This window comes from Lathyrus oleraceus, chromosome 1 (genome assembly GCF_024323335.1).
Source record: "Lathyrus oleraceus cultivar Zhongwan6 chromosome 1, CAAS_Psat_ZW6_1.0, whole genome shotgun sequence".
Taxonomy (NCBI): Eukaryota; Viridiplantae; Streptophyta; class Magnoliopsida; order Fabales; family Fabaceae; genus Lathyrus; species Lathyrus oleraceus.
In genome coordinates, this window is record NC_066579.1 from 41,843,938 (window position 1) to 41,916,026 (window position 72,089).

The following is a 72,089-nucleotide window of genomic DNA, read 5'->3' on the forward strand; positions in this document are numbered from 1 at the left end:
TACATACGTAAGGGTAAAAAGCATACAACCAACGTCAACAGAATATCTGAATAAACAACGTACAAAGAAAAAGAATTCCATCCAACAAGCCTGGAGGTGATTCTCAACAAAAAGATCCAAGAGATGGCTTACACGCAAATGAATCCCATCCAACAAGCCTGGAGGTGATTCTCAACAAAATACAATCAAGGATACAAACTAAGACAGACGGTCTTCCGGAATGAGGGTCTTCAGGTAATGGCACTGGTCTATCAATAGTGAGCAATCTGAGCATTCTGGTAGAGGGGTAATCTTCTCCTTCAACTGTCTTCTCAGCTCCAAGACTTCTCCTCCAAGGTGGTCCTCTGATCTCTGTCTCAACTCCATCTCTTTCTTCAACTGAGCATCTTTGTCTCTGAGTTGCTTCTCCAAGTCTCTGATCTTCTTCTGATAACTGGCTTCTGCCCTCTGCAGCCTCAAGCGCTCCCGGTGTTCTGCATCTAACATACTCTCCATCTCCTCGTAGGATCTCTTCTTGCTTCTCAGTCTGCTAGCATCTTCTCCTTGCACTTCCCTGAGTTGATGGGCCAAGTGCAGCTTATCAGCTTTGGCTTTGTACAGCTCCATATGGGTGTCTTGCTCCTTCTCTCTCAAACGGCGATTCTCCATCAGGGCTTGCTTGTAGTGCTCCGCAGGCACACTCTCAGCAAGGATCAAAGGTGGTTGCTCTTGCAACGGTTCCATCCTATCGTAGGGTAGCAACAAAGTTTCCACTCTCTTCTTTACCCAATCAGTGTAATCAGGCATGGCTATGGCAAACTTCTTCCCTAAGACGGATCCATCTCTGACACCAATGGACTTCCAAGCTCTTCCAATCTGCTCCAACCTAACAGGGTCATCCTTCTTCTCAAAGTACACACTCTCGGCTATCTCAGCTTCACGTGGTCTTCTACTCATAACAAACCCTAGCTGGCGAAGAGAAAGAACTGGGTTGTAATTGATGCAACCTTTGGTCCCTATGAGTGGCACGCCCCGGAATTCACCACAACTTATGATGACATCCTTCACATCCATCCGGTACGACTGCCACCTGATGTCGTAGGAAGTAAGCGACATGACCCTCTGAGTCCACTTAAGAGTGCTCTGGGTATCCACAAATGGTCCACTGGCTGGCAGAAGAGACATGAACCATTTGAACAGAAGAGGTAGGCAACACCTGATGGCTCCTCCCTTACCATGCCTGCTGTGAATGGCATAGTAAGTATCTGCTAGAAGGGTAGGGATTGGATTCCCTCTGATGAAAATGCTGATAGCAGTGAAGTCAATGAAATTTGGCATACTGGGAAATAGGATGATACCATAGATCATGGCAGCTAACTGTACGTGAAAAACTTCCCAATTCCCCTTTTCTGCTTCAACTCTGGCTACTCTCAACAGGAACTTCAATGGCAGACCTACAACTTCCCCACAGGGTTTCCAATTCTTACCGACCTCCTCAACACTCAACCGGAGAGCTCTGGCAATCAATCTGAAGTCGACCTCCTTTGGAACGTCCAAGAAGGGAGTCTGATGCTGAATAGGGATACCTAACAGGATAGAATACTCCTCGAGAGTAGGTGCTAACTGGTAATCTTGGAAAGTGAAGCATCTGAGCTCTGGATCGTAGAACTGAAGAAGCGTCTGCAGAGGCACTGGATCTACTACTGTCTTCAGTACTGTCAAGATATCTCCGTACCGCCCAACAAAACTCTTCAGTCGATCGTCTGTCACGAGACTACCTAACTCAACTAGTGGAGTCAACGGCTCACGGTGGAAACTGTAGGAACAGGTCTTCCGCTTCGGCTCGGGAACCGTTGCCATCTCTATCAGTAGACAAGCTCGGGAATGTACCTGAGAAATGATATGCATGCAGAGATTAATTTTTTCTTCTTTTTTTTTTCTTTTTCTTTTTTTTTCTCAATGCGTTTCTTTTGAAAAATAAATATGCTATGATGCACATGATGCAGACATGGCTGGCTGGTTGTGCAGATTCTGATACTAGGTCGAAGCTTCAGTCAAAACTCGGAACTTAAATCCAACTTAAGGTCAACCGAAAACTGTTGTCTGAACTAGAGTCACCAACAGAACCGAGTCACCAACGGTACCTGTAATAATGAATAACCCTTCCCCACTCACGGGTGTAATCTAGGCCAGGGTAAAGCTTGAGAGAAACGCAGCATAAATAACCTTTCGCAGAATACTGTCATATACACACCCGAAGTATGTAACGACAGCATCCCACCAGGGTCTGAACTGCTCGTGATATCAATGTTCCGCTAAGTGGCGCCATACCACCCGCTTCCCATGAATCACTCTATTCCTAGGTATCCTAGATTGCACTCATGGTCTGGGTATTGGACCTTTTACCTCAACTGACTCCCCCCCCCCCACACAGAGAGAAACAAACAACCAGCCAGGTGAACAGATGAATAAATGCAAACATTAATGCAAACATAAATGCGAACAATAGACAATGAATGCAAACAGTAAATAATGAATGCAATAAATAAACACAACACAAAGCAACCAAAACCCTAACCTAAGGAGCGCTAGGAGAGACTCGCTCAGGGAAGATGGACCAGCATAGGTCAACTTCTGTGTATCCCCAGCAGAGTCGCCAGCTGTCGCATCGCGCGAAAAACCGGCGGGAAAAGAAAGAAACAACAGAGCCGCCACCGTGCGTTATTTATCCCAAAAGAGGGAAAGGAAACGCTCAGAGTAAACCTAGGAAAGAACATGGTCTCGCGACCAAAGAGAATGGGTTCGGGAGTCGGTTATGCGGAGGGAAGGTATTAGCACCCCTACGCATCCGTAGTACTCTACGGGATCCACGCACAATAGGAAGGAAAAATGGTTGCTAAACACTGCTCACACACACACTGGCTGAAAGAGACACAAGAAAACTGACTGAAACTGACTCGGCAGGATATCGTATCCTGGGCCTACTTAGTCTATCAGGCATAGACATCAGAGTCGAAGTAGTTCGGACTGGGGAAACGACACATGCTCGCTAGGATGTCGCATCCTATGCATACGTATCTCCTTGGACGAAGGAGAATCAGAGCATTCGTAGCTCGGCTGACACGCACACAAACAAACACAGGCAAAGGCAAACGTGGAGCCTGAATGCCAATCACTGGACTTACATCAGCATCCGAACCAAAACACACACACACTGGAACCCGAATGCCACTCGATGGTCTTACATCAGCTTCCAAGCACACAACAACACAACAAGTTAATAGGGAGTCGGGGACTCGAGCCTATAACTGTCAAGCACACACTCAAACAAACAGACAACAAATTGCTAAGGAGTCAGGCACTCGAGCCTAGCAACTGTCAAACAACACACACAAAAAGAAAAAAAAGGGCGCCCGGAGAGATCAGCTCAATCTCCTGCCTACATACTTCATCTGGTATGAAGATCAGGGCGATGTAGTTCCCCTACGCAGGGAAAAGGACTAGCCTAACCAGATAACAGAGGGAGACACAACACTAGGGAGACTACGACTCGAGCCTAGATGTTGTCATGCAAAGTCAACCCTAAGTTAAGGTTTCTAGCTAACTGGCACAAGGGCCAACCTATCCTAGACCTGACTTGCACAGGAAGCAAGGGTCTCGATTGCAACTAGGGCAAGAGAAAGGGGAGGTCTCAATCGCAACGAGGGCGAGAGAAAGGATCGCAACGAGGGCGAAAACAAGCAAGGATTAGTTGTTAGTCGTTAGTCAAACTCGACAAGACATCGCATCTCGTGCCTACGTATCTCATCTGAACATGAGAATCAGAGTTGCCGTAGTTCGGCTACGGAGGGACAAAGGTCTCGATTGCAACTAGGGCAAGAGGAAGGGAAAGTCTCGATCGCAACGAGGGCGAGAGAAAGGAAAAGGCTCGATCGCAACGAGGGCGAGAGAAAGGAAAAGGCTCGATCGCAACGAGGGCGAGAGAAAGGAAAAGGCTCGATCGCAACGAGGGCGAGAGAAAGGAAAAGGCTTGATCGCAACGAGGGCGAAAGCAAACAAGGATTAGTCTAAACTAAACCTAACTTGCACAGGAAGCAAGTCAAACAAACATACAAGCACAGGTAGCACACACTATATACACACAAGGGGCTCACACAAGGGTTAGGTTTTAGTCGACGGGTCATATCAACCTCAACAAACAAACCTCTGGAAATGGGTGATGGTGCTCTTAACCTTGCCATTGAGGGGCTAAGGTGAAGCAGATGAAAGGTGAGTGAAGATGAGACTTCACAGCTTCTATCCCTGGCCTGGGAGAGCTTAAGACAAGAATGTGTGGGTTCAGAAGGTGGGAACCCTTCTACACATTGGATACTGACTCAACTGTACAATTGTACAAGATCTTGGGTTTGTATCTGCAATGCATCAACACAGTGGTGTGAGCAAAGCAGAAGACACACAGAATAGCAGGGGATAGGTTGCTTATCCCTTAGTTCTGCCAATTGCCTCTTCACTTAGGAGGTCTTTGACTATGTACAAGGACAAATTAAACATACACAAACATTGCCTCTTAAGGAGGACTTCAGACAGTTGCCTGGCCAAGTAACAGGCCAGGTCTTCCAGACTACATGAAGAAAAAGGAATTATACCTCAAGCAAGTTGCTAAATAGCAAAGCAAAGCAAGTTCAAAGAACTTAAGCAACTAATGGTACCTGAAATGGTCAAACAAATCAGTACACAGTTCAACAGTCAAAGCAAAAGGAATTGGGAAACAACAGTCAACACAGAGGGACCAATGTGCAAAGCACAAGACTCAAATCGTATGAGTCAAGCCACCTACAAAACCAAGAGGTTAGTCAATGATATTCAAACAGGCTCAATCAAAAAGAAATGATCTCTTGGAAGCATTTGTAGCTTAACCTGAAAACAAGAACTCAAAGGTGAGTAACAGGACCACTAGGGCAAGCCTAGGGTCAAAAAGGAATGAAAAAGTCAAAACAGCAAACAATGTCCAATCAAAATCAAATTCAAACATCTAAGGAGCAATCCCAATTGATTTCATGTTCATATCATGCATCATCATCAATTCACAAGCAAAGGAAGTCAAAGCATGGCAAGCAGAAGCTCATAGAAGTCAACAGCAAGACTTATCTCAAAAGCAATCTAAACATTTTCCAAAAATCACCAAATAAATCATGATCAAACCTAACACATAGCATGGTAAGCATGTCAAATTTCATGGCATTTGGATGAGAGGAAGGCAGTCAATGAAAATCATGAAGTCAAACCACATTCAAGCATGCACAAAGAAAGTCAACAAGCATGGGTCAACTTCAAAAAGTCATATCAAATTGAAAACAGATGAGAAATGAATGAGATTAACACCAATGCCAAGCTTGAGATGTCTAGTTATCACATATCAAATTTCATGTCCATCTAATAAAGTATGAGAATTTCACAAATGAAATGGGAACATGTGTCACACAAAGTCAACAATTGACTAGGCAGGGGAGAAAATCTCAAACAAATGGAAAATAGCTCAAATAAATCCAAGAAAATTCACAAGTCAACTAGACATACAAGAGTAGGTTCATGCAAAATTTGGGGTCATTTGGATGTAAGGAAGTATGGCAATGAAAATCATGAAGTTGGACATCAATGGTGTGACACAAATTGTCACACCCTAATTCAAAAAATCATATCTCACAAAACACAAATGATAAACTCATAAACTCTATACCAAAATCACCATGAATGTGTCTAGTTTAAGCACAAAAAATTTGAGAGCCATTGGATAAAGTATCATCATTTCACAATTGATTTGGCAAAGTGTACAAAATTTGGTCACATGTCACAAACCCTAAGGCCAATTAAAAACCACTCATCCAAAAATTCTGGAAAAATAATGATAAAAGAGTAGAGATCATGATGAAGACAATGCAAAAAATCCCATTCAAATTGGATCAAAAATGAGCAAGTTATGAATTTTGGAAGATTGGTAATCAAAGTGAAGAAATTAATTGAATTTATATTGAGAAAATGACATTTTTGTAATTCTCTGATTCACTTAACCAAACACAGTCGTTTTGGGCACAAAATGAAATGTTTTCATTGGTTGGTGAGTTGAAAGAGGCCATGCACGTGTGAATGTGAAAAATTCTGGAAAAATAAGTTGGGAAACTAGGGTTTATGTTCATCATCATCCCCAAATTCGAATTTCTTAATTTCTCCCCAAAAATGTCAATTGAGCATACCATTGTAATCATCAAACATCATACAACAACAATCCAAACCCTATTTTCATTAATTTGAACTACACAGCAAGAAATCACAGGAAACATTTTCAAACATCAAACTTTATCTCATCATATCTTCATGGATACACCACTATTTTCAAAAAGTGAAAGCATCACTAAGCTCAGCATTGAAAGATCTTTATGAAACATGTGTCAATTTAACAAAATAAAGGGGTCGAAATTTACTTGATTTCTGCAGAAAAGTTGAGATGCAATGATATTTTGGATGCTGTCAGCTCAAACAGTCAAAGGTCCAAGCTCCAAGTGATGGATGATGAAGTTATTTGAGCTCACACTTGCTCCATTTAACTTTAAATCCAAACTGCCATGGAGAGTGGTTGAAGAAAAACAGAGTTGAAAATGCTGTGCAGGTGATGGATGATGCTTGGAATGAGCTTGCAATGTTGGTTAGAGCATGGAGGAATCAAGTTTTGCTTGAGGGTTATGGAGATTTTGGCAGAAAATGCAAGAGGAGCCAAAATGCAAAAGTGAGAGAGCAATGTTTTTGGTCTGTTGAAGGCTGCTTCTTAGGGTTACAAAATGGTGAGAAGATTGTCAAGTGGTAATGGCCAGGTTTTTAGCATGGTGAAAAAATGGTTGGTCAAGTGTTGCCAAGGGTGTTTGCTGCAGGATGTTGACAAGCCAACTTAGTTCATTGGTTTTGGATATAAGAAGTTGGAATGCAAGATGGCAGTTGTAGGATGAGGGAGTTAAGCAAGGCTTTGTTGCTGGTCTTCTTTACAGTTGCTACCACTGTCTTTTTGTTGACAGAAAATGGGAATGCAAAGCCAGGCTTAGTTTTGTTATGTATGGACAGACAAATTGCAAGGTAAGGTGAGTTTTGGGAGTGCTGTATGAGTGATGAGTGAAGTTGGATGTTTCTTGTGGGATGTCAAGGCAAGGTGAATGGGTTGTTTGCTGCTAGCAAACTTTGGAAGAATGGCCAAAATGCAGTTGGGTGGTTTTTTAGAGATTGTAGGAAGTTGGTTAGGTTTTGTTGGTTAATGCAAGTGGGATGAGCTTGAATGAATGAGATTAGGTCATGTCATGTTGGTTTGGTGGTTGCAAGGCAGGGTTGGAATGAATGCAATGCAGGGTGTAATGAGTGAATCAATGCAAGATGATGCTAGGGTTGGTTTTGTTGGTCTGTTATGACAGAACATCTAGGTTCAGAAAATTTGTTTGGATGTGGTGACAGATTTTTTGAAATGTAAAGCAAAATGGCCAGGTGAGGTTTTGGTGTTTGACAGCAATTTGATGAATGCTAAGCAAGCAAGGTTACTGTTGAAGGGATCTGAGCAGAATCCATTTTAATCATGCCAAAGTGAGTGAGTTTTTTGTGAATGAGCTTCTTTCTATCCATTTACCCTTGGCCAAAAATCTTGTGATGTCTCCTTGCTGTTACTGCTACTACTATTTCCAAAAAGGACAGAAAATGCATTACCAAGAAAAACTGCTATTGAGTGTCCTTTTTTTTGGTGGCAGGGCAATTTTTACTGTGGTATTTGACAGAAAATTTCTAAAATGCCAAAGCAAGGTGGATGGATTTTGAGTGAAAGAATGGTCTATGGTTTTGTGGTTTTTGTGGTATGGCTTGGCAGGATGGATGCTTGCCTATGCTGTATTCTGTTGCCTCTATTTTTAACAGGATCTTCCTATTTTTGTGGAGGGAAATGCCAAGTGAAAATGAATGAAGTCTCCCTGTTTTTTGCTGCAATATGACAGGAAAAAGAGATGGAAAGCCATGCTGTTACTGCTTGGTTTTGACAGAAAATCATGGGCCAAAAATTTGCAATGTGATGTGGTACAAGTATGGTTCATGAATTGGATTTGTTGTAAACATGTCCTTTTGCCAATGTTCAAGTAAACTAGTAAGGCCATCTGTACTATTGGAGTATGGCTGCACAATGAGGCTCACCATGACAGAAAAAAATGATCAAGAAAGCTGCATAATGATGCTGGTACAAGGCATGGTTGTGGAAGCATGGACAAGTATGGTGCATTTGTACCTTTCTTATAATTCAAGCAAACAAGTATAGACTCACATGTGCTGCATAATTTGACTTTGCAAACACACTTAAAATGATATTTATGAGCTGTCCCAATTGGCCAAATGCTGAAAAAATGTTTAAATCAAAAAGTCAACTCTTGGTCAAACTTGCATTTAAATGAAAAAGGTCAAAATATGCCATTTTGATTGGTGAAGTTTTGGCTCATGAAATTTATATTTTTGGAAAGAGGGGATCAAATGTGACTTGTAGGAAAAAACCCCACCAAAATTGGCCAAACGGTTTGAGAGATATGGCCCTTTGAAGTTCAAGATTTTCTGAAATCGATTCGATCATAACTTGCCAACCACACATGGGAATTGGGAGTTCTAGGACTTTTTGGAAATGGGAGAACAAGATCTTCAACTTTCATGTTGGGCAAAAATTCATTTGAGGCTTGTATCAAAATGTAAGTTTGAGGATCAAGACTTTCCATTTATGGCAGGTTTCAGTTACAGGCCCAGTTTCCGTTTTGGGAAATTTTTGATCTGGCTTCAAATTCTTCCATGATGGTGTTTGGCATGATATATGATGACTATTTGGCCATGAATGAACTCTCACAAACCAATTCCAATCGTCCAATCACCGATTAAATGGACAGTTGACCAACAGTTGACTTCTAGGGTTTCTGTCTGATTGTGCATTGACTGATGACTTCCAAACCCTAATTCCTTGAGGACTTGACTTCAAATGATGTCCCAAGTTGTTTGAACTCTTGATTATTGACCATGGTGCCCAAATTCCACAAGAATGACCACCATCCACCGCTTTGACTGACAGTTGACTTTTTTAGGGTTTTTGACTGTCTGGGCATGAACTGCTGACCTCTGAGCCCTTAACCCTTGACCAAAATACTTCAAATAGACCTCCAAGCCATGTGAACTTGTTGCACAAACCCTAGGGCCTTGGTTCAATTAGAAATTCCTTTGCTTACTTGGTCGACTGATCAGGAGATTAGTTTGACCTAATTCTTGATTGCTTGCACTTGAGGCAACTGGGAACAATGCAATGCTATGCAATGAACCATGACATGTTATGACCTAATATGAAAATGTATGCATAATGATAGGTGCAAATTTGAGGTGCTACACCTTGGTCATGGTTGATTTGACTTTTGTTGGATCAAAACCATTGGATTTAGGGGATTGATGAAATGTACATTTTATCTCCCAAAATGAATGGATGATTTTGATTTGATGAAATTCCTCTCATGATCAATTTGTGTTTCTATATCCTCCTCCCTCTTCATCTTCATCCCCATTCTTTCCCATTCCCCCCATTTGACCAATAAAATCTCTAATGTCTACAAGCTAATTGATTCATCAATGACCTTGTGTCAGATGAATTAATACAAGTATGACTGAGATAAGACCTTCCCATTTTCTTTCAGTGTGTGGTATGTTTTATAATTTTAGTTCTTTGTACCAAATCTCTAACATGCATTAACACCTTTATTTTTATTGTCCGGCCTCAGATAGTTGTGACTTCTACATAAGTCCAATTACGATTGCTTAACATAGAGCTAAATTTGACCCTTAAGGCATATCATTCTAGTAAGTGAGATTGTAAGTCTCTCATTCTTCATGGCATTGTGTGGAGACTTGACCTCTTTTCCTTTCATGGGAGCTAGTGGCATACTTATTGAATTATTCAAGTTGGAGCCCTTCTCATGGAAGATGTCTTGCTTTAAGGATCCATACTTGTGAATGAATGATTGAGTGTTCTCCAAAGAATGACTTAATCAATTAAAACTCAATACTAACATTTGACTAACCATCGACTAATTCTTGTTAATATTGCTTTACTTTCAATTCATTTACTATTATGCAATTTAAATTTCAGTCATTTATCATCCATTGCCATTTACATTTCATATAACTTGTTTATGTTTAAGTCCATTTTTATTTTTGCTCATTTGAGCCATATCTTATGATTGTATATATTATTTGTTTGCTTTTGATTTTGTTTGTGGTCTTAGGACCTTAAAACACATAATAACAACAAAAACCCTAAAAAACATTTGATGGACTGTTGAGACTTGATCTAAACTTTTGGACTTAGGATTAGGCAACACTCCCTATGCTAAAGGACTTGGCCAATACCAACATTTGAGACTAAGTTATCCTTGACAATTGACTTTCATCTGATGCATGACTTTAGATCTCTTTGATTTATCTGCTACTTTTTCTTTGTGCTTAATTGTTATTCTGTTATTGCCTATGTCTGATGTTTTTTTTAGTTGATCAAGGAATATTTCATCTGATACATTTGAAGACAATGAAGACTACTAACTATTGAAATGCTTGCTTGGATGTGGCTATCTTTATTTGATGCCCTGATCTTCATGATGTATGGATATTGCTCATTGCTTATTGATGATTGCTTGACCAAAGTCCAAAGGAAAATGGATTTCTATATGACATTCTTGTCTGTTGGATTGCATCTCATTGCTCAGATCTTTTCAAACTCTTAACTTTTAATTTTTGCTTAGGATAGTCTCTTCATCTCCTCCAATTTCTTAAATTTCAAAATCTCTCCCTCCTTTTAAAAACTTTCTTTGCTTGTGATTTCAAACTTAGACATGTTTTAATGATTAGAAACTTTGGCCTTATGCCGTTGAATTTTTAGACTTCTTTTCTTAAATCAAATTTTGTAAATAAACTTAACTATATTGACTTAAATTTCAAAAGACAAAAAGAACTAACAACATCATTCAAAATTTTGGCCTTTTGTGTCATTTTCTTATTAAACTTTTGTTAAAATCAATTCACCAACTCATTTGAAATTTTTACCACGAACTACGAGGTTTTGATCCCTCATTTTTATGTTGTTACGTAGGCACAAGACCGAAGGTTTTGTCAAACACAAAAATATAATCAATGAATTCTTTTCTCATCCCCACACTCTATTTCATCAAACATCATTTATACCAAAAACACATGCACACATAAAAAAGGGCTCCCTAGGAGTACCTAGGACACTTTGGGTGCTAACACCTTCCCTTTGTGTAATTAATCCTCTTACCTGTAATCTCTGGCATTTTATTAGTTTTGATTTGAAAACTTCTTATCTTTGGATTTTGTTCGTACTTTTTCCTTTTCCTTTGGAAACAATAAAAGCGCGGTGGCGACTATGATTTTATTGGCATTAAGCTTATCCATAGTTTGATGGTCATGAATTTACCGCTACACACATACACCCCTGTATCCGTATGGACGCCAAAAATCGTATAAAAACTGAATTTCGAGTATTTAAGGCCAAAAAGTGATTTTTTTAGGGTGAGACTTAATTTTTGACGACATAACACGAATTAGAAGCTGAAAATATAGTAGATCAAGGTTGAGCATCACCTTTAAGGGATTTTCTCCATTGAAGACTCTTCATTTTCCTCTTTCTGTAATTTTTGACCAGATTCAAATGTTTATTTTTATTTTTATTATTATAAGTAACTAAACCCCCTAATGATATAGGGTGTCCCTGTTCTTGAATTTTTTTTATTGTTATGAATTGAACCTTGTAATGAACTATATTTCCTATTATTCTGATTTATTTTAACTAAGTTGAATGCTTTCTCTTTCGATCAAATTGAGAATTGATTTACGGTTACCTGTTAGGAAGGACTTTCATAGTAATGCTTGATTCAAGTATTTTATATTAGATATCACCTAAGAATATGGATACCCTATAGAAACCATATTATTCTTTATATTTAACTGGCTAATTTCATCTATAATTCACTATGAACATATGAATTAATTTGAATGATTAAAGAATTGCTCACTAAGGACTTATGAGCAAACATACTTGAGAACCGATAATCAGTAGGAATAAAATAAGTCGTTATAAGGTCAATTTATGATTGTTATTCAGATTCAAACACCCATTTCTAGTATGCTCTACTCATAGTATTTTCTACTCTATTTAATTTGCTTTTATTTTCTCTTTTGAATTAAAGCCCAAACAAAACCCCTAATTGCTTTTGTTTAACTGAATTGAAATTCGAACTCTATATCATCACGTAGTCCTTGAGATCGATACTTTTGGATTTCTCATTATTTCTATATTGACAGATTAATACACTTGCTAATTTACCGATCAGTAACTGAGTTGTTGTATAGAATGGAGGATGCCATGAGGTTGTTTCTTCTTTTTCTTTTTGCGTTTAGTTACATACTTTTATTTGTAATAATGGGGGACACGTTTGTGATTTATCTTTTGTTGTGTTGAGTAGAGAGTTAAAGTATACTCTAATGGTTGATGTTTTGAGGTTTGTAAGAGATTGCATTTATGATTTCATTTATGTTATCAAGTCTTTGAAATTAAATGACTTACTGATTGCATGCTTTATTAGTGAGAAATTCCGCTCCGATGATACCTTAAGTGAAGGTGAGGATGTGAAGATACCCTAAGAGAAGATGTTGATTATTGTTACTATCTTTTTGAAGTGTTATAGAGCATGTATGTTTTGAAAAGAGAATGTGTGACATCCTTTTTTGTTTTGATGAATACTCTGATTTATGTTTATTTATGCGTGGGGACAATAGGGTGTTACAAAATGTCCCGATGATAGAAAAACATTCAATGTGTTTGTTCCCCATTACTTGTCTAACTGTTCCATGACTTTCATTCTTTTCACTATGATCGGACGAGATAGACAGACGTCAACCGCAACTTTGAAATTTCCCGGATAGTAAATGCCCGACAAGACTTAGAGGCAACTATTTTGGATCGGTCAAAGGCCTAGTATGAAGCCCCAACCACACATAATCCAATTGAGAATGTATATAGTCAGCACACTTGAGATTTAAAGTACACTTTTACGATCTCCATTTTTTACTATACTCATCTTGGACTTTATAACTGATTTGATTGTTAGAGTGCTAACCTTGCAGATTCATTCCCCGTCATTGTATCGAAGACTAACATCATCGATTCCAAAATCCTACATCATCAAACAATATCAATTCTAATTCTAATATAAACATTATTATTCGGTTATCATTGAAAAGCTCATATGTTAAATTGTGTTGGGGTAATGTGTGTGAGAGTGAATTTTTAAATATCTCTTAATTTATTTTTGAAGTTAAAAGTTTTTCATTTGTATTTTCAATCACTTCATTATTAGTGCTAAAACTTTTTAATTTTTTGCATTATTAATTAATAGTTTTGTTTAGCAACTAATAGTTATGAATAACAATTATAACAACCATCCTCTTTTATTGGGCTAATTATATATATATATATATATATATATATATATATATATATATATATATATATATATATATATATATATATATATATATAAAAGCGCACTTGTTGGTTGAAATTAAAAATCATATTTCTTTTTCACTTTTATTTTTATTGTGTCAGTGATTTTTCATTAATGCAAATTGGCATTTGATTAAGATGTTTAATGGGCAAAGTTTAACATGGTATCAAGAGCAATACAACTATGATCCTACTTTTTTTCACTTTATGATATTATCATCTCTGATCACATTAAGAATCCCTAATATCATCTCCCGCAATGGGAAAAATATCCGAGCGATAACACACTCGAAAGGCAATAAAGTCGTCATCAAAGTTTATTTTTATAGGAAAAACGTTGATAAAACCCTTAAAGAGCAAAAATATGACCATCACCACCAAATTTAGGTCCGAAAATCGATTATGCGTAGGAAAGGTGTTAGCTCCCTACGACATCCATTTAAGTAACAGTTACATCTATTAATTTTACGAAATATAGCGTTAACCCTTATGTATTTGATTTCTCCTATTTATTACGACATATTTACAAGAAAGAAAAAAAGTTTTTTATTAAAGTGTTTGACAAAATTTGGCTGTTACTTTTACGTATCTCCCGGTGTGATGGAGAATGCAAAGCTACTTAGTTTTATAACAAAAACTTGTAAGTTGATTGATTTTAAATAAAAAAATTGATTGCGCAGTGGCGAGAAAATTTCGTAAAAAGATTTACTCGTGTTATGATGGAAATAAGACGTTTGTTGGTTGTCATTGTTTTTATGAGGAAAACGAGCACTCGAACTAAAACAAGTCGTACGACTTGTGTTCGTTTACTAGAGGATAAAATGATGTGCATTTAGTTATTCCCTTTTTAATCTAATTTTAGTTTATATAAAAAAATGAGAATTGAAACGATCATGTTGTACAACTTGCGTCTCGCAAACTCAACAGTTAAAATGGATGTACATCTATTTAACCATTTTTTAATCTTTGCGCTTTTGTTATTAATTTATTAGAAAGAATGAATGAAGCTTATAACGATTAAATTGTATTAGTGGAGAAAAATGAGGGTTATAACAGACAATATGTGTGTCTCGCATCCGAACCTTCAAGAGCAAAAAGATGTACATCCGGTTACTCTATCTTTCTGTTGTGGTTAACAAACTTCAAACAATCGTGCTCCTGTTAATACATAAAAAAACAAAATATCAGTCACAAGACAAATTTTTAAAACATATAAATAACAATCATTAACAAAAATGCCTTTATAGCCCATACATGCCCAACAATATGATCTCTATAGTATATCACTAAGGAGGTGTCAGAGGATCCTCTTAGAAAAGGGTATGCAAATGGAGGAACACCATCATGCACAACAGGAGAAACTTCCTCTTGGTCTACATGATCAGGGGAGACGTACCACTGGGTTAAAGACCCTGTGACAGACGGCTTCTAGAAGTTGATGTTTCCCCCTCATGAGGCCTAGGGATGATTCGTCGCCTAACTCCCACCTGTTAATTCTGAAGCCTAGCCCTCTCACATCAAACAGATGTGTGCTTGGTCTCACGGCTGAGTCTCAGTCTGTCGTCGTTGTTTGCAGCCATTTTCCCTGAAACAATACGAGAAAAATACATTAGTTATCATCAAGAAAATTTTCGAATATACATCTTCAAAAATCAATAAACCGCAAATTCGGAGATGCATCTCTGAAAAAACTCGTGTATGCATTAATGGCAGAAACTGATACCAGTCTTGCCCTAACAACCCAAGATGCAATCAAATCATAATGCATGTCTCTAACAACTATCTAGTACAAATTTGACTACTCCCTATAATTTATAAAATGCTATTTTATCTAATACATTAATCAAAAATCAAAATAAGTTAAATGAAAAACTTACTCAAAAAAGTGTTGAGGATGAATAAGTGAAGTTGGGATTGAAATGGTTGTAGTAGAGGTAGATTTTATCCTTAAAGAAGCTTGAAAAATGGACTGGAAGTATATGGCTACGAGCTCCAATGAAGTTGAGGATGAAAAAGTTTCAGAAAATGTAGAAGGAGAAGAGGGAGGGTTTGACGCAATATATATACATTAAACACGTCCGGAGATGCTTCTCCAAATTCTCCTTGAATTTGAAATTAAGGGTTATTTTGGAGATGCATATGCAAACAAACCTTAAAACAAGATGCATCTCAGGATTAAATTTTGGAAAAGTGAGGCAACAGTGCGTTCGGAGATGTATCTCCAAAAATCGAGGGTATTTTTTACTTTTCGCCAAGGATTTAACTACGTTGCAAAGGTACAGATACATATCCGATACTCGGTGAGGATATTAGTATGAAATACAACATTTAAAAAAAAACTAAGGTATGGGTACGCTAGTATAAATTTTTTTAAATACAATTATAAAAATAAAAAATAAATGATATTGTTTTAATGACAATAAAGCATTAAATAAAAAATAATCAACTCAAAAAGAGTCAATAAATCATGGAATTGTGGTTTTAAATCATGGAATTGTGGTTTTTAAAAGGGCGGTTTTTAATACTAGTTCATCAAGAGATAGACTAACAACTTCAAGTATATCGGTTCCATCAAATAGATCCAATTCATCTCCTATATCCCACATTTTTGTTACTCATTCATTATAAGCCTTACTCTTTTTCAAAAGAAGACGGAGATTTATATGAACAGAAACTAAATCCTCAACCTTTTTGGATTAAACCTATTCATTTTCAATGAATGAATAAATTCACATTTGCTCCAATTTCTCTCGGCATAAGATGAAGAACTTGGTTGTGAATCAATTTCAATGCAATGGATTGAAGTTTAAGAATTGTAAATCCATAATTTATCCCTTTATCTCATTAGAAAAAAATTGAGTTAACGTACCCAATATATACCACTTATTACCGACTTAAAAAAAAAGTAAAAAAATTGGTATCCAAAATAAATAAATAAATTGAATTGATTTACAACTATAGATTTTCTGTTTAGAACCAAACGCTTGATCTGCACACACAAAAAACAACTCCCAGTCACACAAAAAACAACTCCCTGTCACAATGATATGAAAATGCTTAATGAGAAAGAGACTTATGCAATGATTTCTGGTTATCATGTTCCATTCTATTAGGAGAACAATGCTTTTCCATTGTAAACATATTATAAAAGTCCTAAATTAATTTTAAAAAACTATAATAACAATAAAATCTATGTTAATAACAAGATTTGTATCGAATGTCTGTCCTTGCAGTGCAAGACATCAGAACAAATTCAGACAGTCAAAACAAAACACAACTCAATTTACTAACACAAACAGAATTACAAGATGCATTTACATGATTCATCAGTATACCATATATGTGATAATAATTCTTGATCACCTTGTAGAATACATATGCTCAATGTTATGGCTATAAGCAGACATAATAACTCAAAAGCTAAGTTTATCTTGAAATCCAGTTCAGATAATAGCTAAAACTTGCTTCCGGAAATTCAAGGGGTGTCGGTTGTTCATAACATTCAGTTTCAATGAAAAAATAAGCAAGAACTCGTACCAATTTGGTTGCTATTGCTAGTAATAGACAGAGCAAGTTTCTAAGTCCTAACCACATGACTTCATATCACAATCACCCAACAATTGCAATCAACCTTAATTGTTCTAAACACAAACTAACAATGGATGTGACTGAAAAGTAACTTAAAATGTACCACTAAAGTAAAAATCCAGAAGGGTTACAAACACCAGAGAAGCTTCATTTCACAACTAAAGCTTTGTCTGTAAATGTATCAAGTTCAGTGGATGCCCTCCTGCAAGCGGCAAGAAACACGGAATCAGCAGCGGGGTCATAAAACACAAAGCCGCAAATCATTTAAGAAAAGGAGGAAACATCAACTAATCAGATTTTATATTCTTTTCTAATTTCTAAAACCAGCTAATTTTTGTTTGCTTACAAAGTTACAATGTCTATTTCAAGGAAAAATGCTTGCTGCAGGGAATTTCTAAAAATGCTTGCTGCAGGGTCAGATTTTGCTTATTGCAGAGTTTGAAAAAAGTTAGTAAAAAACCTAATACAATTGTTCAGTAAACACGATATTCATGAGAGAATTTACTTAAACATTTTTTCTAGAACATCCATAAACTTTTTCTTAAGATTTTAGAATGTTTATTCAAAAGAATTAGCTATTTGACAAACTGTTGTTTACAACATTCTATTTGACAGCATTAACTTTCCAAAAATGCTAAAATGGTATGAAGGGGCTTGAATATCAAAGGTTAAACTTTCATTTGACTTGAGTCATCTATACATCAAATTGTATCAAGATATGCACAAAATTAGTTTGTAAAACAATTTGCTATAATAGAAAACTAAACCTGCTTGATGCAATCCGCAACTCATCTCCATGCAGATTTCCTAATGCATGCCCTGATATTTGTTGCTTCTGGTCTGATATAAGACATTTTGAGTCATCAAATGAAACAATGCAATTCAGTTAATGAAACAATGAACACATTCTTTTTACACTGAATGCAAGTTAATGGAAAATTCAGGAATGTATGTACAATACTCCTGTAAGGCTAGAACAAGGTGAGAAAGTCACTATTCCAGAATACTCCGCAACAGAGAAATTAGCATTTGGTAGCCTTACACTAATAATAGCACCAGAGTCAATTAACAAGATCCAAATGAAAGGCTGTTGAATGAATAAGAAATGAACATCTAAACATCTTTCTAGACAGCCAGATTGTCCATATTACCGAAAACCATAAAACCTGTCAAACCTTACTACTTTATATTTTGCAGCAAGGCAGTTCAAAAACTGATGAAAAATAATAGTGATATAATTGGTTCATTATGCAAAACTGATTAGAAGTCTAACTGACATTAAAAGAACATATTAGTAGCATCCTTCTCTAACTCTTTTAACTGACCATAGATTAAAGAAGTTAATTTCTAGTTCACATTCTTTTATATATTCTCTCAGCCAATTTCCAACTTGCTAACAAGAGCTTGTACTTATTTTTAGTGAATCTTGCCAATACATTTTCATCATTACACTTGTCCATCACAATCATATTGTCTTGACAATGCAAAGAATGGGACTCTTAAGACTTACTTCATTGACTTATGGTTGAAGAATGATGAAGACCACACATGTACAAAGAATGATTGTAGTGAAATGACAATTTGCATACTTTTGGCAGGTAATAAAACAATGCAGATTCAAAGTTAGTCATTAACAAATATGTGTCATTTAGTGAATCAAACTTGTGTCCTTGCTGCAGATAAATCCACAAAACAAGACTGACATTAAGATGAAAAGGAAAATAATCAGAACCAAGCCATTCAATAAGAAATAATTAACCTCCTACTAGAGATAACAGAAGAAAATTAATGACTAACTTCTCATGTTGAGTGATCATCCATCCAAGTCTCAAAACCCAAAGAGAAAGAAAAAAACTAAAGAAAGTTAAACCAAAACTAAGAGCAGCATTAACCAGACATAACACAACAAGTTGAAATAAAAATAAGAAGTGGAAAACAAATCACAGCAGACAAGTACAAGCAATATACGTTTGAAATTACTGCTACAACTAATAACATGAACACCGTCTTTACAGTGAAACAAATGCATAATTTACAGTGAATTTTTCCCGATGCTTGTTAGCCAAAACATTTAAGAGGGCATAGAACATGCACAACTTCTATAATATATGTATCTGACTTCCATCATTCTCATAAAAACAAATATAATTATGACCAACCACAGATTGTTTCTTGATCAAATAAATAGGCCTCAGATTTTGTTTCTCACCAAATGAAATTCACATTGGAGCTAGTAATTTAATAGGACTAACAGGCCATAAACAACTGGCGGAAATAGCCAATACCAAACTATTATTTTAATCAAAACAAACACTTACAAATAAAGTTTAACTTACTTTAAATAGGAACAAAAGAACAAGGGTCAAATTTTTATCACAAGAAAGCATTCCTATATCACCCTCAAAATCCAATACTAAGTCTATTTTCTGAAATACAGCAGAAAAGCATCGATGATCCCACAAAAAACGCCGTACGCATCATGGCATAATACATTCTGGTTTAATAAAATTATTTCACCCCAAGGTAAACCATGTTAGAGAATAGAAACCTCAACAAATCACAGGCTTGTTGTCAAAAGCCTCTCTTGCCTCCAATAAGTCTGGACAGAATCTCTTTGCAAGAATTTCAACCTGCTCAATAAATGACTTCCCTGCACGATTGCCAATATGTTGGACCATTTGATCCCATCGTTGTCTGCATGCATCACCAGACCTATACTCAATTAGATTGTCCCAGTCTACCTCTTCCATGCAGCAAGCATCCAAAGCATATAAAGCATCTATCAAGCGGAAGTCATCGGATTCTAACCATTCACCACTAGCAGTCATTGGTGATATCAACTGTCCATACCACTTCTTGCAGCAAATTGCACTGTCTCGGGTTTTCAACTTCTGACTAATTGCTTCCCAACAAATATTATCTCTCAACATACCATGTTGGGATTTTCTATAAGGCTCTAAAGCCCTCGCACGGAGATCGAGGTTTACTAAATTAAATAAAGTTTGATACTCCTCTTGGGACCAATGTCCTTTATTTCTCCCAGTACACTTTAATCTGCGCCACAAATCTTTGACCTGATTTCGACTTTTACCCAAAGCATCAGCTATTGCCCTCCAATCAGGTCCATGTTGCTCGTAAGCCTTCAATATAAATTCACGCTCATCAGGTGTCCACTCAAATTCCACATTGTTTTCAAACAAAACATGACCGCGTTTAGACACACTATCGGGAGGCCTATGAGGTAGGGCTTGTGCAATAACCTTCCAACAACCTCTAACTGAAGGGTTGGATTTGATATGAAGAATCATATCTACACCTTCCTCTCCCAAACCATGAGAATCTATATAATCATAAACAGCTGCTTTGATTTTCTCATCTTCTTCGGGTGTAAAACGTTTCCCACGCACTAAGCCATCACAACAAAACTCCTCCACTTGATTGGAAAAAGTTACCCGTTTGGGTTTAGGAGATTCATCCGTTGTAATCGCCTTTGCTTCCTTTTTTTTCTTCATCGGTTTGCCTTGATCATTAACTTCACCTTGATTGCTATTAAACTCATTGTCCTTGTTACTTTTTCTTTTGTGACTTGGTTTATTCTTGTTCTTTTTCGTCTTTCCTTGGTCAAGTCTGCCTCCCTCAATTAGTTTCTTCTTCTTTTTCACTTTCTTTTCATGGTCATCATCTTCACATTCATTGCTTTTGACCTTGTTATAATGCTTATGTTCGCTTTCGAACATTGTTGAATGAGCTCTATTGGTTTCATCCTCTCCGTCTTTGGTTCTATTGTTTTGTTTGCTCAGAGTATTCATCTTCGGTATGTGTCCCTCTGGAATAAAGGCAACAACAACAATATTTTTTTAAAAGTGCATTTAACAGAATACCCAACAATTAGAAAACAAATGAATGAAGAATTCAACATTTTAGGGTATCGGAGCTTTAGATGGTTGATAAACACAGAATTTCAATGCATAATCAAATTTTATTAATACAATAAATTAAGCTCAGAAAACCTAATTTGTGAATAATGCAATAGCTGAAATCGTATTTTCGAGAGGAAAAAATAAGAGATGAATAAGGAAAACCTATAACCTTCTCACTGTTTCAGGCGGCCTTTCTTCTCCTGCGACGACCAAAGCGGCGGTGTTTTCCGGCAACTGGAGTTCTGATTTGTTCATTCGAAGCCAGTGGAATCAGGCAGCCCGTCCAATTCTAAGAGTTAAATCCGGCACTCCATACTTTCAAATGGTCAAAATTGCCCATAATTAAAAATAAATGGTCAAAATTGCCCATGTTGAAATTTCCGATAAACAAAAATAAAAATTTTAGTGCGGTAAAATTTTGACATCGGAAATTTTAAAATTTTGGATGTGTTTCAATTATTTTTGAAAATTTTAAATTTATTAGTTGATATCGGAAATTTCAACCAAAGTAAAATTTCTGATAATTTATTGTTTGAAATTTTGAACACTCAAGACTTTGACGATAGTTTTGGATGAATGTGATTGCACCGTGGTAAAGAGTAAATGCAAAATTGTATAAATAGAAGATTTTAAGGGGTGAAATACAACCTTATTGAGTTGATAACAGATGAAGATGTGAAGGATATGTGGAGATCATTTGGTCGTATGATAAGAAAGGGGTCGATCGAGTTAGATGCTAAGATTTCAAGGTTTGTTGACGACATAATGTAGATAATGAAACGTTCATAATCATCTGTAGTGTCTAGGTTTTCTTATTTAACAACGTTTTTTTAAGTTATGTAATTGATAATAAATGTTAGTTTATGTTGATGTTGCATGAATAAAAGATCAAAAATATTATCTAATAAAAAAGTTTCTGATGAAGATGGCGGAGTAGTATAGAAATAATACAAATAATACATAATATACAAAAGATATAAAAATATGCTCTCATAAGCTATATGTGCAGCACGAGCTAATATAGTATAAACCTCGTTATTTGGATTTACCAAATCCATGAAGTTATCCATAATAACTGCAATCATCTGCTGGTCATCGGCATCAGCTGTAGGAGGCGACGACACGTCATCAACAGGTACCCTAGCATCAGAAGACTCAATATCATTTGTATCCTCAACATGTGGGATGATGCGAGGGTGTCATACAATGAAGTACCACTCTAACTAACCATCCTCACACTGCGAGGGATGTTGAACCCTAACTGCTCGATCTCTAATGGCACGACCAGAGTTGATGAAGTTACTCTGAAATCACCAATCAATGTCCGCATATGGTATATCTGGAACTGGTTGTGGGATACTCTGAACATAACTATATTGTCGTAGATACCTCGCAGGCAATTGTCTAGCAACCATGGTCTTCCACCGCATATAACTTGAATATAATGAAGACTCCTCAAACTCACGGTTGAATCTATGATTAGTGTATGGTGTCTAGATGACATCATCAATAGTTAGCGCATCGAGCCTCCTCGTGTACTCAACAACACCATCCGGATGTGATTGCATCCCCTTCCATCTCTTCGCTCGTGGGACACCCACTAGGGAATACTGCACCCTCATGTCACAAATGATGGAGAAATGCTTGTATATCCAGCACTGATATCAAAACACAGACATAACAAATAATAAATAAAAGATCAAAAATATTATCTAATAAAAAATTTTCCGATGAAGATGGCAGAGTAGTATAGAAATAATACAAATAATACATAATATACAAAAGATATAAAAATAGGCTCTCACGAGCTATGTGTGCAGCACGAGCTAATATAGTATAAACCCCGTTATTTGAATTTACCAAATCCATGAAGTTATCCATAATAACTGCAATCATCTGCTGGTCATCGACATCAGTTGTAGGAGGCGACGACACGTCATCAACAGGTACCCTAGCATCAGAAGGCTCAATATCATTTGTATCCTCAACATGTGGGATGATGTGAGGGTGTCATACAATGAAGTACCACTATAACTAACCATCCTCACAATGCGAGGGATGCTAAACCCTAACTACTCGATCTCTAATGGCACAACCAGAGCTGATGAAGTTACTCTGAAATCACCAATCAATGTCCGTATATGGTATATCTGGAACTGGTCGCGGGATACTCTGAACATAACTATATTGTCGTAGGCACCTCTCAAGCAATTGTCTAGCAACCATGGTCTTCCACCGCATATAACTTGAATATAATGAAGACTCCTTAAACTCACGGTTGAATCTATGATTAGTGTATGGTGTCCAGATGACATCATCAATAGTTAGCGCATCGAGCCTCCTCATGTACTCAACAACACCATCCGGATGTGACTGCATCCCTTTCCATCTCTTCGCTCGTGGGACACCCACTAGGGAATACTACACCCTCATGTCACAAATGATGGAGAAATGCTTGTATATCCAACACTAATATCAAAACACATACATAACAAATAATAAATAAAAGATCAAACATATTATCTAATAAAAAAGTTTCTGATGAAAATGATGGAGTAGTATAAAAATAATACATAATATACAAAAGATATAAAAATAGGCTCTCACGAGCTATGTGTGCAGCACGAGCTAATATAGGATAAACCTCGTTATTTGAATTTACCAAATCCATGAAGTTATCCATAATAACTGCAATCATCTACTGGTCATCGGCATCAACTGTAGGAGGTGACGACACGTCATCAATAGGTACCCTAGCATCAAAAGGCTCAATATCATCTGTATCCTCAACATGTGGGATGATGCGAGGGTGTCATACAATGAAGTACCACTTTAACCAACCATCCTTACACTGCGAGGGATGCTGAACCCTAACTGCTCAATCTCTAATGGCACGACCAAAGCTGATGAAGTTACTCTGAAATCACCAATCAATGTCCGCATATGGTATATCTGGAACTGGTCGTGGGATACTCTGAACATAACTATATTGTCGTAGACACCTCTCAGGCAATTGTCTAGCAACCATGGTCTTCCACCGCATATAACTTGAATATAATGAAGATTCCTCAAACTCACGGTTGAATCTATGATCAGTGTATGGTGTCCAGATGACATCATCAATAGTTAGCGCATCGAGCCTCCTCATGTACTCAACAACACCATTCAGATGTGACTACATCCCCTTCCATCTCTTCGCTCGTGGGACACCCACTAGGGAATACTGCACCCTCATGTCACAAATGATGGAGAAATGCTCGTATATCCAGCACTGATATCAAAACACAGACATAACAAATAATAAATAAAAAATGTTATTCGTAACAATTAAATAAGAAATCAACAACAAATAATAATATCAAGTATACCTGTAACAGACACAAATAATCAATAAGTTGTATAGTCCCAAATATGTCGTCAATCCAAGTGCTTTATACAGAATGGTTAACATAGCACATCCCTATGCTTAACTCGTAACCTCGTGTTTACTGAATAGACACATGTATCGGGCGTCGGTATAAACACCTGACTTTTCCGCAAAGAGAGTACATGATATTAGATGTAGCGGTACATCCTAACGGCAACCTCATAACTCTCAGCCGCTACAAGCTCGTTGTACGTCTTCCGAAGCCAAGACATACAAAGGTGAGCGCCCCTATTGATGCCAAACTCCTTTTACATGTCCATCTCAAAACTCACAAATCTCGTGCATCAGATATACATGCAAGTGGCATGCTAAGAACATAAGTCGTCCAACATTTGTCGTTGATGGGGAGATGGAACAAATATGAGACATCATCTAGAGTGATAGTCATCTCCCCAAATTGAAGATGAAATGAAGATGTCTCCTTGTGTCATCTTTCAATAAACGCAATAAGTAGTGGTGCGTCAAGCATGATGAGGGAGTAGTGGGCAAAAACAAGGAGCTTAAATCCCGTACAATCTGTCTGACCTGCTCAGGCATCGGATCTTCGGTAAGTCCTTCAGCTTTGATCCGTGCGAAGTCACTTTCAGTATGGGACGACCCTTTAACAAACAAATATAAAAAAATCTACAGTTAGCTTTCATGGCACAATAATAAACAAATTAAAGTTAAACATAAAAGACATATACCTCTCACTGCCATAGTCGTAATGCCACATGGTCAACATACTCAATAAGCATCGACTGGTCAATGGATCCTCCAGGGAATCCTCCGTCAGTGTGCACAAAGGACTCGGTCGAAGGAGTTATAAAATAATAATAATAGATATAGATAAAAGGACTAAGGAAACGAATGATGGGATCCTCCTAGGGACGGGGGTGTTCGAGAAAACGGTGCCACCGTTACCGAAGAATCGTGGAAATGAAAATAAATAAAAATTCAGAAAAAAAGAAAGTATTTTCTTTTCAAAATTAAAAAATTATTCCAAAATAAATTTTTTTAAAAATAAAATTAAAAAATCTTTTGACAAAAAAAAATATTTATTTAGAAAAAGTAAATCTTTTAGAAAAAAAATTCCGAATAGTTTTTTTTACAAAAAGCAAAAATAAAATAGTTAAATTTCTTTTTATAAAATTTAAAATTTTAATTTTAAAAATATTTAAAATATAAAATTAGTTTATAATTACAAACCAATTATAAACTAGTTTATAAATACAAACGAATTCTAAAATAGTTTTAAATTAAATTTAAATTATTTTAATAATTATTTATATTTTTATTAAAATAGTTATTAAGGTTCACCGAAGTTCAACAAAATTTCTATATAAAAACAGAAAAGAAAAACTAAATAGTTAATTCATATATATTTATTTTTACTATGCATGATCTTTCAATAATAATATTTAATTATTCAATGCAACACAAGCACACCAAGAGAAGAGTGAGGCCGACAATATATAATTATCTAGGGAAGAAAAAAGGGAATATATATTAAAAAATAAAAAAATGAAAAATAAAGCAGAACATAATATTATAAATAATTTTATTTCAATTCAATAATTAAGTGCAAAACCTCTCCAAAGAATTATTTGGTATTAATTTTAAATTTTTAATAAAGAGATAAAAGATTCATGTAATGAATAAATACTACATGTCTAGTCATTTTGAATTTACTGAGAATGAACTTGTTTATATATAAGAATGAAAAGAATAAATAGTATTCCTTAGATATAAGTGTATAACTAACGAATGAGTTATGTATCAATCATGTGCAATTTTAGATTTACCTTTCAATTAGAAAATATGAACAACACATTATTGACACATAACTCTCTTAAATCATATTATAATCTTAGCCATACAAATGAATTTAATAACTATTATTTATTTTATTCATTCTCACGTCACGTTAACAAGCTTATCTTTTAAGAGAGAGAGAGTAAATTTATGTTCCCAAAATAATATTTATCAGAAAACGCTGGAATTTCTCAGAAAAATAATATATTTAGAAAAGGAGCTACTATAAAGATGAAAGACATTACATTACAAGTATGTTTTTTTTTAAGAAACAATGAATAGTTTTAGGACATATTTAAAATTTAGTGAAGAAATTGATGTTATATCTAATGTTAAAAATTGTAACATAAAATGATGAGGAAAATCCAGAATCTATATTTATTTAATAGTTGGGGTGAAAATGAAATGCTATAATGTTTAACATTTATAGTAATCACTTTATCATAAAATAAAGGATCATAATATTTATCCATCACCATTCACCAGCATCAAACCTACAAATCTTGATTACACTCTCTCAATCCTCTTTGCATCTTCTACAAATCTTTGTGTGATTGATCCAACTATGTCTCTACAAAATGCAACCATCACAAATGAACACCCTCACCACATTCATCTCTCATGGCTCCTCCATGGGTTCAAGAACTGCATCTCAATTCCTTGACTATACCAGTCACCATCATCAACAAATTCTCCGTTACTCCCTCCAAGCCTATTCCTGTTAAACCCGGCGATAGTTTGTACCTTTCAAACCTCGATGACATGATCGGGGCGCGCGTTTTCACACCGACCGTGTATTTTTATCAATCGGACAACTCGACCGGGGCTTTCCAGAAACCTGCAGTCACAGAAATACTTCGCCGTTCGCTAGCAGATGTTTTGGTTCCTTATTACCCTCTCTCAGGAAGGTTGAGAGAAACAAAAAATGGTAAACTGGAAGTGTTCTTTGGACAAGAACTACAAGGAGCTTTAATGGTTGAAGCAAGAACTAACATAGCTTTATCCGAACTAGGTGATTTTGCAGCACCAAACCCTTGTTGGGAACCATTGATATTCAAATTTCCGAATGAAGAACAATACAAAGTGTTGGAAATGCCACTTGTTATAGCTCAGGTAACACTCTTCACATGTGGTGGATTTAGCATCGGTTTACGCCTTTGTCATTGTATCTGCGATGGAATGGGAGCTATGCAGTTTCTAGGAGCATGGGCTGCAACAGCGAAAACCGGAACGCTGGTGACAGAACCTGAACCGTGCTGGAATAGAGAAATTTTCAAACCACGCGATCCACCGGAAGTGAAGTTTCCACACATGGAGTTCATGAGAATTGATGAAAGATCAGATTTAACAATGAAGCTATGGAAAACAAAGCCGGTTCAAAAATGTTATAGAATCAACCGCGAGTTTCAGAACCAATTGAAATCACTTGCTCAACCATTTGATGATGCTGGTTGCACCACATTTGATGCAATGGCTGCACATATTTGGAGATCATGGGTTAAAGCTCTTGATGTGAAGCCTTTAGATTACCAATTAAGGTTAACATTTTCTGTCAATGCTAGACAGAAGCTTAAGAATCCGCCATTGAAAGAAGGTTTTTATGGCAATGTGGTTTGTATTGCTTGCACAACAAGTAATGTTTCTGAGCTTGTGAATGGGAAATTACCAGATACAACCCTTTGGGTTCGCGAAGCTAGACAGAATGTAACAGAAGAATATTTGAGATCGACCGTTGATTATGTCGAAGTTGATAGGCCAAAGCAACTTGAGTTTGGTGGTAAGCTTACAATAACTCAATGGACAAGATTTTCGATATATAAATGTGCTGATTTTGGATGGGGTAAGCCAATTTATGCTGGTCCTATAGATTTAACACCTACACCTCAAGTTTGTGTGTTTTTACCTGAAGGGGAAGATGATTGTAGTAATGGTTCTATGATTGTTTGCATTTGCTTGCCTGAATCTGCTGCTAACAAGTTTACACAAGCCTTGATGGTTGATTCTCTCTTGACAAAGATCTTTTGATGATGATGACACCTTATGCTCCTACTTGATTTAGTTCATAATGTTGGCAATAAATTATCAAGATTCATGTGTTTTGACTATTCAATGTTCACACTTAAGATTTAGTGTTGTTTAATTCACTAAGAGTTAATGTTCATGCATAATTCTTTTTATTTGAAAGCATAAGGTTGAAAATGATATGTATTAATGGAAGTGATATAAACTCAAAATTAAAATAAAAGAAAATGTATTATTGTTTGAAATTAATTCAATTACTGAGAGGAATTTCTATAATATCAGAGTCAAGAGTTTCTCAAAGGAGAGATATTCTCACTCTATCCAACCTAAAAGGTTTCTATTCGAGATTACACATAATGAATTCTCTATTAAGCCTTTCTATTGGGCTAAAGTACAAATCATGTATCCTATCACTATTGACCGCTAGAAAATTAGTTTTGTCCTCAAGGTTGAGATAAGAAAAATCAAATGAATAAATTTGATCATTTCTATCTGTAACTCTGGCATGAGCAGCTTTCAAGTCACCAAAGACTTGTGCATGAACAATTTCAATACGACAACTATTGTTACAATGATCAGAAAGAGAGAACTATGACAATAGATAAATGTTGAGTTATAATTTCTTGTGTGGAAGCAGGTTGCTCGACAGAGACAAAGAAATGTCGAAACATATTGCTCGACAGAGATTTCGACTTAGACTTATTTTATGCTTTTTAGCTGAATTATGTTAGTTAGAGTTTTGCTTGGTGAACAAGCAAACTTTTGAGAACAATATAAATAGTAACAAATGTATATCTAAATATTCCTCCAAAGGTGGTTAGTTGGGCTTAAGCTTCCATGATCCTAGGAGAATTTTCTGATATCTAACTTATAAAATATTAGTATATTAAACTGACGATTACATCCTTTCAAGCTTCTAATACTATGGATAATTCAATCTATTTGATTAAAATTCAAATTTTACTACAATAATAGTATATCATTACTACACTTAACTTACCTTTTCAATTTCCATGCAAAATATCACTCTCCTCGATACATTTAGTACTGAACAACTCAATAGTCACATTGAGAAATGAAAAGTCATTGAAATGCCTCTCTATCTATCCCTTGGGAAAGAAAACTTATTGCGCTATGTAAATAAAGTTGTTTCACTTACGTACACCAAGCAAGACCTCTCATTTTCCATATTTACAGCGAGTTCTGGGCACAATTTCGTGGCGGCGGCAGGCTGTTTCACGTGGTTGAGCGTTCCGTGGCTTGCGACAGAGCTTTCTTGGTTCGTCGGAGTTTCCTCAAAGATGCATTGGTCAGACATAATGGTTTTACGTGTACGCGGTGGCGTTCTGAGCGATTTTCAGGAGATTGGAAAAACGCAGATTCCCTCTTTTCTTTTAGGTTTGATTCTCCTTCTCATTTACTTTCGTTTTAGATTCTTTATTTTGTTACTGTGTTTGGTTGTCGCGATTTTGTGGATGATTGGTGAGGTTGTTTGTGATTTTGATGTTGTGTCTAACATGATAATGGTGATATTATATTGTTAAAGTTGATGAAGGTGGTGAAATATATGGTAATGGTGATGCTATATTTTTTAAAGAGAAAATAATGTTTCTCTTTTCTGCTTTTTGTCTCCCTACTCTCTATTGTTTTGATTTCATCAACTTATATTCAAAATTAGGGTTAAGGTACCTCAAATTGACCAAAAGATAAAAAGCTTAATTGAATAAGTTATTGGTTTTTGCAAGAAGATGCATAGGAAGCATATAAATGATAATAGAGAGAAAATCAAACAGGAAAGAAAGAAAATAATTATTGTCAAAGAGGAAGATTCTCAATGAAATGTCCACTCTTTTACTCTCTTCTACATACTGTATATGTCTTTTTGAGAAATATTTTAATTGTGACAATGCATTGGAGTATAGATTTATCCATTATTCTACTGTTAATGTGTAACAATAAATGTTTTTTGATTTGCATATATAATTTGTTAAGTTAATACTAGAAACTGGCGGTGGCTTTCAAGAACAAGGATTTTTTCATACAAACAACCTACCAACACCCACGACCTTACAAGATGCAAGGAAAATTAGACATTAGTCTAAGGCCCCCTAAAAAATATATTTTTAGACCCCAGACAAAATATTTATTAATACTATCTATTAATAAATTTTAACTGATTAAAATAAAATAATTTAAAATCTCTTTCTTCCCTAAAAAATAATCAATCAATATCATCTTTTTTAAAATTAATCAATATCATAATTAATGTCATTTAAAGAATTTTATTTATCCCAAATAAAAATAAATCCCTATTAACCCATCCCAATTTCCTAACTAACGTCTCTCACTCTCCAGACTCCATTCTTCACGTTTTTTTCATCTGCTCATCTTCTGTTCATAATAAAAAATCTTCTTTTTCTTCCCTTGAAACCTATTTCTATTGATCAAACTTTGTCTTTGCACCTCTGTAGCGGTAAATTCATGATCATCAAACTATGGATAAGCTAGACGTCAAATAAACAAGAGTCGCCACCGCGCTTTTATTATTTTCAAGGGAAAATGGAAAAGTACAAACAAAATCCAAAAGATAAGAAGTTTTCAAATCAAAACTAATAAAATACCAAAGATTACAGGTAAGGGGGTTGGTTACACAGAGGGAAGGTGTTAGCACCCAAAGTGTCCAAGGTACTTCTAGGGAGCCATTTCTTGTGTGCATATGTGTTTTTGTACAAATGATGTTTGAAAACAAATAGATTGGAGGGATGAGAAAAGAATTCATTAATTATATTTTTGTTTGACAAGACCTTCGGACTTGTACCTATGTACCAACATAAAATGAGGGATCAAAACCTCGTAGTTCGTGGTATCAATTTCAAAGTGGATACATTGCTTTTAACAAAATTTTAAGTTTAAAAGGCACAAGGGCCTAAAAAAATGTTTGAATGAGTGTTAGTTCTTTTTGGATTTTGAAATTTTAAGTCAAGTATAGTTAAGTTCATTTACAAATTTGATTAAGAAAAGAATTTAAAAATTCAATGGCATAAGGCCAAAGTTTCTAATTGCAATATAGTCTAAGTTTAGAAAACAACAAACACAAGCAAATAAGATTTTAAAAGGAGGGAGAGATTTTGAAATTAAAGAAGTGGGGAGGAGATGAAGAGATTAATCCTAAGCATAAAATTTAAAAGTTGAGAGTTGAAAAGATTTGACTAATGGGCTGCAATCCAATAGACAAGAATGTCATATAAAAACCCATAATTTCCTTGGACTTTAGAATCACACAACAATCAATATACAAACAGCAAGTTGAAGAGCAAGGTATCAAATAAAGATAGCCATATCCAAGCCTGACAACTACATGATCTTCTTCAAGTTTTGCCCATGTAGCAGATGAATTTCAAGATGGCACAAATCACAGGTTCAATATAACAGCTTCACCATGATCATGTTGCAGATGAACTCAGATGGATCTTCAATGATGTATCATATGGAGTTTCAAATTTCAAGCACTTGGTTACATGAAAGTTGGCATTGGACAAGTCCTTTGCATAGGGAGTGTTGCCTAAATTCTAAGTCCAATTGCCTCAGATCAAACCAGCAGTCCACAGAAAATGTTTTTTTTAGAGTTTTTGTTCTTATTTTGTACATTAATGGTCAAAGACCACGCAAACAAACACAATATATGAAGGAGAATTGCGGTCCAAAACGCAACAGAAATTAAAATTTTCTCCTTTAGAGATCCTTACGAATGGTCATGATCAGTGATAGAATATTTACCTCTTGTGACGGTTGAAACCTTTGGTGCAGATCTCTTGTGACGATCAAAATCTTTGATGCAGATCTACGGAGCGATCACGAACGTTGAACGATGACAACGTCTCTACTCAGTCCACACGAACGGATTCCTTCAATCTCAGTGCTAGCTGGTACGAATGAAGGCTTTGAGTGAGAGAGAGAGAGAGAGAGAGAGAGAGAGAGAGAGAAAACGAAAATAATCCAACCGTTATGAATGCTTCTGCACAAGGGTTCTATTTATAGAACCACTTGTGCGGGCTTCAAGCTAAAAAGCCCACTTAAGTGTATTTTGGCCCATATCTTATAATATGCCCAAAATCACTTAAGCACATGGTACCTTACCATATTTCGTATTCTACTTAAGTACATCGTACATTACGATGTTCTACGATTCACTTAAGGGCACCGTACCTTACGGTGTTCCTTAGTTACTCTATCTCTCATCAATCCGTCCTTTGTGTGTGACCCTGTAGGTTTTCGCGGCGTTGGCAATTATATTAAATTACGCATTTAACATAATAAACAGTGAGCGGTATCTAGCAACACATCACTGCTACCCAAGACACGAAAATGTCATGTGGTCTGACAAAACCTTCTGTGATAATACTTCTGTGTATAATTACCCTTTTGCCCTTATGTCTATATTGAACACAAGGGATAGACCGTGTTATCCTTGTCCAGTTCAATATTGGGCCCATAGACATTTATTCTGTTATGTAGGATGGGCAAATTCCATCTAGGTCACTCATGTCCCTCAGCATGCTTCGTGGAGTACCCATCAATTGTCTTTATGGTTATCCAGTTACGGACAACGTTGGATCAACAATAAACCACTCGACTCTACATCTAGGGTCCATAGTGGTTTTAGGTCGAAGAGTGGTATACAAAATTATCACCATGAGAATAACTTATGACACTTTGCATAACTTTCTATATAGTATTCTCATAGTGGATCAATCCAGTATAAATATTACTCTTAATATTCATACTTATGTTTAATACTTGATAACTCCTTATCCATGATCCATGAGATGTGATCATCAGTCTATATACATAAGAGTCTTAATGCTTTAGTGTTATCCCACTTCACAATAAAGCTAGACTACGGATACTTTAAGAACAGTGTCCTTATGTTTAATGTGATCTCATGATCAAATCACACTTGATACATTAAATGGACTAGATATTCTAGGGACTTTATTAAACAAACGTAATAAAGAAAAAGCCTTTTATTATTCGATACAAGTACCAAAAGTATTGGCCTCTAGGGCTTACACCAACAATATACACAAACAAAATATATCACAAAATGGTCCAAGTGGACAAAGTGAAAATGTCATTTAACATAAACAATTAGAATGGTATGTAATGGAAAATGAATAAAGTTAAAAAATAAAATAAAGTGCATTAAAATAAAGGACTTGAAATTAAATGTTAGTTGTTAATAAGTTAGAATTTAGTATTTCTTTTGCTTTTGCTCTTTTGTTTAAGTCATTCTTTGGAGAACACTCAACCTACTTATCACAAGCATGGATCCTTGAACCAATACATCTTCCAAAGGAAGGAAAAAATGCCAAGTTTCCACACAATACCATGAAAGATGGGAGACTTACAATCTCACTAACTAGAATGCTATGCCTTTTGTGTCAAAATTTAGCGCGTTAAGCAATCGTAATTGGACTTATGTAGAAGTCACAACTATTTGAGGTTGGGCAATAGAGTTTTGGTGTTAATGCATATTAGAGACATAATACGATGAACTATGCTCATGAAACATACCGCACACAAAAAGAATATGCAAAGTGGGGTGGACCTAATCTCATCCATACTTATGTTGATTTTGCAATCGACTAGCCTTAGGATATGGAGATATCATAGGTCCATGAAATGAATGAGAAGAGAATGGAATTGAGATGAAGAGGGAAAGGAAATGAATCAAACTCAAATTGGACAAAGGAGGACTTTTACCAAGTTAAGATCATTCATTCATTTTGGGAGATGGAATGTACATTCTATCAATCCCCTAAATCCAATGATCTTAACCTAACAAAGTCAAATCGACCTTGACCAAATCCCAACAATACAAGTCAAACTCACAAAGGCAATTAGAATGGCTCTACACAATTAATTTGGCATTTAATCAATTAAAAATATTAAAAATAATGCATTAAATTAAATATGGTTGGTCAATTTCCTAAACCTCATCAAAACACCAAAGAAATGGCCATGAGATTTATCATAAGTCAAACAAGGTCAAAGGACGCTGGAGAAAAAATTTCAGAATTTTTGGAAACTTAAAAGTATTTTTAAACAATTAAAAGTATTCACAAAATCAATTAAATCATGAAAAATATTAATAATGATCCAAAAAATAATTTTAATTCATAAAATGAAAGAGGATTTTATTTAAATTTTTTGGTGAAACTCTCATATTTTTTGGATCAGAATTAAAATTAATATGAATTAATGAAAATCAAAGGAATAAAACTAAAAATCACTTGATGATTTCTTGATCCAAATTATAAATTAAGAACATGGGGATCCATATATGATGTCTAGAACCATTTTTAACCATCTCTTGATTGATCTCCTTGCACTGAGGGTCTCAAACCCTAGTTATGGGCTTAATGAGGCATTGGTGGATGCACATACTACCTACAAAAGAAACAAAGCTACACATAGACATATTTTGGTATTTTGGTTAGTAAACAAAGAAAAATAAATTATGATACAATCAAATGTGCTTGGTGATCTCTCTCAATGCAAACCCAATGAATAAGAGGTAAGGAGGATGCCAAGGTGTGATCCCAAAGTCAATGCAAATGATGAGATATCATGAGGGATCTTAGGGTCAAAATTGGGATCTTACACACATAACTCAATGATTCATTATTATGGAATGCAAACACAAAGTAAATTTCCTAGGCCGATCCCATGTTCTGGACTATGGATATGGGTCATAGCTCTCTGTCATATCGGACAATATTCCTCGGTATAACCTACATCTAGGAAATGTGACACGGGTCACAGAGGTACGCTCTATAAGGAAATTCTTATGAGTGCAACTTTCTATTAGATGTATTTTGTATTATGTCAAAACTATGATACTTTAGCGTTTATGTACATTGGACGACATCCTTTAAGTCTCGTTATGCATTTTATCGTTAGGAAGCATAACAACATATTGGAAAAGGTTTATAAAAGGTTCATGCATAAAATAAAAGGTTTCATGCATCAAAGAAAATGTTTAATGCATCAAAAACTGATTTTCATATGAAAAGCAGCTATGTGTCGACACATATGCTCTATAGGTCGACACAAAGAAATATATTTTCTCTACAGGTTGACTCATCCATTTTTCAGGTAAGCTCATGTCCTGGATTTTTAAAGCCTCTAGGCTCTGTTTGATATGTTGTCTCTACAGGTCAACACATGACCTATACAAGTCAACGCATAGTCCATACAGGTCGACACATGCATCGTATGTGCCGACACATGACTTACATAGGTCGACACATACATTAAAAATCTTAAAATTTTGCATTGTTTTCCATTCATTTTTCATTCCTTTTGCTTCATACTTGCATACATGTATATACTTCATGCAAGCATCATTTCTAGTAAGATTCTAAAGCAAGGTTCTAGAGTAAACTTACACGAAATCGGGATTTCAAATAGTTCTCATCATCTTCAACCTCATTCTATGCATACACATAAACAAACTACACATAATCATTCTTTGTTTGGGTGTCATCTAGAATTAGGGTTGATAACGTCCAATTTAGGTTGATTGAACTGTAAATTGGGTTGAGATCATTGGGGGTTTCAAATAATAAAATCAAGCTAGGGGTTTTCCTTCAAGATAAATTTGGGATTTGAAGGTTTTGGACAATATTATGCAATTTAGATCTGATCGAGTGAATACTTTGAAGAGCGAAAGGTTCTTGCGAATGAGTAGCGTAAGACGGTGGATCATATTGGAAAATCTTGGGTTAAAACAATTCACGGTTTGGATTCGACCGAGTGAAAGCTTTGGAGAATAAGGGGTTTCTCGAAAATAAGTAGCACAAGACGGTGAATCAAATCATCATTGTTGGTTACTTCATCAAGTTTGGATCAAGGGAAGAGAAGGTGTTAGAATCAACATAAGATTTAGGGTTTGTAAGGTTGGATTGATACATCTCTCTTGTATAAATACTTTTGCAAAGTAAGGTTAATTTCATTATCTCAATTCAAGTTTGAATTGAGAGCAAGCATACCCATAGCGAGGTCGATTGGGGAACGGCCTAAATAAATCCTTGTGTACTCTTTCTCCCTCTCTATCTCTTTTATTTTTTGTTTGCAAATTGTTGGATTCATTGATCGTGTGATCAATAGTTTTGGATAATATTTTTGATTACCTTTTTAAAGAGGCTTTTTTGAGTTTATCTCAATCCTTTAGATTGTTATTGGATTTTAAGATCAATAAAACCATATAAATTTTCAAAAAAAAATTGATTGCACATAAGGTGTTCGATAATTTGTATGAATTGATTTTTTTGTTTGATCATTGGAAATAGTCTATCTTTGTAGCTTAGCATTCAATTAGTAGATATTAAAAGCCTTCAATCAATTTGGGTTCATTATCATACATTGATAGCATTAACGCATATCTGATCTTTTCGATAGAGGTTCGGTTAGACGATTCGATCCGGGTTACTTATGTTTGCCATAAACTTTTCAAAACAGATTTTTGTTAAAAAATTAACTAGTTATCTATTCCCCCCCCCCCCCCCCCCCCCCCCCCAAATCAAGATAGAATTCTATCGTCTAATAAGTGGTATCACGAGCTTCGATTGATTCCGTTCTTAATATTTGCTTATTATAAAATGGCTACCAAACCGAATGGGTCGTACAATTGAGCACCAGTTTTTACCGGCGAAAATTATGGCTATTGGAAAGCTTGTATACATATCTATATCAACTCGGTTGATAAGGGTGTATGCGATGTCATCATAAATTGTCCTAATAAAATTACAATGACCAATGGTGAGGGCATTGTTGTACCAAAATCGAAAGATCAATGGAATGATAATGATAAGAAATTGTGGTCACATGATTGGAAGGCATTAAATATTCTCATATCTGCACTCGGTGTTGATGAGTATTATCGTGTTTTCCATTGTGAAATTGTCAAGGCTATGTGGGACACATTTGAAGTTGCTTGTGAGGGAACTAATGAGGTCAAACAAGCTAGGATCAATACCTTGAATCAAGAGTTTGACCTATTTTGCATGAAGCATGGTGAAACCATTGCCGACATGCAAAAGAGGTTTTCACATCTTATAAATCGATTGAATGCTCCAGGTAAGCCTATTTCCAATGATATTGCTACTACTAAAGTTTTGAGGTGTCTTAATAGGGAATGGCAACCTAAGGTCACCACAATCAAAGAGATGAATGATCTTAAAACACTTGATATCACAACTTTGTTTGGAAAACTAGAAGAACATGAGCAAGAACTCACTTGCTTGGAAAATATGAAAAAGAGCATGAGGAGAAGGTAAAGAAGGAGAAAGGTAAAGATAATAAAGTAGAGAAGAAGTATATTGCTCTAAAGACTTTAAGCTCAAATTCCTCAAACAATGAGCAAAGTGATTGTGAAACAAGAGATGGCAAGAATTCTGATGAAGAAGATATATGGTTATTCATCATAAGGTATAATAGATACACGTGGAAACATGGAGTTAAGAACTCCGACAAGAACCAAAGTAAATCTATTAGGATATATAACTCCTCAAAGGAAGATGAGAATAAGAAGGGTAAACATATAAGTTCATGCTACAATTATGGAAAAGCAGGTCATTATAGGTCGGAGCATCCTATGATCAAGAAAGACAAAGAGAAAGGCCATCACAAGAAATCTAGCAAGTCTAGAAAAGCCTATGTTGCTTGGGAGAGAGAAAGTTATTCTTTAAGTGATGAAATCTCAAGTTTAAGTGTTGAATCGGCCAAGATTTTTTACATGGCAAACAAAAATTAGAAGAATATTGTAAGTCATTCTAAGCTTGAATCTACTCATGAATTATCTTATTCTCAATTACAAAAAGCTTTTGAATACCTACATAGACAATCCATAGACTCTTTTAAAAAGTTATCTTCAAACAAAAGAGTCTTTTCACATTTAGAAGCTAAAGTTTTGGAAAACGAAAAGAATATGGAAGCTCTTAAGAAATTTGTGGTAGATATTCTAAAAGATAAAAATGAGGATAAGAAACCTTCATGGTTTGGTTGTGAAACTTGTCACGTTTGGAAAAAAGAGGTAAATACTCTTCAAGATAAATTGGATAAGGCTTTAAAACCAAATGTCACTTTTGCTATTGATACTTCAAATATAATATGCCTTATCATAATCCGTATAGAAGGTATAGCTTTTTTGAAAAGGGTTCAAATAGAAAAGTCATATATTCTCACAACTTATATTGTCATTATTATTGCAAGAAAGGTCAAACTATTGAAAAATGCAAGTTTATGAGACTCTTTGTTCCTAAAGGTGCTTAAAAATGGTTGCCCAAATGCAACCAAATTTTCACTAATCCTCATGGACCCAATAAAGATTGGGTACCTAGCACTTTTACTTGATCTTGCAGGATAATGTCTTGGCTCTATGAAGAAAGTATAGGACCTCGTTTGTGGATGCACAAGGCATAATACGGGTGACATCTCCTTATTTATTTGACTTTGTGGCAAGGAAGAAGGGTTCTGTTACCAAGGAGGTCAACATCTAGTGTTTATTTTAATTGATAAAAGTGTGTTAATTATTATTAATGTTTCCTATCTGAGAAATGTAGGAAAAGGTATTTATTTCGTGATGTAGGTTTATCTTCAATAAGACATACTCAAGTACATTGGATAAGGGATTGATCAACCTAAGTTGATGAAACCTGAGGAGGAAGAGCAAGATAACCATCATGGTTTAAACAAGAATGAAAATCCAACCATAGAGGATGATCATCAAGTCGATAATCTTCTTGGATACATTATTAATCAAACTTTTGGGTAATTTTTCAAAGAGAAAAATGGTAAGGATGCTTGATTTCAAAAGAGTTTGTGACACATTTTTCATTTATTCCAAATTTTGTTTGAGAGTTCCTTGTGGAACGCAAGTTCATCCTCCGTCATTCGTACAGTGAGGTAATATTGTTTCAACTTTTTCTTTGTAAGTTCCTCCTTTGTCATTTGTATGTATGATACATGTTATGAGTGTTAATTTACCAAAATATATAGTGATAACCATTGTGTGTTTCATTTAACATGTTTATAGTGGCCTCATTCTAAATATCTCACATCCATTCTATATATTTTGATATTTCATGCTCACATTTATGTGTTTTCATGTTATTGGCTAGCAAATCATGAAAAATAATCATTTGCATCTGTCTCTCATAAAATAGTTATGCATGTATCAAGTTGAGTCCTCTAAAGTCAATCCAAAATCATATATGTCAAATTTTTCAATTTTTAGACCTCGTGTCGACTCATATTTCGTATAGGTCGGCACATGATTATAATTTTCTGAATTTTTCAAATTTGGTTCAGTGTGTGCCAACTCATGTTTACATAGATCGGCTCATAAAATTAATTTTTCAGAGTTTTTTAAACTTGTTTCAGTATGTATCGACTCGTGACCTTTTCAGGTCGGCACATGCTTCCAAGAGGTCGACTCATAAGTCATTTTTGGGTCATTTCACTTCATTTCTCTTTTCCTCTCAGACATGCACCAAATCTCCAACACTATTCATTTCATCTTGAATCTTGAAAACATTTAAAATTGTCATTAACTCTAATTACATTCACCACATATCATCCACATTCAAATCTCCATCAAACCATTAAGCATTCTCACTCGTTATCCTCATTTCATCTTCTAAAACCCCCATTCATCCAAATTCTCCAAAAATCCAAATTTGCACTCATTTTTTGTTTTTATTCACATCTTTGTGTGTTTTTGTGTTTGTTTTTTTTATCTGATTTGATTTTATGGATAATCATTTATCTCTCAAACATTTTGACTTATCGTTCACACATTTCATCGAACACTTGGTGTGCGAACTTTGTTAGAACAATTCTCTATGACACCTAAGCTTTCAAAAAGAAAGGGTTTTTCTAAAGGTAGGGGTAAGATAACTACATCTTCTACAGTTCCGGAAACTCTATTTTTATTGGTTTCAACTAGGTGTGTTGAAGCACTTGAGCAAAAACATCAACACCGGCTTGTTGTGAAGCAATATGTATGGAAGCCTATTGTGGATGGTTGTTTGGATATTCCAGATGTTGTTAGTCTTATTATGGATCAACACATTGATTAATTTCTGAAGCTTGCACACGACTATAATAAAGACATCATTTGTGTGTTATACAATGGGTTGCATGATATGAGAGGTACATCCTTCAAGTTTATCATAGGTAACATTGTTTATGAGTTTACTAATGATCTTTGTAAGTCTTTATTTGGTATTACTATTGTTGATGTTGATGATGATGTTGATGTTGAATGGTTGGTGACGGATGACAACCTTCATCAACATTTTAAGTGGAGCATACATCTGAATCAGTTACTTAAGGCTCCTCATTCTGATGATTTCTATGATCCTATTACAACATGTCAATTGAAGATAGTTCCTAGGATTTTGTTGTGGCTGGTTTCTCATGTCTTACGCCTAAATAATGACGGGTTCTCAAGAATAGACGGTGCTGAAATTTATCTGGTCTATATTCTTTTGAACAAGATTAGAATTAATTAGGAAAATTACTTTGTCTCTTGAATATTCTCCATTAAAGACTGCAACAAAGGGACTTCATTCTGCTACGACTCCATGATTTCCAAGATCTTGAAGTATTTCAACATTGGGATGTCAAATCTTTAGCATAAGTCTCTGGGTAAGGCTCAGGAGTTCTCTCAACATACCCTAACCAACATGGGTTACTTTTGGGATGTAAACCATCATGTGTACTACTTTCGTATGAGTAAGAATGGTAGGAAGATATATAGTTTTGATGATATTGCATAGTTTGGTGATGATTCTGCTGAGACACATACGGTTGATGATCAACCAATTGGTACCTCTCATTATGTTCATAAGGGTGATAATTTTATGCCAGATGTTACTCATGAGAATGCTCATGGTAATACTTGTGGTGCAGGATTTGATGATTCGTCTTTCATCATGACTATGCTACAAAACATGCAACTTAAGCAAGATGAGCGTTATGAGGAAGATTGTATGAGGCGAGATGCCTTTGAGGCTGCTCAAGTGGAGAGATTTCGTCTATTACAAGAGCACATGACTCCACAAAATGAAAATTTTGAAGCCTTTGCTCCCTATGTAACATAAAGTCTTGTGTGTATGCGAAATGAGACGGATGTAAATCATGCAGCTACGATTTCTAGGATTAACCATATGATCTCGGCCCAAAATAAAAATCATTATCATTATGCTCAAATTTATCGAGAAATGTGTGACTTTTTGGATCATAATTATGGTAATGATGGACAAGGATGGCATAGGGGAGTGAGACCAATGCCTAGGGTCTGTGGAGGATGATGAAATATTATGTTGTTGTGTCTTTGAGTCTCATGTCTTATGGAACATTTCTTTGAATCATACTTTGAGTCATCACGCATTATTTTTTTGTTGGTTTGTTTTGTTGTTAGTTATTTCTTGATAATGTTACTATTTGGTTGAATATGAGACAATGATTTTACTATGCGTATTGCCTTGGATGACAATTGTGTAATGTTGTTATATTACTATTTTATTTATGTTAGGTTAATTTCTATTGTCTATTTTCATGTATGTGAGTGCACGTTCTTATCTTTGCAAACACCTCTGTATGGTATATTTTATATGTGATATATTATATCTACGTGATACGGCTAATCTGAGTGCATCTTTCGATAAGTTATGTTATGAGAGTTTTGTATAGTGTCAAAACTAGGGTTCTTTAGCGTTTATGTATATTATACGATATCCTCCTATTATTTATACGCATTTTAGCATTAGGAAGCATACAAGTCTTTGGAAACTTCTTTGAAAAGATCTCATGCATTAAACATGCGTGAAAAATCAAGTTTCATGAAAAATTGCAGGTCAGGTTGGCACATTCCAAGACAGGTCGACCTATAGTGAAAGTTTCCAAGCTATAGGTCGACACATCCATGCCATAGGTTGGCACGTACGCTGCAGTATTAAAGCCTGCAGCTACTGTTTTATGTGTCGACTCAACAGGCTGACACATAGGAGGCACATGACCATGACAGGCCGACACATTGCTTTGAATAGGTCAGCACATGCTCATACAGGTTGACACATGACTTTAACATGCTAACCTATACGACTCATGTTTGCATATTTTCATTGTTTTCTCAAAGTGTCTTGTATTCCTTGTGTGTTCCATTTACCCATGCATATATATACTCATACATGCATCATTCTATAGTAAGGTTTCTAGAGTGATTCAAACCTACATGAATCCAGTATTTTAAAGCATCTCATGATCTTCAATTCAATCTATGCATACACACAATCAAACTACACATAATCATTTTTTGATTGGGTGCCATCTAGATTAGGATTGATAACATCCAATTAGATTTATTATATCAAAAATATCGGGTTGAGATATTTGAGGGATTTAAATAAGAAAACTGAGGTGGGGGTTTCCTTCAAGATCTTTAGCGTTTGAAGATTTTGGACAAGATTGTGCAATTTGGATCTGATCGAGTGAAAGCATTGGGACTAGGTGTGTCACTCAAGGGAGTAGCCTAAAACGGTGGATCGTGTTGACAAATATTGGGTTCAACAAGTGTGCGCTTGGGATTAATTCAGTCGGGTGAAAGCCTTGAGACAAGTAGGTCGTGCAAGGAAGTAGCAACAACAGGTGAATTGAAACGACATTGTTGGTGTCTTGATCAATCTTTGATCGAGGTTTTTGGAGGTGCTAGAGTCAAGAACAAACTTAGGGTATGTGGTATTTGATCTCTCATCTCTTGTATACATGCATTTGTAAAGTAATATTGATTATAATAATATCTCAATTCAAATTCGAATTGAGGGCAGACGTACCCATAGCGAGGTTGATTGGGGAATTGCCTAAACAAATTCTTGTGTACTCTCTCTCTCTCTCTCTCTCTCTCTCTCTCTCTCTCTATATATATATATATATATATATATATATATATATATATATATATATATATATATATATATATATATATATATATATATATATATATATATATATATATATATATATATATATATATATATATATATCTTTTATTTTTCAATTTGCAAATTATCGAATGCTTTGATCCTGGGATCAACATAGTTTGAATCATAATTTTGATTATATTTTAAATTTTGTGTTTGTTGTATTGATCACTAACCATTTGGTTGTGATTAGATCTCTTAGAACAACAAACACCATATAAAATTCCAAACTTTGTTCTTCGCATACTAAGTGTTCGACAAATTGTTTGACTTAGTTTTTTGTATGTATATATCATTGGAGAGAGAATTTTACTATTATGGAGTATTCAACTAGGGTTGCTTAATTATTGTTGATTGGCTTATGGATTATTATTATAACATTGACATTTTTATGCATATCTGGGCTATTCAATAGTAGGTTTAGTTAGACGACTTTTGATCTGGGAAATATTTGAAACTTGCTTCCGCGCCATAAATTTTTCAAAGTCAAATTTTTGGATAAATTTTTAACTTGGGATCTATTCACCCCCTCCCCCCCCCCCCCCCCCCCTCTAGATCTAGTCACATCGTTTAACAATTAATAACTTTCTTTGTCTCTTTTTGATGTTTTTAAATGGAGAGAAACATATGCAGCTATAAAGCTATGATGCATACATTCAGGGGGAGTCTTCATGAAGACACGAAACGCACCATCTCAAGTTTTTTCATCATCAATAATGGGGAGTATGTGAATGCAATTTACCATTATATGTATTTTGTATGATGTAAAACCTAAGATACTTTAGCGTTTATGTATATTGGACGGTATCCCCTGAGTCTAGTTATGCGTTTTAGCTTTAGGAAGCATAACAACATATTGTAAAAGGTTTATAAAAGGTCCATGCATCAAAGAAAAGATTTCATGCATCAAGAACTGATTTTCATTTGAAAAACAGCTATGTGTCGACGGATACACTATATAGGTCGACACATACAAATAAAGTTTCTCTACAGGTCGACACATTCGTTTTCAGGTCGGCTCACGTACTGCATTTTTAAAGCTTATAGGCTCAGTTTGATGTGTCGCCTCTACAGCCCGACATATGACCTATACAAGTCAACGCATAGCCTATACAGGTCGACACATGCATCATTTGTGACGACACATGACTTACATAGGTCAACACACATATATTAAAAATCTTGAAAATTTGCATTGTTTTCAATTCCTTTTACATTCCTTTTGCTTCGTACTTGCATACGTATATATACTTCATGCAAGCATCATTTCTAGGAAGCTTCTGGAGCAAGGTTCTAGAGTAAACCTACATGAAACCGGGATTTCAAAGAGTTCTCATCATCTTCAATCTCATTCTATGCATACACACAAATAAACTACACATAATTATTCTTTGGTTGTGTGTCATCCAAAATTAGGGTTGATAACGTCCAATGTAGGTTGATTGAATTGTAAATTAGGTTGAGATCTTTAAGGGTTTCAAATAAGAAAACCAAGGTGGGGTTTTCCATCAAGACCATTTTAGATTTAAATTTTTTGGACAAGATTATGCAATTTGGATCCGATTGAGTGAAGGCTTTAAAGAACTGAAGGTTCTTGCAAGGGAGTAGTGTGAGACAGTGGATCATATTGGTAAATCTTGGGTTACAATAATTTGGATTCGATTGAGTGAAAGATTTAAAGAACAAGGGGTTTCTTGCAAATAAGTAGTGTGAGAAGGTGAATCAAATCGACATTATTGGGTTACTTGGTCTAGCTTTGATCAAGGGAAGAGAAGATGTTAGAATCAACATCAAACTTAGGGTGTGTAGGGTTGGATTGATACATCTCTCTTGCATACATGCTTTTGCAAAGTAAGGTTAATTTCATTATCTCAATTCGAGTTCTAATTAAGGGAAGATGTACCCATAGAGAGGTCGATTAAGGAACTTCCTCAACAAGTCCTTATGTATTTTTTCTCTCTCTTTATCTCTTTTATTTCCGTTTGCAAATTGTTGAATTCATCAATCATGTGATCAATGCATTTAGATGATATTTTTGATTACCTTTTGAAAAAGGATTTGTTGAGTTGATCATAATCATTTAGATTGTGATTGGACTATAAGATCAATAAAACCATATAAATTTCCAAATAAATTTGATTGCACACAAGGTGTTCGATAATTAGTCATAATAGATTTTTTTGTGTTTAATCATTGGAAATAGTATATCCATGTAGCTTAGAATTCAATTGGTAGTGGTTAAAAGTCTTTTATCAATTTGTGTTCATTATCATACATTGATAGAATTAACGCATATCCGAGCTTTTCGATAGAGGTTTGGTTAGAAGATTCGATTCGGGTTACTTCCGCTTGTCATAAACTTTTTAAAACAGTTTTTTGTTAAACTTTTTTTAACTAATGATCTATTCACCCCCCCCCCCCCCTCTAGATCTAAGTCTATCACTTCTTTCCCCGGCAAGAACCTATATCTTAGGTCACAAACTTCCTATAATAATCAGAATACTTTCTCGGGCAAGTACCTCTTCCATGGGTCAAGACACAGGTCACGATATTCATCTCAAATGATTCGTCTTTTCCACTATGAAATTTTGGTCCTCCATGGGACTCAAACCCACTTTAAGGATCACTCCTCGTATGGGACTCTAATCCATTTTAAGGTTCACTCCTTGTATGGGACTCTAACCCACTTTGAGGATATGAATCAATGGTTCGTCTATCTCTATCACTACTTTACGTAAGAGTCAGATTCAGGATAAGCACGAAAAATGGGTTATTCCTGAATACGTGATTATTTACCACAATCATCATGTTATTATCACAACATGTTTCCATACAAGACCCATTATCTCGCAACTAGACATCATTCACCATCCTTGCCACCCGACATTCTCGTAGATTGAACGATTCATCTTAAGCGATCACTCGTTCATGGGTACCACTGAGGTTCATATCATGTTCGAGTATCGCAACCTAAGTTATGAATCATAACCTAGTCATCTTGTTGATATTATTCACCTAGCTATGATCTTAGGTTTAATCTCTCTCATCATAATAGTATTGGATCAATTACTTTTATTCAATACAAATATGGCATAATATAAGTCATAAAGCATACATGATAGTATAACATCATCAATTATGTAATATTTGGAATTCACATATGGTTTTTTCTTCACCAAACAGTGGAGCATGGAACTAACTCTCCAACACATCTAACTGTGAATCGATCTGAGTTACAAATCTCATTTTATGGTGGAAATGGAGAAACAAACAATTTTCCAAAATATCATAACCCTCGCTTAGCGAGCTCCAGCACTAGCTTCAAGCAAGCCCAAGCAAGGTTCAAGCGAGACCAAACAAAATGTCTTAACTTCTCAAAATTCCTTACCTCGCTTAACGATGACAGAGCGAGCTCCCAACGAGCCCTCGCTTAGCGAGTAATCCCCATCGCTTATGGACCATGACAGAACAACATTTCATCGAAAATCAAGCTCTCTCTTAACGAGCAAACTCCCTCTCCTAGCGAGGTTGATCGAACAACACTAGTGGGAAAACGAAACAGGGAGAGAAACAGGCAACCATACATCATCATGTCACACTTAATCAACACCAAATGTCATGGATGAACAGTAATAACATGCAAGCAATAAGAATATTATGTATCAACATTAATTTCACACACATAGCAAGTTTGTCAAGAACCCCAATTCCCATGATCATGAAAGTTTCCCCCAAAAGCTAGAACTATCTATGAACCCACCTTAAATCAAGAAGATGATGATGAAAGTTGAGATGAAGTTCTTGTTGATCCAAGTCTTAATCATATTCTTCCAAGTTTTTCTCCTTTCTCTCATTTCTCTTCTCTTCTTCTCTTCTTTCTCTTCTCTTACTAACCAAATGATATAATGAATGGTAAGAGAGAGTATGAGGAGAAAAAGTATCTTAAATGGAGTTTTGTCCTCTTGTGGATAATGATCATTTATCAATATTACCAAAATGTCTTTTCTCTTACTAATTAGCAAGGATAAAGTGAACTGGGTAAGAATTAATCTCATTTAAGTTCACTAATTACTCAATTTGTCCCAACTGACGAGAATTGGAGTATTTAGGAACTTATTTTGTCTCAACTGACAAGAAATAAAGCATTTAAGAGGATATGAGATATTATAAAATCAGTGGTGGTCATAAGTATGAGATTTAAATTTTTTGAATATTGTGAACATGAGTTTAAGTTCTTTGTTAAACTTCATAGTTAGGGTTTAAGGTCTAAAGACTCTAACCTTCTTTGAGATAGTTGTCTCGTGGGACATGTGTCTTACTATGGACTTTCTCATTCAACAATTAGTGGAAGGACATCCAACTAGAATTTCACATCTCAAGGGTGTCTTCATCCTCTTATCTACTTTGTTTCTTAGAATTTAGATTGTGTTCATCCTCTTATCTAATTTGTTTCTTAGAATTTGGATTAACTAGTTTCTAGTAAATTAAACAATAATTTATCTTAAAACAAAACTAATTTTTATGAAGGAATATTTTTATAATATCTCAAATAAAATTAGTTGTTTGATGATTTTGTATTGACTTAATATTGAAAAAAATTATGAGGACAAAAAAGGAAATTCAATAATAATTTAGCAAAAAAGAAAAAGTAGAAAATAAAAGGAAAAGAGAAGTTGAATTAAGAGCTTAAAAAGCAAGGCGGGCGGGATAGCCATGTGGATTGTATATAACGAAGCACTGCTGGATGCCAATTCAGTGCAACTCACATCGCTGGCTGCCTCTAACACAAACAAACTATTATTATTATTATTCTCTTATACGTTCAACATTCAAAAATTACTACTAACAGAAACAAAATCCACAATTTTTGGATTCAAATTCCGATAGTGTTGTTACGACGGGGAAAAGGGCTGTTTTTGCGTTTATTCGCAATTCAACAAGCCTCTTCTCTTCCCCTTCATTTTCTACACCTTCTTTAAGGTACCAAACGCTGCGTTTTATTCTTCTTTAATTTTCTTGGCTTGAATTTCCATGCAAATTTGATTTTCCTTTCTTTCTAGATTCTAAATCAGATCTACATCGACAATATTTTGCATGCAGGTGTAAATTTCAAAAATGGTTGCAACTGCTGCAGCATCATCGGTTTTTCTTGTTACTTCATCATCATCTGACATTGCTGGAAAACCCTCCAAAAATGGCGGTAATTCTGTTAGCCTCGGAGGATTCAAATCCAAACAAACCTCTAATGGAATAAACGTTAAGGCGAATGCGTCCCCTTCCAAAACCAATGGAACCGTGTTAGCTGCAACTACGGCTGCGAAGGTTGAAAATGATTCACCGTCACAACAATATCGCCAAAGGACATTCATCAATCAGTTGCCTGATTGGAGCATGCTCCTTGCCGCCGTTACAACCATTTTCCTTGCTGCGGAAAAGCAGTGGACCGAGCTTGATTGGAAGCCGAGACGGCCTGATATGCTCGCTGACCCTTTCGGTATAGGACAAATTGTTCAGGATGGTTTGGTGTTTCGCCAAAACTTTCCAATTAGATCATATGAAATAGGGGCTGATAAAACCGCGTCTATAGAGACGGTAATGAATCATTTGCAGGTATGTATGCTGTTCAAGTGAGATTTTAATTGTGTTGTTTATGTTGATACAATTGCAAACTTATTTTAAATATTTGTTATGATAACAGGAAACTGCACTTAATCATGTTAAGACTATTGGGCTTCTTGGTGATGGTTTTGGTTCTACACCAGAAATGTGCAAAAAGAATCTGATATGGGTTGTAACTCGAATGCAAGTTGTGGTTGATCGTTACCCGATGTGGTTAGTCTGAACTCTGGACTCACCCTTGTAATTTATTTTTGTGGGGATTTTTGTAACACAAGATGGCCATTTTATTATGTTAAATTCTTCTGGGATGATAATAGATCTGATAAGTATAAGCTTCATACATTATAAATTTTAGGATTTGGGGTTTACTTTGCCTTTAGGCTGTTAACAGGATATGAAATATAATATGATGTTAGTTATCAATTTGTTACCTACTTTTATAAAAGTTTTGTAGGTTTCTTGAGTTAGGCTAGCAACTATTATGGTAGAAAGGTGAACATGTGCACTTTTGAAAAAAAGTAACTTATGCTATTTGGACTTTGCAAATTGCTTAGTAATGCTAGGAATAATATTCTGTATCTGTTTGTCTGAAGTTGAGTGAATCTGTATTTTCTTTAGGGGTGATGTTGTTCAAGTAGACACTTGGGTTTCTGCATCCGGAAAGAATGGTATGCGTCGTGATTGGCTTGTGCGTGATATCAAAACAGGTGAAATCATGACAAGAGCAACCAGGTAGAAGTCAATTCAAAAACTTTCTCTGTCTTTTCTTCTGTGGTTACCATTAGACATGTTTAAACTGTTTTTCTGAATATGTGATTTCTGATCTGTTGGTTTTTGTTTTTGATGTTTTACAGTGTTTGGGTAATGATGAATAAGCTGACAAGGAAGCTCTCTAAAATTCCCGAAGAAGCCAAAGAAGAGATAGAGCCTTATTTTGTTAATTCTGTTTCAGTTCTGAATGAAGATAACAGAAAACTAACGAAACTTGATGATACGGCTGAATATATTCGTACTGGTTTAAGTCCGAGATGGAATGATCTAGATGTTAATCAGCATGTTAATAATGTGAAGTACATTGGATGGATTCTGGAGAGTGCTCCACAGCCAATTTTGGAGAGTCATGAGCTGCATTCAGTGTCTTTGGAGTACAGGAAGGAATGTGGGAGGAACAGTGTACTTGAGTCTCTGACAGATGTAACGGATGCTGACATTGGAAATTTAGCAGACAGTGGATTTGTCGAATGCAAACACTTGCTTCGGCTGGAAGATGGTGCGGAGATTGTGAGGGCTCGGACCGAGTGGAGACCAAAACCTGTCAACAATTTTGATGTTTTGAATCAGGTTCCATCACCATCACAGAGCATCTAAATGTTGAGTCACAGAACATGATTCCCCTTTTCTATATGCAGATTGGATTTCACCCTTTCTTGCTTTTGCGAGATCATTGTGTATTAAATGTTTACTAATATGTGTTATTCCAACGGGTGAAAGAGGGAGAGGATAGTGAAATATCATTCTCATTGTAATTGTAATTAGCTCCTACTCTTTTCTCCCTCTTCCAATTCACATATGGCTATGGTACTGCAATGTGTCAATGATATTATTTAATTGTTTCTTCAAAATGGCTAAGCATGTATATTAAATTGGTTTCTGTCTTATTATTCCATTGTAAGTTATTGTTTTTTTTTTATTGTAATAGTGGGTTATAAAAGTGGAGATGAAATTCAACCTAATAATATCGATTTTTGCCGGTTGAAATAGGATCTACGGACTAAGTTATGGATAGATAAATAGTAGTTTCATAATGAAGGCTTGTTTTATTTATGTCTACAACGGTCATAATCTAGCCAACTTATTTGCCATTAGGGTTGGACAAACGACTTATTTGCCATTAGGGTTGGACAAACGAGTCTCACCCGACCCGAAACTGAAAAACCAACTTCAGAAAAAGGAAAGCGGGTGGTTTCAAACGGATCGACGAGTTATGTGGGTAGTCCAATTAGTTTCACTTGGTTTTGTTGGGGTCTGGCCGAATGATAGAAATTGGACCGAATGATAGAAATTGGACCGTAAAAACTCAAACCCACCCGAAACTAATGTTCATTTTAGTTATTTTTGGGAGTTACTTAATGCATTCTAGATGTTTCTAATGTACCACATGAATTTCCAAAAATGCTCCATGTTTTCGGAGATGCATCTCCGAACGTACCTCTTGCACACTCAAATAAGGTCATTCTGAGAGGCATTCTATATGTTGGGTAATTTTTATTTCTGAGATACATCTTTGGAACATTTTAAGAAAAATATTAATTATTTATCAGTTCAGTAAAAATTTCGCAGATGCATCTCTGGAATTATGGGCGGCATTTGGAAATTTTCTGCCATCTTTGCCGGTCAGATATTTCTGGGGATGCATCTCCGAAAATATCTGATAAAGAACCAGTTGCATGATCACACACCATTGTTGACATAGTTGGTTTTCAACCAAATCCTTCACCATAAAAACCTTTCATTCGCTGCCCATTTTTTTAATTTCAAATCTCCATCCTTTTGGTTCGTCACATCATAGGAAGCAAAAAAGATAGAATTTCAGTAAAGATTTTTCTTTTTCCTCTGCATTGCCCCTATAACAACATTTGTGTTTTTTGGATATGAAAAAACTGGTTATATTTTAGGCTCTGTCATGAAACTGGTTCAAGAGAAGTTCTGGAGATGCATCTCCAGAACAAGATAAAAGAGTGCGGTTCCGGAAATATATCTCCGGAATAACATATGATTCATTGAGTGGTTTATATTGATTTATGGATTCTATAAAGGTGTTTTTATGTTATATTTCACACAAACTGAAAATGTCTCAAATGTCGACACTAAACATTGTCTGGTATGTCGCAAATGTCTCCTTCTCCAACGGAACTCCCGGGTGCACGTTCAAGCTCAAAGACTTCACCTCCCTCAATGATATCAAAGACGAAATCCATTATCTCATACCTTACAGAGACAACCGAAAGATTAAAAAAACTAGAGTACCGTTCACCGTCGATTGGCAACAAAGGGAAGATTGAGTTTAGCAAATTTGAGCTCAAGACGCAATCGGATGTACGGGCTATGTGGAATACATTTTTCCGTTTTGAAACAAAAATTTTGCTCGAGTTGGAAGCGAGGATTTCAAGATCGATCGGAGATATTCTTAAGATGTTGAAGTGTTCACTTGAATATTGAAGTGTAATGTTGCATTTTATGTTGAGCTCATCTATGTAATCTTAATTGTATTTTATGAATCTTTAGAAAAATTTCTTGGTTTTGGATATGGTATTGATGCTTATGTCTTACCGAAATGTAACTACGGATAATTTTCGAAGATGTATCTCCGAAATAAAATAAACGAAACAATAAGGCGTCACTCTGAATGGTTTCACTTAAGTATGTATTGGAGTGCGTTCAGAGATGTATCTTCGAAAACATGAGATATTTTTGAAAATTAACATTATTGTAAAAACTTGTTTTTTACTATACCATTTTTACAATTTTTATTAAACCCGACCTACACTAATTATCGACTCATTCTATAATTCATTCCGTTCTCATTTCATTAAGTGTAGCATTTTTACTCATATCCATTGTGATCTTTATCATTTTTCTCTTCCATCTTTTTTCTCACTCACATATGTTCATATTCTACTAATTCAATTTATTTCTCTATCAATCTCTACATTTTATTATCACCATGTGCTTTTCTATAGGTGAAGGGTGGAGAAAGTTTAGTGTAATTGCAAATTGATTCTTGAATATCACATGCTCTAGATACATCTATACTTTTGTTATGATTTTCTCTTCATCTTTTCTTAAATTTCAAGTCAAATTTGTTTGGTTACATAGTTTTGTAAGTTGGTCAATATACAATCGATCACTATTATAAATAATAATAAAAAAGTTAATTTATTAAATAAATATATATAATCATTATTATATATCAGATACATCAATTATTTGACCGATATACAATTTATGAATTTATTATATTAATTATGTAAATCTTAATATTTAATAGTTCGGTCTGGTATTAGGATTATGTTTTTGTTTTTTTTCTATAAATATTTTATCAAATCTAAAATTTGATATGTAATTAGAATCGGAAAAGAAATGACCGCGAAACTGCAAAACCGACAAATCCACCATCCGATGAACCTATAGTCTCAAACAACCGATGAACCTATATATATATATATATATATATATATATATATATATATATATATATATATATATATATATATATATAACACCTCGGTTATTGGTGGATGTGTATTTTTCAATTGGAACCGATCGAATGTCTGACATGGTCCCAACATGTAGTAGCAAAAAATCGGTTAACTTTCAGTTATCATACATTAACTACTTGAATAGGTTGGGTAGTATAGGTTGGGAACTGGTATCAATTCTATTAAATAAATGAAAAATATCTGTGTCAACTTATAATAATATACTAAAAAAACATTTATATGATATCTAAGTTCTAATATATAACCTTCTTCTATTATTTTTATTATAGTCCAATAATATAGTTTTGAAAACTTTAGGTACTTATAGAATTTTTCTAGATGGTGGTTTACTTAAAGCTCTATTTATTGTCATTTTTTCCGAAGAACTGTGTTTTTGTAGTGATGAAAATATCTAAGATTGTTGGCGATCTGTACTTTTAGATTTAACCATCCAATTAAACAATTAAATATTCAATACTATATTTTTGATCATTATTATAAGCAATAAAAAATTAATAAATAATTTATATATCTAATATATATTAATAATAAAATATATCATTTATTCAATTAATTTTAAAAAAAATGTTATTTATAATAGTGAGAGTGAGTGTATGTTATTTTATGTCTTTTATATTTATTTTATTTAAAAATAAATTAATTTTTATTAAAGATATTGATACCCAACTACTTATCATGAGTATCTAAGAATGTGTTAGAGATTATTTTTATCATTTTTAAAAATGCATGATATGGTATTTCACTACTATTTGATATTTTTTCTATTACAATAATTTATTTTTATATGAGAAAACGGATGACGCATTAATAATATAAAATAATTTTACACTATCAAACTAATAACGATCATGTATTCTAATACATTAGATTAAATATTTTAAACTATTTATATGATTTTTAGTAAAATAATATTCTTCATAACCGAGCATCTCCATTAAATTCTATCAAAAATCTCTATCTTTTTGTTAATAAATTTAAATGTACAGATATTTTATAAAATAAAGCTTTTTATTTATTTTTATAAAGTAATCTAGATTGTTTTTCTCCACATAGTTAGTATCTAAGAATTTATATGTGAAGTGGAGGACTTTTTTCTAAAATAGTAATAGTATATTTTTGCTGCTAATGCTATTTTAAATATAAAGAAAGTGCACTTGGCACGTTTTTTTATTGGCACGCTCTTAAATTTTATGAAGAGTTTCTTAATCCACTTTTTAAAATGTGAGAAATTTATGAGCAGAATTTTTTCAATATCAAAATATACATTGAAAGTATCTTTCAAATATTACTACTATATTTTGTAATTAATTTAATGTTTGCCTTTTCATTGATAAGAATATTCATTATATACAAATATGACAATGTCTATATTTGAAAGCTAATAATATATAATTACGATGTATACCAATTATAGAGATATCCTAATAATTATACTAATTATAGAGATATTCTAATACTCCCCCGCAATTGAAGCGGGAGGTGGACGGACGTTGAGGTTGTCTCTAAAGTCTTGAAAAAGTATGAGAGGAAGTCCTTTGGTAAAAATATCTGTGATTTGATGTTTCGAGGGGATATGGAGAACCCTGACTTGACCCCGAGCGACCTTTTCACGAACGAAATGAATGTCCATCTCAATATGTTTCGTTCGTTGATGCTGAACTGGGTTACCTGAGAGGTAGATGGCACTAACATTGTCACAGTACACCATGGTGGCTTTATGAATAGGGCATTGTAACTCAAGCAGAAGGTTTCGTAACCAGCAGGATTCAGATACCACATTGACAACTCCACGGTATTCTGCTTCAGCACTAGAGCGTGAGAGTGTGGGTTGTCGTTTAGACGATCAAGAAAGTAGATTGTCTCCAAGATACACGCAGTAGCCGGAAGTGGAACATCTAGTGTCAGGACATCCGCCCAAATCTGCATCTGTATAAGATAGTAATGAAGTAGTAGATGAGGGATATAGATGTAAATCGTAGTGTTTTGTGCCCTGAATGTAGTGTAATATCCTGCGGAGAGCATGCATGTGGGTGTCCATCGGATTATGCATAAAGAGACAGATTTGTTGAACCGCATATAAGTTATCAGGTCGTGTGAAGGTAAGGTACTGGGGGGCACCTGCACGACTACGGTAGAGAGACAGATCCTCATACGGGACACTATATGCGGCACTCATCTTGGGTTTTGTATCAATTGGAGTTGGACAAGTTTTGCATGAAGACATGTCGGCTCGTGAGAGGATGTCTTCGACATATTTCTTCTGCGTGAGGAATAGACCATGCTTATGGCGAGTGACGGCAATACCTAGGAAGTAGTTGAGATGTCCTAAGTCTTTCATATCAAACTCGGAGTTGAGGAGAGAGGTGATGGATTGCCGCAAAGCATCAGAGGAGGTGGTGAGGATGATATCATCTACATACAGTAAAAGGTAGGCTAGATGAGAGTCTTTCTTGTAGATGAATAGAGAGTGATCACACTTGCTTTGGTAAAACCCAATCGATGAAGTATAGTCGGTAAACCTCTTGTACCAAGCTCTAGGGGCTTGTTTGAGCCCATATAATGATTTACAGAGACGACACACATGATCAGGATGTTTGGAATCTCTGAATCCTAATGGTTGATACATGTAAACTGTTTCATTGAGTTCATCATGGAGGAATGCATTCTTGACATCTAATTGATGAATGTGCCAAGATTTAGAAAGAGCAAGACTGAGAATAGTGCGAATGGTAGCCGGTTTGACAATTGGGCTAAAAGTTTCTCCACAATCAATGTCAACCTGTTGACCTGCACTATCACCTACAAGTCGGGCTTTATGCCTCTCAAAGGAACCGTTAGATTTTTCTTTATGTCTAAAAATCCACATAGATCTAATAACATTAACATCAGGCGGTCGTGGTACTAAATCCCACATCTCATTTTTAATTAAAGCATTATATTCATCATGCATGGCCATTTTCCAATTAGGGTCCTTAAGTGCAGACACTGGATTCCTATGGAGGGGGGATTTTGTGACATGAGTGAGTAAACTGTAGTATTTTTGGTTAGGTTTAAAAATGTCATGTTGACTCCTAGTGATGGGTTTTGTGTTGGCTTGGGCGGTAGGTTGATAGATAGGGGGAAGATTATTTTGCAAGGTATGATTTGATTGTGGGGAGGGTAATGATGGGTTTAGAGTAAGGGTTGAATTTGATTGGGGCCGGTTTGAGCGAGTAATGGGCCATATTGTTTGAGGGAGTGTATTTGGCAAAGGTGTGGTTTGGGCCATGTTTGAGGAGGTGTTTGGTTTTAAAGGAGGGACCGATGAATTGTTTTGGTCTTGGGTCATGATATGGTTGATGAGATAAGGGGATAAGTCATTTTTGAGAAACGTGTAGGTAGTAGATTGAGGGGTGTGCAGCTTTGCATAGGGAAAGGTGGACTCATCAAACAAAACATGATGATAAATGATTATTTTGTTTGTTGTCATATCAAGACACCTATAACCACGATGATTGGAAGGATACCCAAGAAAGACGCATGGTGTGGAGCGAGGTTGAAGTTTGTGAGTGGTATTTGAGGGGAATAGAGGAAAGCATAGACAACCAAAAGCATGTAGATGAGAGTATGACGGGTTTTTGTTATATAACATGTAGAGAGGTGACTGAAAATTAATTGATTTACTTGGAAAAATGTTAGAAATATAGGTGGTCATTTCTAGAGCATAATGCCAAAATGAAGGAGGTAGAGATGCATGAATTAATAAAGTTCGAATAATGTTATTAATGGACCTTATTTTTCGCTCAGTTTTACCATTTTGAGAGGAGGTGTAAGGACAAGAGTAACGAAAAGATATGTCATTAAGTTCACACATGTTTCGAAAATTGTTAGACATGTATTCGCCACCATTATCACATTGAATTATTATGATTTTCCATTGAAATTGTGTTTTAATGTAAGCTCTTAGCTTTTGGAAAATAGGATAAATTTGAGATTTTTGTGAAATAGGGAATGTCCACAAAAAATTTGAATAATTATCCAGGAATAAAACATAATATTTGTGACCTGTTGAGCTTAAAACGGGAGATGTCCATACATCACTATGTAGAATATCAAATGGCAACAAGTTATTATTAATGGAATTAGTGAAAGGCAATTTGATGTGTTTAACAAGAGGACATGAATTACAAAAATGTGAATGTAATTTACTGGAGTTATTACATTCGACCAATTTATTTTTGCGAAAAAAAGACAAAACATGTTCGCCCGGATGTCCTAGACGATTATGCCAAATAGATGGTGACAAAGTTGCGAAGGTGGATGGATGCTTGGCTTTATTTTTGGTCATGTGGTTGGTAATGGGGTAAAGGTCACCTTGGCTTTCACATCTCATGATAGGCATCCCCGTCTAAAAGTCCTTCACAGAAAAACCAAACGGGTCAAATTCAATTGAAACATTGTTATCTGTAGTAAATTTACGAACCGACACTAAATTTTTAATTAGATTTGGAGCGTGAAGCACATTGTTTAGGACAAGAGGTGGGTGAGGGTTATCTAGATGTGTACTACCGAGACTATAAATTAGAACAGAATGACCATTTCCGACAATGATTTTATTATTTTTTCTCAATTTAAAATAAGACGAGAGATTACATTGCGAGCATGTCATGTGAGAGGTGGCTCCGGTATCCATGTACCAAGAGGGGTCTGGCTGAGCAAGATTGAGGGGGCTGAAAGCACTTTCAATGTCAATAGGGCTGATAGTATTAACATTGAAAGCAGCCTGCTGAGGTTTGGGCCCAAGAATTCCACTTTGTTAGGGCTTAGGACCACTATTTGGTCTATTCCAATTTGAGGTTGGGTAAGGGCAAGGTGGGTAATTCCAAGGACCCAATTATTGCCAAGGTGGGTAATTCCATGGCTGCCACTGTTGTTGTTGTTGCTGCCCGCGATTTCCTCTTCCGGATTTTCGATCGCCACGATTCTGTTTCATTCCTCTATGACCACGATATGTCGATGGAGATAGTTGGGAGTTTGAAGCATAGGATGACAGTTTGGGTGCAGGTTCGGTGGCCGGAGCTTTGGCCATGAGAGCGGCCGAAACAGAGGAGGCGTGTAATTCGCGAGCGACACGCTGCAACATGGTTGATTCCTCGAGTTTCAGTCGTGATCGTGTTATGGCGAAGGTGGGAAGAGGGTCGTGTTGTTGTATATAGGTGAAAAACCCAGCGTATGCATCAGTGAGACCAGATATCATTTTAAGCATCAGTCGTGTGTTAGTGACTGGAGAGTCGAAGTTGGCGAGTTGATCAGATAGAGTTTTGAGGCGGTTGCAGTACGCTTTTGTCGATGGAAAATCTTCCAGGTTTGTGTTGTTGAATTGATTTTCTAATTGTACAGCACGTGAATGCTTGTTATCATGAAACATAGCGGCGATGCGCTTCCAGCATTCTTCGGCAGTGTCATCGACGATGAGGATTGATTGAAGAATATCCTATGAGACGGTTGCGTACATCCATTGCAGTACCACCGCATCAAGCCAATTCCAAAGTTCAGAATCGTTAGCCTTAAGGTTTGCTGATGCTTGTATGGCATGTGCATCCGATGACGGGATAATGTGATCAAGTACGTTGTGACACTTTCTTGCACCTTGAAGAGGGCAGACCGTGAGAGGTAGATATTAGAATCATTTTCCAACGTCACCGGGATTATGGTTTTGATGTTGTTGATGGAGAAGGCGGAGTGGAAGTTGGGTTTCGCCGCCTGAGGAGGGTTGGTTTGAGAGGCTGATAAAGTGTCATCAGAAGTTTGGGAATGGGAGTTTGTTTCTGTCATGGTAAAACAAAGGATTAGCGGCGGTGAGAAGGGTTTAGGGTAGGATCGTGACAAAACTGATATCATGTAAGTAATTTAATCCCGACCTTTTTATTGATAAGAAGACTCATTATATACAAGTATGATAATATCTATATTTGTAAGCTAATAATATGATATATATCAATTATAGAGATATCCTAATAATTATACTAATTATAGAGATATTCTAATATATTTTACTAGTAGATTTAAAGGTTTTTTTACCGAGATAACCCACTTTTTCGAAAAAATTCCCAAAATACCCCACTTTTCAGGAAAATTCCCAAAATACCCCACTTTTAGGAGGAGGCGCCAATTGGATTGGCGACCCCTCTTAAAAATTGCAAGGAGGCGCCAATTGGATTGGCTAGGGCACCTGCCCTAGCCAATCCAATTGGCGCCTATGTGTTATTTTTAAGAGGAGGCACCAATTCAATTGGCGACTCCCTTAAAAAAGCCTCAAATGAAAAAACCTACAACATGAAAGTTGTAGATCTTTTCAAGACAATGAATTTGGATATAAATTTTGCATCATTTGTATTTTTGATGAGAAAGTTATGGGCAGTTGAAGTTGGACTGCTGAGTTTTTGAACTGTTATCTGACCTATAATGTCTTGCATTATTTCATGTGTTTCTTTTAGAGTTATGAAATTTTGTCCAACATAACAACTGAAGTAGACATCTTAAATTTTGCAATGCACTTGGTCCCACCTCAAAATAATTAAAAATGAGTGAGTTAGGTCCCTGCGAACTTGACCCAAAATTAGGGTTTCTGTCAAAATGACCTATAATGTCTTGCATTATTTCATGTGTTTCTTTTAGAGTTATGAAATTTTGTCCAACATAACAACTGAAGTAGACATCTTAAATTTTTCAATTCACTTGGTCCCACCTCAAAATAATTAAAAATGAGTGAGTTAGGTCCCTGCGAACTTGACCCAAAATTAGGGTTTCTGTCAAAATGACCTATAATGTCTTGCATTATTTCATGTGTTTCTTTTAGAGTTATGAAATTTTGTCCAACATAACAACTGAAGTAGACATCTTAAATTTTGCAATGCACTTGGTCCCACCTCAAAATAATTAAAAATGAGTGAGTTAGGTCCCTGCGAAGTTGACCCAAAATTAGGGTTTCTGTCAAAATGACCTATAATGTTTTGAAATGAATGATGAGCTTCCAAGTTTCAAATGGATTTTTGATGAACATGAAAGTTGTTCATATGGCGACTCTTCTTAAAACTTGAATGGAGGCGCCAATTGGATTGGCTAGGGAAGATGCCTTAGCCAATCCAATTGGCGCCTATGTGTAGGTTTTAAGAGGAGTCGCCAACTCAATTGACGAGTCCCTCATAAAATGCCTTTTTTGTCTTATAAATAGATGCGTTGTGTGACCTGTTGTTCCACAACTCATATAATCATTTGGCTATCATGTTTGGTGTTCGTCTTCGATACGGTAAGGTGATTTATGCGAGAGACAAACCTCAATTGGTGATGCTGTTTTGGAACATCACCACGTTAGATCAACTGAAGAGGGAGCTGGTTCGATGGTTAGACGGGAAAATACCAGAAGGGGAAAAATCAGAAGTATTGAGAGACTTGACAGTATCTTTGGTTGGGTGCGAATGAAGACTGATAAGGATGCTAGGGAAATGATGTTCGGTCGAGACGACATTAATTTGATTGTTGTAGTCAGTTAGAATTATTTATGTTTTCAGATGTTTTGTACTGATGTTGGTTATGAAACTCGTTGTAACAAGAACTTAATGATATATAATGATTGATTGTTACAGAAATACAATGTTACCAAAAGCTTAAGATCTAGAAAAAATGTAAAAAAAAGCTTAAGATCTAAATAAAATGTTACAAAAATCTTAAGATCTAGATGATGCTCCTTGATTGGGACAATTGTTTTTGTTGTGTCCTGGTTAACGACAGATACTACATAATCTTATCATTTTATCTGTGGAATCCATCTCTGTTCTGATACGTGTGCTGTTTGGCCTTCCTTTCTTCTTTCTACGCATCTGTTCATTGTGCCAAACAATATCTCCTTCATATGGAGGCCAGTAATCCTCTATTGGTAGTACTGAAAAGCTTTGACTATATACATTCATGATGGTGCTGGCCTTGTACACATCAGATAAATGGGTGTAAGCGTCTTGACGAGTATAAGCGCATGCTGCAATGACATGGGAGCAAGGTATGCGGAAGGCCTGAAATTTTCCATAATCGCACCAACTTCTGTGTAGTCTAACAGCGTAGGCTAAATTTGGTCTCCCCTCGTTGTTGCCCATTGTTTCCTGGACGCTGAAATTTTTTCTATGACGGTCAAACACTGTTACAGCGTGTGTCGTAGCTTTGATGCTCTCCTCTTTCATGACCTTCATGCAACACTCACTAAATACTTGTCCGAACATTAACACTGCACTCCATCTTTCACCTCTGGTTGCGAACATAGAAGCCAACCTATAATAGGTTGATCTTACCAAGGCGGTTATTGGCAGATTTCGAATCCCTTTGAAAACTCCGTTCATGCATTCCACAATGTTTGTTGTCATGTGGCCCCATCGACAACCACCGTCAAATGCTCTTGTCCATTGCTCTACTGGGATGTTATTTATCCATCTCCCCGCGTCTTCATTAGACAGTCGAATCTCATCACGATAATATTGAAATGACGGTTGAGTTAAAGCATACCCAGCATTCACCACCTTCTTGCGAAGATTCTTATCTTTTATAGCACGCATGAAGTTTTGTGCAATGTGTCTGATACAGTAGACATGTGTAGAAGGAGGATCATGCCATCCGTTGTCATGGTTGTTGTAGGCACTTTCAATGGCAGCATGTCTATCTGAAATCAAACATAGATTGGCTTGTGGAGCGACATGCGTTCTGAGATGTCGAAGAAAGAAACCCCATCCACCAGCTGTTTCACCTTCAACAAGAGCAAAGGCAATGGGAAATACATTGTTGTTACCGTCTTGTGCAACTGCCATGAGCAAAGTACCCTTGTATTTTCCGTATAACCAGGTGCCATCAATTTGCAGGAGAGGTTTGCAGAAAGCAAAACCTTTGATGCACGGGTCAAATGCCCAAAAGAGACGGTGAAATATTCTATTACCTGTAGCGCAGGTTCCGTCTGGCATCATTGCTGGCACTGTCTCTAGAATTGCCACAGTTCCTGGGACATAAGTTTTTAGTGCCCATAAAAACCGTGGTAATTCTTTGAATGAATCCTCCCAGTTGCCGAAAACCTGTTCAACAGCCTTTGTCCTCGCAATCCATGCTTTCTTGTAAGATGGAGTATAATTATATGTTGTTCGAATATGGGATATAATTATACTCACCTTCACTAATGGGTCTTTATTTACCAATGGCAGAATGTCTTGACATATCAAGGCTGTGCTCAGTTTACGGTGATCTTGTTCAACGTTAGTTGCAACGCAACTGTGTGGTGGGTCTATTGAAGCGATCTCCCAAGAGTCATTTTTCTTCTTGTAAGATGCAGCCAAACGAAACTTACAAAGCATGTTACGACATTCGATAACATACCTTCTAGAATCAGTGCGTTTCACTGTAAAGTCAGCAAAGTTGTTCATGTGGAACTTTTTGATTGCCAAGACACATTCTTCTTTGGTACGAAACATGTCTCCCACCTTTAATTCGCCTACTGGTCTCGGATACGGATTATAGAAGACACTGTCGGACGTTTCATCGTCGTGAAGAGCCATATTTGTCATATGTTGAGGAGGATTGTAGGCATGACTAGGAGGTATTGGTGGTGGTTGAGCCTCATCGTCATCGTCGTTGTTCAGGATGTGATCAACCTTATCTCAGTCTCCTCTTCTTCTTCATCAACAACGTCGACTTCTACTTCTGCTTCTGGGTTGAGTTCATCTGACCATTGTGCATCATCTGCAGCATCTTCACCAGCTGCATCCTGATCGGTTAGTTGAGACTGTTGAGACGGTATACATGGTTGTAGAGTAATGTACAACTCGATAGAATCCATGCCTGAATGTTCATGACTAAGAAACATGTTTTGAACATCTTCATTGTCTCGTATCTTAAGGGGGAAAAACTTGCATTGACCATTCTCAAAAAATATAGGATTTTGATATGTCATCTTTGACACAATACCTGATCCTATAAAGGATTGTATTCTTTTTTTCAAATGCAAAAAGGTTGCATTTCTCTTCATCGTGACTCTAATGGTATCAGTGTTTCTAAAACAAAAACCATGAAGCTCAGACTCAAAAGTTTCACCGTTGCAGTGAACGTTGACACTGTATAATGATGAAGATGACATTTTGGAGATGAAAACTATTTTGCAAGTGCAGATGAATGTGAGAGAAGTGTCTTGGATGTTGATAGTAAGACACTTAAATAGATGGTATCAGTATCTCACATGCTAGCTAGTTCTGAGATGATGCGTCGGACATTGAAGCTACTCTGAGATAATGTGTCAAGCATGCAAGTCAGTTCTGAGATGAGGTGTCTGTCATGCAAGACAGTGTGAGTTGATGTGTCAAGCATGCTAGCTAGTCAAGACAGAAGTGAGTCTTCAGCATGCAGGATACTAGAGAGCCACATGACTGAGATGATGTGTCAATCTGCAAGACAGTGTGAGTTGATGTGTCAAGCAGGCAAGCTATCAAGAAGTGACTCTTCAGTATGCAGGAGACTAGATAGCCATGTGCTGGACATGTAAGACAGTTCTGAGATGATGTGTCAGTCAGGCAAGACAGTGTGAGTTGATGTGTCAGACAGGCAACCTATCAAGAAGTGAGTCTTCAGCATGCAGGATACTAAAGAGCCACGTGTCAGAGATGATGTGTCAGTCAGGCAAGACAGTGTGAGTTGATGTGTCAGACAGGCAAGCTATCAAGAAGTTAGTCATCAGCATGCAGGAGACAAGACAACCACGTGTCGGACACCTAAGATGGTCAGACATGACGTGTCAACCAGGCAAGGCATCAAGAAGTTAGTCATCAGCATGCAGGAGACAAGACAGACACGTGTCGGACACCTAAGATGGTCAGAGATGATGTGTCAATCATGCAAGCCATCCATAAGTGAGTTGTTTAGCATGCAGGAGACAACAGTGCCACGTGTCAGACATGCAGAAGGTGGCGCCAATTGGTTTGGCGCCTACACTTAAGGCTTGCACATGGTCGCCAATTTGAATGGCGCCCCCATGGAGTCAGTCCTCGAAACCAAGCATTCAGAACTAGCCTTGCATGCATGTACCCTATGGTGTCGCCAATTTGAATGGCGCCCCCTCTTTATTATTGCACATGGTCGCCAAATGAGGTGGAGACACCATGCAAACACAATTTTTTATGCTCTCCTCCATTTTCCTATAAATTCATCCACTCCTTCAACAATTCTTCCACACCAACATTCTCACTACTTCATCTACATTACTTCTTTTACAATTTCATCTTCAACAAAATCTTCCAATTTCATCTACACCAACTCCCCAACAATATGTCTTTACTCACAATGGGCGAAGCACACAGAGGAACAGTTGCAAACATCGTAACATACGTAAGTTTTTTCTTATACTAATTTTTTATGTTTCATCTCCACCAACCCCATTTTATTTTGAAATACCAACTTAGTCAAGTGTTATATTATTTCTATTATAGGATGTATCAAGGTTTCGAACTCGAGTCCACGAATTTGTCCCAATGGACCTGATGATTCAACCTTATGTTGAACTTGCCGGTTTTGGTCACATTAGCAAGATTATGTCTTGGTCTATAGATAACAAGTTCATTCTAGCCTTATGCGAAAGATGGAGGCTAGAGACACACACATTTTGGTTTCCAACCGGTGAGTGTACCGTGACGTTAGAAGACGTCTACATGCTTTTAGGACTACGAATTGAAGGCAAAGCTGTTAATGGTAAGACCAACTATGCAAATTCAATTTGCATGGAGCTTTTAAACACTGATTTGTTAGATGATAATGCTAGAGGTCAAGGTATACTACTCTCACGCCTAAAGTCATATTATAATAGTTTTTATTTAGATGAGCATTCTACCGAAGATGCTCGAATCATCAAAACTAGGTGTTACATTATGTTGTTACTAGGATCCTTTTTATTTCCCGAAGGTAGTGGTTCTAGCATGCATATTATGTACTTACCTTTACTTAGACATATAGATAGAATAGGTAGTTATAGTTGGGGATCCGCATGTCTAGCCTATCTTTATAGTTCATTGTGTAAAAACTCCCACAAAGACACATCTACGTTTTCTGGATGTGCTTTTTTGCTACAAGCATGGGGATGGTCAAGACTACCGTCTCTAGCACCGGTCAATAACAACCCCTTCACGTTTCCATATGCAAAAAAGTAAGTTGTTTAAATTGCTATATCTTTACTTCCTTCCTTACAGTTTAGTACCCATAACTAATTTATTTTAACTTTTTGGTGTAGATGGTCGGCACGCGGTATGAATTACAGCAGATGTCCGAGACACTGTATTACTCAGTATCGCAACCTGTTGGATCACCTTCGACCGACAGACGTAAGCAAAATGACTTCATTAATTCGTCATATTATGTTGACTTTTTTTACATTCATTTAAATCCTATCGTCTTTAACATTTCAGTTCATTTGGCGTCCATACCTTAATATGGATCATGAGAATCAGATCAACCCTGAAGACGCAGCCGTATGGACAACATGCACACCGATAATACGGTTCACAACAGTGGAGATGCACAACACCGATCGTGTGAAGCTGCAGTTCGGTATGGTCCAGAATATCCCCGACCCCCCAGCTAGCCTAGGAGAATGGCATATGCGTAAAGTGAACGACCAATGGAACTACAACCCTTGGCAACAATTCGCAAGATCAGAGTGTCGCAAGTGGAAGCACCGTCATGACCATGTCTTAACTGACGCAGTCATGCCAAATGAGGTAAAACCAAGTCGTACTTATATGGCTTGGTATAGATCGGTTGGATTTCAATTCATCGCCGATGATATGTACCTCTACGACCCACGCCAGACAAGTTACACACAAGAAGGATCAACATCTAACCCCCAATAACAATCTCAGCCCGGTTACTCACAACCACCTATCCGTCAAATTTTCCGTTCCACAAACACACAAACATACAACCAAAACATGTCATTCACCCAACCCCAATACCAAGAACATCCCCCATACCACCACCAACAAATGGACCATCAACCTTCAACCGAACATCGCTTCGCACCCACACCATCACCCTACCAAAGTCGCCTTAGCCAAAACACGATCCGCCCCTCCTCCTACCGTAGCCAAGAACCCCAAACATCACAATACCAAAACATCCCACAACCATACCCTTTCCAAACACCCCAACAACCTTTCCAACCGTTCCTAGACCCATCATTCACACCCATGTCTCCCTTCAACCGTCCCGGTCGCCCATCCATGAGTCAACCACACCCCAACTTCTCTGGCATGGGTCATGAGCTCAGCTACGCTGGTACACCATCATTGAATACAGAAGACTATGCTGAGTTGGCTGAATACCTCAACGGATCTTCTCCTGTAGGAGGTAATGACGCTCCTGGACCATCAGATGAACAAACACCGGTGCAGAATCGTCAACATGGGTTAGGGCCAAGGGTTAGGGTAGCTAGGGGATGTGGGACCGGAGGTCGGTTAGGTGATCCCGGTCATCACCATTAGGATTCTTTGTGTAAAATCCAAATTTTATTAATATCAATTCGTATTATGTCAAATTTATCTTTGTGTAAACTCCAAACATTAGGTTTCTTTCATAATTCTAAAATAAACACATATCATAATACAAAACATTATAGGTCAGAAACCCTAATTCAAGGGCTTGTTATTGTTATGTTGAAGGGCTTGAATTTGGTCCCTTTTGGCAAAATTCACATACACATGTTTTGACAGAAACCCTAATTTTGGGTCAAGTTCGCAAGGACCTACCTCACTCATTTTTAATTATTTTGAGGTGGGACCAAGTGCATTGGAAAATATAAGATGTCTACTTCACTTGTTATGTTGGACAAAAATTCATAACTCTAACACAAACACATGCAATAATACAAAACATTATAGGTCAGATAACAGATAAAATGTCAAAGAGTCCAACTTCAGGTGCCCATAACTTTCTCATAAACATTGCAAATGATGCAAAACTTTAGTCCAAATTCATTATATTGAAAAGATCTACAACTTTTATGTTGAAGGTTTTATCATTTGAGGCTTTTATCATTCAAACTAAAGGGCTTGAAGTTGGTCCCTTTTGGCAAAATTCACATACACTTGTTTTGACATAAACCCTAATTTTGGGTCATGTTCGCAAAGACCTAACTCACTCATTTTTAATTATTTTGAGTTGGGACCAAGTGCATTGGAAAATTTAAGATGTCTACTTCAAATGTTATGTTGGATAAAAATTCATATTCCTAAAAGAAACACATACAATAATACAAAACATTATCGGTCAGATAACAGTTCAAAAACTCAGAAGTCCAACTTCAACTACCCATAACTTTCTCATAAAAAATCCAAATGATGCAAAATTTATATCCAAATTCATTTTCTTGAAAAGATCTACAACTTTCATGTTGGAAGTTTTTTCATTTGAGGCTTTTTTAAGGGAGGAGCCAATTGGATTGGCGCCCCCTCTTAAAAATAACACATAGGCGCCAATTGGATTGGCTAGGGCAGGTGCCCTAGCCAATCCAATTGGCGCCTCCTTGCAATTTTTAAGAGGGGTCGCCAATCCAATTGGCGCCTCCTCCTAAAAGTGGGGTAGATTGGGAAATTTTTTGAAAACTGGGTTATTTTGGGAATTTCTTCGAAAAAGTGGGTTATCTTGGTAAATTTGCCAAATTTAAATGTATAGATAAATGAGTAATGATGGAACTGATGTTTAATATGAAGTATATGATGATTTCGAGAAGGACTTTAATATTGCGAGAGCTCTTCTATATAGGAATAAAAGATTTAAAAGTAAAGTTAAATTCAATAGATTCACATTTATTTGCATATGAGGTGACTGATGATGAAGTCTTGTTGTGGAATCCTAGATATGGAGACCTCAACGTTAAAAATCTCAACACTTTAAAGTCAAGCGAAATTAGGTTTATTGCACATGTGTGAAATAATTATTTGTTAGGAAAATAAAATATGAAATCATTTGTTTCTCAAATTCCGATGAGAACACATGGAAAACTTAATGTGGTTTACTTTAGTGTGTGTGACCGGTTGGAAATATGATAATTTGGAGTGAGGATTGAAATGGTTTGTTAACATTAAATGGATAATAAATAAGTATAAGTAACAATTAATATGAAAGTGAATTTGAAACATTTTAGTTTCACATAGGCGGAAATACAAATATTAGTAATATATATATATATATATATATATATATATATATATATATATATATATATATATATATATATATATATATATATATATATATTAATTTGGCCAAATGGGATGGTTCCAATGGATAATCAATTTTGTAAATGAGTGAGGATACATCACCAAACCATTTAGACACATGCGCGCGCGCCATCGTACGTCATGCCGGTTCGGTCCGGTTCGGTCTAGATGAACTAATTTTTTGAAACCCGAATTGATGGAATTAATTAATTATGAATTAATTATTTTTAATAATATAAATTAATTATTTATTAATTGATTTTGTAAAAATTAATTAATATTAATTAATTAGTTAATTATGACGTGTCACTCATCAAAACATAGTCTTAATCTAAGTTTTGACTGAGTTTGACTTGCCCTCCAGGATCAGGTCAAATTTTGACTTGTTGGCCAAGCTAAAATGGTCAGTAATGGGCCTGACGTTTTCAACTCCCTCCCACGCTTTTCGCTCCACTCAATTGAGTCATTTACCTATAAATAGAGTTCGTCCATTCATTTGCAACTCACTCCAGATACCTGAACATTTCGGAATCTCTCTTCTCCCTCTCATTCTCTTCATCTCATATATTTTATCTGTTCTATTTTTTTCGAGTGGCTTTTCGTGCCATTTACGACTGGATTATTTCCAGATACTGCGAGTGGTTTCAACACCATCTAAAGGTGTATTTCCTCGAACGATTCATTACAATGCAAGTGATAATCGTAAATTTGAACGAGTTGTTTTATCCTTAAGACGTTGTCGAAACTCGACTACATTGCATAATTATTGGTAGTACCGCAAAACATCTTAAAAGCGGCATAGTACGTGACTCGTCCCAATAATTTCTTTGTGGCAAATTTTTCAAAACCGAAAATAATAATTTTAAGACGTTGCTTTAACTGTCATGGCTATTGAGGAAATTATCGATTCTACTACGGTCGCTGCTGTCTCTGACAAACCACTCAAGTCTGAGGGTTCTCACTTCAAACGTTGGCAAGATAAGATGAAAATTTTCTTAACTTTAAAGAAGGTTGCCCATGTTCTGACTAAGGATATATTTGTTGCTCCTTCTGGATCACCCGAACAAACTAATGGTAAGAACTCTGCAGATTCAGATGGAATTGCTAAAATCAATGAGTCTGCGAGTAACTTACAACTCATGAAATAAATCACAGCCTTGCTGACGATCTGTACGATTACTACAGTAATTGTAAGATTGCTAAACAGGTATGAGAAGCTCTGCAGAAGAAATATGATACTGAAGAAGCAAGTGCAAAGAAATATATTATCAGCCGCTACTTGAACTATAAGATGGTGGATGAAAGGTCTGTGGAAGTTCAAATCCACGAAATTCAAAAAAAATCTCATGAAATCATAATTGAAGGTATGCCCCTCGATGAATAATTTCATATTGTTATTATAATTGACAAATTGCCCCTTGGTTGGAAAGATTTCAAAAAAATTATTCGACATAAAACAAAAGAGTTTTCAATCGAGAGTCTGGTCACTCGCCTCCGAATCAAAGATGAAGCTAGGAGACAAGATCAGAAAGATGAAGTCTTAGTTATTTCTAACAACAAAAAGAGATTCGGTGCGGTTTTGAAGCCTACGGGCAAACCATTAAATAATCAGAACAACAATGTTATGAACCAAATTAAGAATGAGAATCCCTCAAGGGCGCCATATACTCTGATTACTAGACATCAACCACCACCTCTGAGAAATGATGTTTCAGTCTTCACTTGCTTTAATTGTGGAAAACTGGGTCATTTGGCTAAGAAATGTAAGAGCAGGCCTAAACTTGTTGGCTCTAATGCACATGTTAACCTGACTTATGAGCAATTCATTGTTATGATCACCGAAATCAACATGGTTGGTGGAAGTGATGGTTGGTGGATAGACACTGGCGCCTCACGTCATGTCTGTTATAATCATGCTATGTTCAAGACATACACGAATGCTGAAGATAAGAAAATGGTGTTAGGAGATGCTCACACCACTAATGTTGCTGGAATTGGAGATGTTGAGTTAAACTTCACCTCAAGAAAGACTTTGATCTTGAAGGATGTAATGCATGTTCTTGAAATTTGGAAGAATCTTGTTTCAGGTTTTCTTTTCAATGAGGCAGGGTTTAGTCAGCCTATTGGAGCATATTTATACACCACCACTAAGAATGGTATTTTTGTTGGGAAAGGGTACGCCACTGATGACATGTTTAAGTTGAATGTTGAATTGAATAAAATTTCTCCTTCTATTTACTCTTTGTGTGATTTTAATATTTAACATGCTAGACTTTGTCATGTTAATAAGCGAGTTATTTCTAATACAAACAACTTAGGCCTAATCCCTAAATTAAATGTCAATGACTCAAATAAATGTGAATATTATAGTCAAGCTAAAATAAATAAACCTTCACATAAATCAATCATTAAAGAATTTGATCCCCTAGATCTTATACACTCTGATATATGTGAATTAGATGGAACTTTAACTAGAAATAGTAAACATTATTTTATCACCTTTATTGACGATTATTCTGATTATACTTGTGTGTACTTAATGAAGAATAAAATTGAAGCGCTTGACATGTTTAAGATGTATGTAACTAAAATTTAGAATCAACTTAGTAAGAAGATTAAGAGACTTCGTAATGATAGGGGAACTGAATACGATTTTGGGTTATTTAATGATTTTTATAGTGAACATTGCATTGTACATGAAATGACTACTCCATATTCTCCTAAAATGAATGGTACAGAAGAAAGAAAGAATAGAAATCTTACTGAACTTGTTGCAATTATGATGAATTTTGGTGTTGCACCTCACTGATGGGGGGAAATTTTATTAACTGTTTTTTATGTTTTGAATAGAGTTCCCGAGTCAAAAAGTAAGACATCTCCTTATGAGATATTAAAGAAAAGACAACCAAACTTGTCTTATTTTAGAACTTGGGGCTATCTGGCTTATGTCAGAATTTTAGATCCGAAACGAGTTAAACTCGCTAGTAGAGCCTATGAATCTGTATTCATTGGGTATGCATCAAACAATAAGGCATATAGGTTTTATGACCTAAATGCAAAAGTGATCATAGAATCAAATGATGTTTAATTCTATGAAGAAAAATTTCCTTTCAAATCAAGGAATAATGGGAGCACTCAATCGAGTCACATTCCCGTGATTAGAAGCACAAAAAGTAATGACAATGTAGAAACATAACTTCTACGAAATAAAAGAGTAAGAGTTGATAAATACTATGGGCCCGATTATGCGGCTTATAATGTAGAAGAAGATCCAATAAATATTCAAGAAGCCTTGTCATCTCTGAATGCAGATTTATGGCAAGAGGCTATTAATGATGAGATAGAATCTCTAAAAACTAACAAGACCTGACACTTATTAGACTTGCCTCCTAGTTGCAAACCAATCGGTTGTAAATGGGTTTTGAGAAAGAAACTAAAATCTGATGGAACTATTGATAAATACAAGGCTCGTCTTGTAACCAAGGGTTTTAGATAAAGAGAAAATATAAAAAAATTCGACACCTTTTCTCCACTC

The 72,089-nt window shown here is 35.9% G+C and overlaps 3 protein-coding genes and 1 pseudogene across 4 annotated transcripts; 2 read left to right on the forward strand and 2 right to left on the reverse strand.

The window, feature by feature from the left end:
- Positions 1-16,852: 16,852 nt before the first annotated feature.
- On the reverse strand, positions 16,853-21,443 carry LOC127093792 (RNA polymerase I termination factor). 2 transcript variants are annotated; one of them, XR_007792604.1, is made up of 4 exons: positions 21,269-21,443; positions 19,516-21,005; positions 17,947-18,019; positions 16,853-17,381 (listed from the first exon to the last, which is right to left on the reverse strand). XR_007792604.1 is itself a non-coding variant. In XM_051032718.1 (2 exons), exon 2 carries the CDS (start codon positions 20,986-20,988, stop codon positions 19,729-19,731), a length of 1,260 nt encoding a protein of 419 aa, XP_050888675.1. In that variant the 5' UTR covers positions 20,989-21,005; positions 21,269-21,443; the 3' UTR covers positions 19,438-19,728. The 2 variants fall into 2 exon arrangements, 1 of the variants encoding a protein (XP_050888675.1); XM_051032718.1 differs by lacking the exons at positions 16,853-17,381; positions 17,947-18,019 and having other exon boundaries at positions 19,438-21,005.
- Positions 21,444-26,921: 5,478 nt separating this feature from the next.
- LOC127115411 (omega-hydroxypalmitate O-feruloyl transferase) lies at positions 26,922-28,549 on the forward strand. Its single transcript, XM_051046967.1, has one exon. The coding sequence runs from the start codon at positions 26,942-26,944 to the stop codon at positions 28,343-28,345; it is 1,404 nt and encodes a 467-aa protein (XP_050902924.1). The 5' UTR covers positions 26,922-26,941; the 3' UTR covers positions 28,346-28,549.
- A 19,554-nt stretch (positions 28,550-48,103) lies between these two features.
- On the forward strand, positions 48,104-50,666 carry LOC127093886 (palmitoyl-acyl carrier protein thioesterase, chloroplastic). The gene is made up of 5 exons (XM_051032799.1): positions 48,104-48,369; positions 48,490-48,999; positions 49,088-49,221; positions 49,627-49,740; positions 49,863-50,666. Exons 2-5 carry the CDS (start codon positions 48,505-48,507, stop codon positions 50,374-50,376), a joined length of 1,257 nt encoding a protein of 418 aa, XP_050888756.1. The 5' UTR covers positions 48,104-48,369; positions 48,490-48,504; the 3' UTR covers positions 50,377-50,666.
- Positions 50,667-58,161: 7,495 nt separating this feature from the next.
- Positions 58,162-59,102, reverse strand: LOC127090027 (uncharacterized; annotated as a pseudogene).
- Between the last annotated feature and the right edge of the window lie 12,987 nt (positions 59,103-72,089).

Coding starts and splice junctions, on each gene's coding strand:
- LOC127093886 (XM_051032799.1), top strand. CDS start 48,505: ATGGTTGCAACTGCTGCAGCATCATCGGTTTTTCTTGTTACTTCATCA. Junction 49,000..49,087: donor CGGTAATGAATCATTTGCAG/GTATGTATGCTG, acceptor TTATGATAACAG/GAAACTGCACTTAATCATGT. Junction 49,222..49,626: donor GTTGATCGTTACCCGATGTG/GTTAGTCTGAAC, acceptor TATTTTCTTTAG/GGGTGATGTTGTTCAAGTAG.
- LOC127115411 (XM_051046967.1), top strand. CDS start 26,942: ATGGCTCCTCCATGGGTTCAAGAACTGCATCTCAATTCCTTGACTATA.
- LOC127093792 (XM_051032718.1), bottom strand. CDS start 20,988: ATGAATACTCTGAGCAAACAAAACAATAGAACCAAAGACGGAGAGGAT.